The sequence below is a fragment of the Balaenoptera physalus genome, assembly GCF_965194825.1.
Source record: "Balaenoptera physalus genome assembly, chromosome: 6".
Taxonomy (NCBI): domain Eukaryota; kingdom Metazoa; phylum Chordata; class Mammalia; order Artiodactyla; family Balaenopteridae; genus Balaenoptera; species Balaenoptera physalus.
The window spans coordinates 86,704,452-86,776,540 of NC_138885.1; the positions used below are offsets into that span (position 1 = coordinate 86,704,452).

At 38.3% G+C, this 72,089-nt stretch overlaps 1 long non-coding RNA gene across 1 annotated transcript; it reads right to left on the minus strand.

Moving 5' to 3' along the window:
• Window positions 1–14,207: 14,207 nt before the first annotated feature.
• On the minus strand, window positions 14,208–53,404 carry LOC309663450. Its single transcript, XR_014265286.1, has 2 exons — window positions 44,753–53,404; window positions 14,208–22,751 (listed from the first exon to the last, which is right to left on the minus strand). It is a non-coding gene; the product is annotated as an uncharacterized lncRNA (long non-coding RNA).
• Between the last annotated feature and the right edge of the window lie 18,685 nt (window positions 53,405–72,089).

A 72,089-nucleotide genomic window follows, 5' to 3' on the forward strand; every position in this document is an offset into this window, starting at 1 on the left:
ATAGTCAAGACATGGAAACAACCTAAATGTCCATCGACAGATGAATGGATAAAGAAGATGTGGTATATATACAATGAAATACTACTCAGCCATAAAAAAGAACAAAATAATGCCATTTGCAGCAACATGGAAGAAACTAGAGGTTATCACACTAAGTGAAGTAAGTCAGAAAGAGAAAGACAAATACCATATGATATCACTTATATGTGGAATCTAAAATATGACACAAATGAACCTATCTATGAAACAGAAACAGAATCATGGACATAGAGAACAGACTGGTGGTTGCCAAGGGGGAACGGGTTGGGGGAGGGATGGACTGGGAGATTGGGGTTAGCAGATGTAAGCTTTTTTATATAGAATGGATAAAGAACAAGGTCCTACTGCATAGCACAGAGAACTATATTCAATATCCTATGATAAACCATAATGGAAAAGAATATTTTAAAAAAGAATATATATATATATATATATATATATATATATATATATGTGTGTGTATAACTGAATCACTTTGCTGTATAGCAGTAATTAACACAATATTGTAAATCAACTATACCTCAATTTAAAAAAAAAGGATATATATATATATATATATATATATATATATATATATACAAACTTAAAACAAAAAAGCATAGCAATTCCTCACCCTCCAGCTCACAGTCCGGGGCTGTGGCATCTCCCCCCAGGCGGGGCAGGCCATGCAGCCTGGAGGTCAGAGCTCCTGTCTCCATCCAGACCCCTCTGCAGAGCAGAGGCTCCACTGCAGGCTGAGCATTCGATGCTGTCAGAATGCTTAGAAACTGGATCACTCATGCATTGTTGGTGAGAATGAAAAATGGTACAGTCACTTTGGAGAAGAGTGTGGCGGTTTCTTACAAAACTAAATGTGTGCTTACCATACAACCCGGCAATTGCACTCTTGGGCACTTATCACAAGAAAGTAAAAATTTATGTTCACACAAAAACTTGTACACGAATGTTCATAACAGCCTTACTTATAATAGACAAAAGCTGAAAACAACCCAAATGTCTTTCCGTAGTGAGTGGTTAAACAAATTGTGGTACATCATAAAATGGAATACTACTCAACAATGAAAAGGAATTGACCAAACTTAGATGGATCTCAAGGAAATTATACGAAGTGGGGGGGGGAAAAGCCCATCTCAAAAGGTTACATACTGTATGATTCCACTTGTATAACGTTCTTGACCTAAACTGGTAGAGATGAAGAACAGATTAGTGGTTGTCAGGGATTAGAGGTAAGTGGTTATGGCTATGAAAAGGTAGCACAAAGGATCCTGATGAGGGAACTGTTCTGTATATGACTGTGGTTGTGGTCACATGAAGGTACCCATGTGATAAAATTGCATAGGACAAAATACATACACACACAAATGAGTGCTTGTAAAACTGGTAAAATCTGAATAAAATTGATGGATTGCACCAATGTCAATTTCCTGTTTGTGGTATTGTACTATATTGTAAGGGAGCAGAATTTGCTACCCCAAAATATGTCTTTGGCATATTAATTATTTTAAGCGTGTTATCTTCTAAGAAACAGTAGCCATGGGAAAACTCTGAAAACCAAGGAGGAGTTACCCCTTTGTAAGAAACATTTACATTTATAAGGGAAATCTCCACTTTTAAGGGTGTCTCCCTGAATATACCAGGAAGAAGAGAATGGCCAAATTTATAGAAACTGTCATCAATGGAGAAGGCATAGAGTTAAATCTACGTAACAACCTTATCCTTGTTTACTGTGCTTTTCCTAGTAACCTTCCATAACTGACTCTGCCCACCCTCAGCATCCTCTTTTATCTTCAGCAAAGGATGGTTTTTAAGATAAGGCCTCTGGCCATTTTGGTGAGTTGCTCAGTTTCCCTGGGTCTCTCCCGCGTACACATGTTATTATACTTTTGTTTGATTTTTCTACTGTTAACCTGTCTCATGCCAGTTTACCTCTTAGACCAGCCAGAAGAACCTAAAAGGGTAGAGGAAACTGTCTTCCTCCCCAGTAATAGTAATGCAGAAGTTACTATGGGGGAAACTGGGGGAAGGGTATATGGGATTTCTCTGTAGTATTTCTTACAACTACATGTGAATCTACACTTATCTCAAAGTGAAACGTTTTTTGATAAAAGTGAATTGAATGTCACACAAAGTTGAATGATTTTTTAAGATAAGCTGAGCTGAGATAGTCACATCATCATCACTGCTAACCACTTGAACCAGATAATTTTCTTTATTTCACCTTATTTTGGTCCTTTATGACATAAGAGACACAAAAAAAATAGTGTTTGAGGGCTGCTTTCTCCTGCTGTGTTCCCTCACATAGCTAACAGGTTGAGAAATTTATTCTGGTTAATCCCAGGAGTGCAGCAGAAGTGGTTTAACACCGTGCAAAGCACATGTCCATGGTGTCCTGGGCGTGAGATCAAATCCTGGCTTTGTGTCCTGCAAGATCTGTGACCTTGAATATGTTATTTACTTTTTCTCAAAGTCAGGGCTATAAAATGGTGTAAGAATAATAATTTCTTACAGAATTTTGTGAAAATTAAATGTGATAATATATGTAAATAAATGGCTTTATTAAAGGATTAAACAATTATTGCTATTAAACAGAAATAAAGTCATAATGGTACTTCTCAGCTCACCTAATTAAGTTCCTGAACTATATAAGAAATCTGAGGACAAGAAAAGTGACTGTCAAAGACTAGACAGAAAGTAGCCTATCAGGTGAGGAGCAGGGCATTGTCTTTGGAAGGCCAGTCCCATTTTTTACAAGAGAAAGATTTTAAATGTTTGAAGGAAATCACCTCTTATTCTACTACTTTTTAATCTCCCACTGCACCCAGGTGATACTATACAGAGTAGGGTTGTTTCATAAATGAGGACAGATTCAATTACCAAAGAAAATTGCTTAGGCAAATTCAAACAATACGCATTTATTTCAGATACAACTTTTTGTCATATTGCTAGTCCCAGTTTGAAAACCAGTACCACTTTCTTCCCTCTATCTCAACAGAAATACAGTAAAGTTCAGTATTTGTAGACATTTATTTGTTTCTAAATTTTCTTAAGTGGTGAAACAGTCCAGCACCTCAGCCAGTTTTTATTTCATTAAATCCAAATTGTGTCAGTATAGTCATAGTCTTTACCTGTGGAAAATGAGCTTTTTCGTCTTTACCCTTAATGGAAACTGACTCAATGTTAAAACTAGCAGGGTTTTCTTGGGAAACATCTGGACATTTTACTTTCTCGTTCATTCTAAGTAAAAGCTTTAGTATGCCTAAAACTAATACAGTGTTCTATGTCAATTATATCTCAACTAAAAAAAAAAAAAAATCACTATGGGTGTAAGCTATGTTTGATGACTGATCGGTGGACATTCTTCAGTCTTAGGAACCAAAAGGAGAAGAGAGTATCTGAGCGATGCTTTATGTCAAGAGCCACAGATCTTTAGAAAAATGATGGTGGTGAAGCCAAAGGGAAGGCCAGTCAAAGGTAGATCAGAGATGAACAGATTAACTTGGTGGAGAAGATGTGCCCTCAACCTGTGGCCAGAAGATCTTTTGTCGGGGGTGGGGTGTTGAGGAGAGAAGGTATACAGTTCTCATAAGAAATCCGAAACCATAAGTGTAACATTGTGTGCGTCTCATGCATACATACTATTTCCAAGTGCACAAAAATTCTGTTGAAATTAATAAAAAGAAAAATTCATTTAAAAAAACAACATAGGGATTAAAGGTTCATCTATTTAAAAAAAAAAAAAAAAAAACCTTAGAATTTTGTTCTGTAGCAGTTTTAGTTCTCCGAGTCTACCTGTGTTAAGACTTTTTGCACAGCTTTATAGACCTGAATTTTCAAGTTCTTACCTGAGCCAGTAATAAGTATATTTAAGAGGATGCCTTTTTCTGAGCTCCTGAACCAGGAATATATTCATCTGTACTTACTCATGTTCTGATAACCTTATATAACTTTATATGTCTTATTCTTTGACAAGTTTCGTAAAGTGGACCAGCTCCCTAAGGGGTTGACTTACTATAATATCAGCTTTCCTGAACTTGATTGTGTCGCCACAGTTCCCCAGGGCTTTAAATTTCTCAAAGCACATTAGCCCATATAATTTTATCCTCTGACTCTTTATAGAGGGTTTTGTCATGTGGGGTTTTTTTGTTGTTGTTTTGGGGGGGGGTTGGGGGCGGTTTGGGGGGTGGTTCTGTTTAAGGTGAGGATGAAAACAGGAAAAGAGACTGCCTGTGTTTTCAGAGATGGAGCTCGGACCAAGGTGCAGGAATCCTTCTGACTCTGGCTCAGCTCCTTCCCTGACTGGTACAGCACACACAACCACTTGCCCTGGGCTTTCCAGAAGGCTGCATCAGTCACTTCAGAACAAATTCCACATGGACAGTCTTCCAAGGTGAAATGTCACATCTCAGGAGACCATGTGCTCACTGCTTCTGGGGATGTTCAAACATAAACTGAATGACCAATTAAAGTGGATTCAATCAAATGGGGGGTTAGACAAGAAGACTCTGAAGCTCATTTCTAACTGAAATTCTGTGATTATAACAAAATACTTTCTTCAGTCTAAAGTACAATTGTTTTTTACTAAATCACTTTCTCCTCTTTCTTTTTCCTGACAGACTACGATTGTTTAAAATATGTTGTGTAAAAAAGTATTATAGAGGGACTCCCCTGGCCATCCAGTGGTTAAGACTTCATGCTTCCACTGCTGGGGGCACAGGTTCGATCCCCAGTTGGGGAACTAAGATCCCGCGTGCTGCATGGCATGGCCAAAAAAAAAAAAAAAAAAAAGTATTATGTAGTATAAGTTTTTACCTCGTTTTTTCAATACCCTACTACACTAATAAATTCTTAGTTGTTTTTCCTGCTACTGGTTTTTCCTCTCTCCAATTCATCCTCTGTATATGTGCTGTCAACTAGAAGGTCCTGCATTATGGAAATGTACGTTATCTATGCTGTCCAGGATGGCAGCCACATGCAGCTATTAAGCTTTTAAGCACATGGAATGTGGCTACAGTAATCAAGTAACTCAAATGTTAATTTTATTAATTTTAAGTAACCACATGTGGCTAGTGGCCACAATATTTTACAACACAGCCTATATGACTATCAAAGTAATAATTCTAAAAACAACTCTGCTCCCTTGCTTAAAAACCCATAAATTTGTCCAAACCCATAGAATGTACAATGCAAAGAGTGAAGCCTAATGTAAACTATGGACTCTGGGTGATAATATTGTGTCAATGTATTTTCATCAGTTGTAACAAATACACCACGCTGGTGGGATGTTGGTGACGGGGAGGCTGTGCATGTGTGGGGCAGGGAGTCTATGGGAGCTCTCTGTACCTCCTGCTCAATTTTGCTGTGAACCTAAAACTGCTCTAAAAAATAAAGTCTATTTTTTTTTTTTTTAATTCTCCTGGGTCCCATTTGTCCACATCAATATTTCTCAAGTTTCTCCACCAAAATACTACTAACAGTAGAGTCTGGAGAGCCACTTCTAAGAAGTCTGGGGGTTTAGCTTAAGACGAGACAAGTTGAAAATTAATTCAAAGTGTCCTTTTTATCTTTAAAATATGTAGGATTTTTGCCATCCTCTACAGGATACAGTCAAATTTCTATTAACATATAAAGGTTTAAAATGTCCTGTCATCAGCTAAAACAACAAAAGCTCCCTACCTCCTTCATTGATTAATGGATGAGAAGCTAGTACATTAATGAAATCACCAATGAAATTAACTACTAACAATTTGAGAAAATCTGGCTGAATGAAAGATTACTACCGCTGCTGCTGCGGCACATTTCAGATTTGAGACCCAATCAATTTCTCTTCTGGGTATGAGTGTCATAATATTTGAGAACTGGGATTCACATAAGTATGTGGATACAAATGGCAACAGTTTTTTGTAATTATTTTATGAGCTGTGTCAGAATAATCATTGCCAGAATGTTGCCAAAAGTGTAGTGGGTGAAAAATAATCTTAGGTACTTGGTAGATATTTTTACAACTGTACCAGTTTGCTGATAAATAGAATCTCTGGTGTCATATGATCGATGATACAACGTCTTTTATTTTCAAAGGAAAGACTTGTTAAATCACTTTGCCAGTGTATAAAGATGGTGGATACTATTCTTTATTTCATTATAAATATTGTCATTTTCATCACATAAAAAAATATAAGCTAATTATTTAAACTCATTTGGATAATTACTCTTTTAACACATTTGTCATAATACATTTGTCACCTGAGAAATTAATATTCCACACAGAAGAGTAAATAATAAGGTACTGTTCTTAATTTCTTTAATTGAATTAAACCACCTTATGAGACCCCATCTCACTGATGGGGGAGTGAAATGTACGTTTAAATTTCCCAATTAAAGCCAATTCACATATTCTTTTTTTTTTTTAATTTAAAAAAAAAATTTATTTATTTATTTATTTATGGCTGTGTTGGGTTTCTGTGCGAGGGCTTTCTCTAGTTGCGGCAAGTGGGGGCCACTCTTCATCGCGGTGCGCGGGCCTCTCACTATCGCGGCCTCTCTTGTTGCGGAGCACAGGCTCCAGACGTGCAGGCTCAGTAGTTGTGGCTCACGGGCCTAGTTGCTCCGCGGCATGTGGGGTCTTCCCAGACCAGGGCTCGAACCCATGTCCCCTGCATTGGCAGGCAGACTCTCAACCACTGCGCCACCAGGGAAGGAAGCCCACGAATTCACATATTCTTACTTCAGACTTATTTCTTTCTTCTTACTTATTTCTTTCAAGTAAATATTGAGTCAATTCAAGGTATACCTTCCTATAAAAGCATTTCTCCCTCCTCCTCCTTTTTCCTACAATGGCTCTGCTTTCAAGAGAAGACTTTCAAAGCTTCATAGCAATGAGGCAGGGGCCTTAGTTTATCTGACCTTAAAGGGACCATCAAGCAAGTCTTAATTTGCTTGGGGATTATGATTTTCATTACATAACTTCTAGCTATGATGTCTCTATTTAGCTTGTGATTTTTCCTTCAAAATGTGTGCTTTAAAAAAAAAAATGTCATTGCAGTGGTAATGGCTACAAGAAACACCGTGTTTTAGACTCATTTGCATCTCCTCAATGACAAGCTTCATATTTTAAATAAACATCTAAGTATATCTTTCTCTCTTACTGTCTCTTTTCGTTTGGTTTCTCCATGCGTTTTCCTCATTGTGGTGGGAGTGCTGCTCTCAACTTCTTTGCTGCCAGTGCAAAGGGTCTCAGGGACAAAACATGCCTCCTTGGTCTCGTTCTAAACTTTCCTCATTACCAAGAACACTGTCACTGATTTCAAACATCCTATTTTTGTCCACTGATCCATCTTCCTAGTTGTCTTTATAATTTTAAATTGTTACACATTTAAAATGTAAATTGACAGTAAGAAAAAATTGTCTAAAACTTCCCACAATTTCAATATTTCTTAGTTATCAGAGAACACACTGCAGGAAGTGGAACTAATATTTCTTCAACTGTAGTTATAGATGAACTTTGATCAGATTTGTGAACCAATTAGGTTTGTGTATGTGCACAACAGAGCTTTAAGAAAAATAATAACACTGATTCATGAACTGTTATTTAAACATGTTTCTCAAAAACACTAGCTCTGGCTGAGTCTCCTGGGACTCAAGAAGGAAGCTCATGTGGTCCTGCTAGCCTGTCTCACAGACCAGAACCAGGTATGTCGACCTGTGACATTAACATACGTGGTGGACACTGTGATGCCCCCCCCAGAGCTTCCCCTCCAGGGACTTTTGGCCCCAGCTGCTGGGCATGCTGTCAGCAGGCAGTTTTCAGCTGTCACCTCCTTCAGGGTCAGCTTCTATTGCAGAGAGCCACACCCTTCCCAGGGAGAGCCCCATCCAATGACTGATCCTTGCAGGCCTGGTCGTGCCAATTCAATACAGGACAACGCTGAGAGCATTTTAGTTCCAGGTCTCTCCGTGAGGTCTGCAGAAGTCAGCGTGGGGCTGCTTTGCGGCTCAACTTCTCACTCAACTCAGTCCTGCATCCCTTCCTTTCCTTCACAGTAAACACCCTGCACACCAACCTGTCTCAGCATCTGCTCCCTTGAGAACTCAACCTGCAGTAGTATAATCTTATCTTCCTGAAATATGAGAGCCCTGTTTCTTATACTGCTGATGCCACTATTACACAAAATACCCAGTTTTCCAGTCACTCACTATACATAAAATGTTATAACATCTGACCCAGCGGTTCTCGATGACTTGGAGAGATTCTTTTGTAATGCTAGTATGCACACCACTTAACTCTGGAGGTGGACGCTAGGAATCAGTATTTTTTCAAAAGCTCTCCATGGGATTCTAAAGGGCAACCAATCCTGGTTAAGAACATTCTAGGCTTTCAGGAAAAATACACAATTACAATGAAGCAAGGTGGAAGAAAAGGATTCTGCTGCATATGCTTGTGCTTACATGTGCTAACACACCTTTAGCGCAGCTTTAACAGCACCACCAAAGCTGCCAGCCAGCCTGCACACACACACATCACCTCTGCTTTTGCTCATGTTCTGGCTACTGCCCCATTTCTTTGCTTCTTCGATTTTATGTGCTTTCTCCATTTCCTCACCTTCCATTCTCTCTTGAACCTACTTTAGTCAGGCTTTTATCTCAACCCTCCAACCAAAGCTGCTCTTATCATGGTTATGGTGACATCCACATTATCGGGTTCAGGGGTTAATTCTGTCTTCATATTACCAAACCTATCAGGAGCCTTTGACTCAAGCCATCACTCCCTCCTCATAACTCTGTTTTCACTTGGAGTCCTAGAGAGCACACCGTCTCGAGATTCCCTTCCTACCCTAATGGTCCCTCCTTCTCAGTCTTCTTTGCTGATTCCTCTTAATCTTCCAGCCCCTACACATTACTTTGCTGAAGAGTTCATTGCTCCACTTTGCCGTCTGTAATTGCTTATTAGGGAATTATCCCAGTCTTATGGCTTTAAATATCATGTATATGCTTGAAATTCCCAAACATAAATGTTCAATGCCCACTGTTCCCCTGAATTCCAAGCTTATTTATCCCAACTACCTATATCGAATTGTCACATCACACTTATCATGTCCAAAACCAGACATTTCTTCCCCAAACCTACTTCTTCAGGTTTCTCAATCTCAGTAAACAGCAACTCTAACCTAGATGTTTTTACCAAAATCTTTGAAGTGATTCTTAACTGTTCTCTTTTTATTTCATTTCACAAGTTGTTAGTTCTACCTTTCAAATATATCCAGGTAAGATCACTCCCCATTACCACTCTGCTGCCACCCTAACTAGGCAACCGTCATCTCTCAAAATAAATTCCAATGTCTTAGGGGTTTACAGGCACGCTCTCCTTGTCCCAGGCCACCGTCCAGGCGCGTTCTTCAGCTCTTCTCCATGAATAGCTATGTCATAGAATGCAGGGCACCCTTGTGCTTTGTAATGTCAATCTCTCCCACCAGACTATGAGCAGTTCTTAGTTGTTTCTCTATCCCCATTCAGAGTGCAGTGACTGAGCACAAATTTAAGGTTTCAATAAATGGTCAGTGAAGGAATAATGAATGAATGATCCAGTAATGCTACAATATTGACTGTAATGAATAAAGAGATATACTGATCTGCATGACAGAAAATTCAAGAAGTTATTATTAGCTACATTCACTGTGCATGCCAACTGGAAAGAATTTCACACTTGCTTTGATGCATTCATTTTTCTGTTTGTCTCAGTTGGTAGAATTGAACTGTCTTTCTTCTTTTTCAGAGGCTGATTAAACAAAAGGGCATGTGTGGTGACCTCACAGCATACTAAGTAAGTTGATGCCAGTAATCCAATATGTACAAAGAAAGCCTGTTGAAACAAGACAAGAGCTAACTAAGCCAACAAAATCAGTCCTAAAAGTTTTGAAGACCCCTAATAATCTATATATTTTTATTTATCTCAAAATTGTTTATTAAGAGATTAGGTGGCTATTACATATTCCTGGATAACTCAAGTTAGCAGAATATAACCTTTTTAAAGTTTTGACCAGTTTTATTTTTAATTTAGATCTACTTGTTATTAGTTCAGAGAGGCTTACACCTGTCCAAAATTTAAATTAATGTGCATTTCCCTAATGAGGCTGACTTCATGATTTGCATTCACATTAATTCTCGACAGGCTTGCTTAAAATTGTTTTGAATTGGAGTTTCATAATCAGAATTTAACATTTAAATCATCTTCAGGAGACTGTGCATATGGTTAAACAGACTGCCAGAATAAATTATGAACTAACAAAATAGTCATCTATTACTTTAAGGCATTTGGTAAGTCATACTGTAGTTATCCTTTTACATCTTCGTACAAAAATATTCTCTTAGGTTTCTTAACCACAGTTCACCCCCTCTTTTGACCTGAGACAATTTTTCACGGTGATGTCACCTTCACCATTCCTCCCCAGAGCTTCAAACCTTAGTGGTGTCCTATGGCCATTGACATGAGGAAGAAATTATGTCTTTGCTTATGTTCTTACCAACCTGGGTTCTGTTCTCTTTTCCCCAAGTATAGCTTAACCTCCAATAATGGTTTTCTCAACTTACAATATCACCTTCCCAACATTCTATTTAGAAACTGGAAAAATACACAAGATTAAGTGCATACACATTTGCTTTTGAAATTTGAGCATAATTTTATGGGTTACCTTGCCTTCTAACGTTTCCATCTTCCATCCCTCTCCAATTTTATTGTATCCTAGCTTGATCACCTTGCCTCGGTGCAAGGTTTCACAGCCTCAGCACCGTTGACACTTGGGGTCAGAAGATTCTTTGTTGGGGAGGCTGGCCTGTGCCCTGTAGGATGTGTAACAGAATTCCTGACCTCTACTCACCACAGGCAGGAAGCGAGTCCTCCCACCCCCACCCTGTTGGTAACAATCAAAACTGTTTTCAGACATTATCAAATGTCTTCTAAGGAGGTAGAGGGAGGGACAAATTGCCCCCAGTTAAGAACCACTGCTCTATGATAATTGAAGCTAAAGATCTTTCCAAATGACATAGCTGCTAAGGATCACTGGGATTCAAATCCACATCATCTTAATTGACAATGCATTCTTCCCCCTAAAATGAGAAAGCTTGCACTAGTGGGGCATAAAGAGACCCCAATTTAGACACAGTGTGTTCCTGAAGATCATGAGTACAATGACATGTGATGGTTAATTTTATGTATCAACTTGGAGGGTATTTTCCCATGAGATTAACATTTAAATCAGTGAACTCTGATTAAATCAGATTGCCCTCCGTAATGTGGGTGGGCCGCATGCAATCAGCCGAATGCCTAAATAGAACAAAAGGCAAGGAGGCTCCCGAAGAGAGAGGAGCAGAGATGTAGAAGACTATTGCTGGCAGTCCAGCCGATTGTCTTGGAACCAAAATGCACCATCAGCTCTCCCGGATCTCAAGACCACCAGCCCACCCTGCAGATTTTGGACTTGCCAAGCTCCATAATTCTGTGAGCCAATTCCTTATCATTAATAAATAAACAAATCCCCAGAGAACCCTCGTACATGACGTAATCGAAATAACAATATTTCTGCTTTTCTTCCCCTCCACACACACTCTTCCCCCAAGTCAGCAGAGCCATCCGCGTTTCTACCTGCCTTGAGAAGGATAAGCTATGTTTATTTTTTGACTTCTGAATGTTGTCAGTGAATCAAAAGGGAAAGTTTAAAGAAGTAGGACCCAGAGCTTCTACGACAACAGAAGAATTATAATAAAGTAGAGGGAGTGAGAAGATTGGGGCAAAACTTTGTAGAGCACATTGAAAGGAGCAGAGCTAACACTGAAAGTCCAAAGCACTCTGTGGTGGAATGGCCAGTGCTTGGGAGCCAACCCATGGCCTGGGGGAGACCACGTGAGGGAGCAACTCACATCACCTGGATGGAGAACCACATTAACTGCATCTTGTGACAAAAAGGTGTGCATGTATGTGTTCACAATAACTGCCTATATGTTGCCTATGTACTAGTCTCTTAGACTTTTCAGAAACCATTCAAACTGCCCAATGTAAAAGCAACCTCTCTTTTTCAATGGTCCAGAGCACTTATAAACCTCTTTCCAAAACAGAGGGTTGGGTTCCTGGGTACTCAGAGATAAGGAAGGGAAAGTCGCTGCATTGGTGAAATCATGAATGTTCATGTTGTGCTTCCTCATGCTGAGAACAAAGGTCACAAGATGAGAAGTATGGGTCTTTACTGAGTAAATCAGAAGATGCTACAAAGCAAAATACAATACAGAGGGAAGTGGAACTGCCTTCAGTATGTGTTTCTAAGTTTTGAGAAATCAAACTTTCCTGTATCTACCTTGTTTTCTATCATAGATAGCTCTTCTGATTCAGGGCACCTTTTTAAAAACTAGAGCTCTTCTTACATGCAGACAACATACCTATGTTATGATACCTGTGGGTTATTTGTGAAAATAAAAGTATTTCTATCAGTAATACATCACATGAAAATGGCTAGACACAATTCACCAATTTTGAAGCATGTGTTTGGGATAACCTGACTTAAAATACAGGTTGATCTACCCTATGACCCAGAAATTTCATTTATAGCTATGTACCCAAGAAAAATGAGTACATGTATCCACCAAAAGACGTGTACAAGAAGGTTTATGGCAACTTTATTATAATAGCTCAAAACTGGAAACAACCCAAATACCCATCATGGGAAACTGGACAAACATCTGCATACAGCAGAATACTCTACAGTACTGAAAAAGAATGAACTATGTGTTGATACTACAGCAATATGAATGAATCTCAAAAACATGCTGATTGAAAGAAGCCAGACATAAAAGTGCATACTATATGATTCCACTTACATGAATTTCAACAGGGACAGCTAATAGATGATATGTCATAATAGTGGAGGACTCTGGGTGGGGAAAGTACTGACTCAAAAAGGCCTAAGGGATGCAGTGAAGTGATGGAAACATCATTATATCTCGATCCTGGGTAGTGGTTCTCAAGTGTTTACATATGAAAACTTCATTAAGCTATACACTTAATAATAGTAAATTTTACTGAATGTATGTTATATCCCAACTTCTTGAAAGTTCTATATATAGAGAAAGAGCTATGTACAAAATTCACCATGAGGGGCCTCAGGGGTGGGTAACTAAAAGATGAAAGATGTTATGCTCTGGTACAGAGCATCTAAAACTAAGGTACTTGCTGGTTTAAAGAGTCATGTGCCACATGTTCATATGCTGTGATCATCTCATTCAGGTTATTGGCAGAATTCAGTTCCTTGTGGTGTGGGTCCCTATTTCCCTGTTGGCTGTCAGCTAGGGACCACCATCAGCTATTTTGTTTTAATAAATTTATTTATTTGTTTGTTTTTATTTTTGGCTGTGTTGGGTCTTCGTTGTTGTGCGTGGGCTTTCTCTAATTGTGGCGAACGAGGGCTACTCTTCGTTGCGGTGCATGGGCTTCTCATTGTCCTGGCTTCTCTTGTTGTGGAGCAGGGGCTCTAGGCACGTGGGCTCAGTAGTTGTGGCTCGCGAGCTCTAGAGCTCAGGCTTAGTTGCTCCTCAGCATGTGGGATCTTCCTGGGCCAGGGCTCGAACCTGTGTCCCCTGCATTGGCAGGCGGATGCTTAACCACTGCGCCACCAGGGAAGCCCCCACCATCAGCTCTTAAAGACCCGTATCTATTCCCTGCTGATGGTCCCTTGCATCTCAGAGCCAGAAATAACGTGTGAAATCCTTCTCACACTTATCATCTCTCTGAGTTCTCTTTCTTCATATCTCTTCTGCCTCCAACTGGAGGGAGTTCTCTGCTTTTAAGGGCTCATGTGATTAGACTGGGCCCACATGGGTGATGCAGGATAACACTCTGTCCTAATTAAATTTGCAAAGTCCCTTTTGCCATGTGGCATAGCATCTTCACAGGTTCTAGGAATTAAGATGAGGACTCTTTAGGGTCCATTATTCTGCCTACTACACACGGACAACTCTGGCGCACATGGCTGTGTGGTAGCAGGCATTTATTCATTTATCAGTGCTTCATGGCCTTCTTGAACACGAAAAAGAACAACTAACACATTTGCAGCTTGATCATGATGGCTTTTTCATTTGAAGCTGTTAGGGCATTCTTGGAAGTATAACACCATTCCATTTTGCTACATTACTTTACCAATTTTAGTCTTAGATTGACCTTAAAGAAGGCTGTCCCTAAAGAATTACTGCTTCACACAAACCTAAATAATTCTCTCCTATTAAAGACTCAGGTTCTGGGCAAAGATAAACCTGTGTGGCGAAGGATGAATTGTGCTCCAGTAGCTATCCTCTCTCATCTTTCCTCGCATGGCCTGGCCTGGAGAAGGGAAGCAAAGAGAAAAGGAAAATGGCTTACTTTGACTCAATGATATACAGAAGGCAACATATGCATTCTGATCATCTTAATTGTCAGAATTCTGAGTGTGATTAGAAAGTGGCACCAGGATCCACCTTTGTTGTGACATGGGTAGACCTTGCCTTGGCCACGTTTCTTTTCTGCTTTGGTCTTTACTTTACATAGAACTTCATAGTTTGCAAATCTTTTGTCACACATATACTCTCATTTGAGGCTCCAAATGATCCTGCTAAGTACACCAAGCAAGTGTGATCACCCTGTATTTCACGTGTGATAGCTGAGGCTCGGGAGAATGAAGTGACTCCAAGTTTACAGAGCTAGAGAGTGGCAGCCCCAACTAAGCATTCAGCAGTCCTTCCACCATCACCATGGCAATAACAGCTGCACCAGTTGCCAGAGCTCTCTTGTTTTAATCTCTACCACTGATCAAAACCCAGCCTCTGACAAAGGATCTGAATAGACATTTTTCCAAAGAAGACATACAGATGGCCAACAAGCACATGAAAAGATACTCAGCATCACCAGTGATCAGTGAAATGCAAATCAAAACCACAATGAGCTACCACCTCCCATCTATCAGAATGGCTATCATACAAAAGACAACAAATAACAAGTGTTGGCAGGGATGTGGAGAAAAGGGAACCCTTGTGCACTATTGGTGGGAATGTAAATTGATGCAGCCACTATGGGAAACACTATGGAGATTCCTCAAAAAATAGATCTACGATGCAATCCAGCAATTCCACTCCAGGGTATTTATCCAAAGAAAATGAAAACACTAATTAGAAAAGATATATGCACCACCATGTTCATTGCAGCATTATTTACAATAGCCAAGACATGGAAGCAACCTAAGTGTCCATCAACAGATGAATGGATAAAGAAGATATAGTATATATACACAACAGAATACTACTCAGCCATAACAAAGAATGAAATCTTGCCATTTGTGACAACATGGATGGATCTAGAGAGTGTTACACTAAGTGAAATAAGTCAGATAGAAAAAGACAAATACTGTATGATTTCACTTATATGTGGAATCTAAAGAACAAGACAAATGAACAAACAGAACAGAACAGAAATAGAGTCATAGATACAGAGAACAACCTTCTGGTTGCCAGAAGGTGGGGTGGGAGGAGGAGAAAGATGGGTGAGGGAGACTGAAGTACAAACCTCCAGTTGCAAAATAAATGAGCCATGAGTATGAAATGTACAGAGTGGGCAATATAGTCAATAATTAAGTAATATCTTTATATGGTGACAGATGGTAACCAGACTTATCATGGTGATCACTTTGAAATGTATAGAAATATCGAATCACTGTTATGTAACAGGAACTAACATATTATTTGTTATAGGTCAATAACACTTCAAAAACAAACTCACAGAAAAAGAGATTATGTTTGTGGTTACCAGAGCAGGGGAGTGGAGGGAGGGAGATTGGATGAAATTGGTGGTCAAAAGGTACAAAATTCCAGTTACAAGATAAATAAGTTCTAGGAATGTAATGTACAAATATAATTAACACTGCTGTTATGTTATGTATGAAAGCTGTTAAGAAAATAAATCCTAAGTCTCTCATCGTAAGGAAAAATTTTTTCTCCATTTCTTTAATTTTATATCTATATGAGAGGATGGATGTTCACTAAACCTATTGTGATAATCATTTTATGATGTATGTAAGTAAAATTATTATGCTGTGCACCTTAAATTGACATGCTATAAGTCAATTATATTTCAATAAAACTGAAAGAAAACAAACCTCAACCCCTGAGCCTCATTCACAATAAAGTGTGAGTGACTGGCTCTTCCCAGGAGTGTGTACTTTAATACCAAAGGAAGCAAATTCATAGGATAAACTCTCAGATATTAGCAATCAAGTCAGGGAGAAATGGGTTGGGATGGGAGGGGGCATAGGAGGAATAAGGTCTTCCCAACACTCTATAATAACATCCAAAAGGTTCTTCCAAAAGTATCTAAATGTTAAATTCAGTGCCAGACTCTTACAAAAGTTAAAAGATAAAGTTAAAGCTGTTTCAGACAAATCTCATTTTATTCCAGAAATGAAGTCAACACATAAATAAGGGAAGGTGGGAAGTTTAAAAAGAATTAAAGCATGGAAGTTATGAAGAGAGAATGATAGGTGCCAAAAGAGGAAAATTATATCGATACCTAAAATTTTCAAGTGTTAATGTTAAATCAGATGTATAATATTCCATCAAGAAATGAACAAATTGAAACTATGGCCTTCTCTCCCAAATGACTGAATAACAGCAATTTTTATGCTTTATTCTTTCTTGTTCATCAGAATAAATTGCCCTGTATTGCACTCAGAAGGACCTCTGAAGCCCCTATTAGAGAAATGTAATCATCTTTGAAAGATGACATATAATCATCTTTGGAACCACAGTATTCACTGAAAATAGCATGTAAGTTCCTACCCATCTTTTTCTTTTCCCTACAGTGCCTTCCCATTTACTTTTTGTCCTCCTGTTATCTCTTGATCTGTTTTATATTACAACTTCTCAAATGTCTTTTAATGACATATAGAAAATTATCCACTTAATGTTTCCCTTTGTGAAACCTCAGGCTACCAAAAAAATTAAAGTAACTGAGTCTCATAAAATTAGACGAAAACCTTCTTTGAAGCAGTGCTGGGATTTTGCTTTCTTTCTTGTTTAAAATCAGAAAGTAGCAACATCTTTTTTAGGTGAAAGGGACCTTGACAATTTATCTAGTTTGTTAATCTAGGAGATACCACATAAAAATCATCAAACAACAGTGCATACCCCTCTTCTTGCTTACTTATTTTCAAACTTTAGTGAAGATAACTTCATAGAATAGTTGGTCTCTTTACAAATGAAAAAATAATGGCGATCATGGTTAAGATATATGGGTGGGCATCTGGTTATAAAATATGGGGTTTTTTCCTCTTTCAATATATACAGATGTCCTGTTTCATGTGTTAAGCACATCTACCCATAAACCGTTACTATGAATTGCTCTGTTTGTTTAAGAGGAAATAACATGTGTAAAGAGTTGAGATTAATCCTCTTGAAAAAATTAGGCAGGAACTATACCAAGCACGGAAAGTACAGATCAGCGGTTATGGTCACACCCAACAACCACATAGAAAGATGGTTCAAGATACCATAGTGGGTTTAATTAGAATTCTCAAGAGAAGAGCTGCCTGTGTAGTCTCACTCCTCTCTCTAAGGAGATAAAACCTCTGAATGACCCAATTAATGGTGCCAAGATGATAATAAAGCTCAGTGAAGTAAAATAGGACTCTAAGGTGAGATCTCCTTCTACCAAACTTCATTGGCCTGGAGGAGGAATAAGGATGTGCTAGAGGATGAGGTGGGGGTGAGGAAGGGGAGGAAACAAAGCAGGAATTTTATCTCTTTATTTTATGTAAGCCAGACTCCCTGTTTTGTCCTTGGTCTTAGCCAGCCTCTCGAGATGGAGCTCTCAAGCAGGAATAAAGTGAAAGTAGGGCATTGTCTCCTACTGGTTACCGAGGGCGAGAGCTGATTACATGGGGAATATTTGATAGAGTTTGATTTGGAGCCAGTGATTTGACACTTCATAGAGGTGTATCTCTTGGCTTTAGATTGATGGCAGGGCTCAAGTAGCAGTACCACCTTATCACAAAACACTTTTGAGAATTATTATTCTCCTCTCCATTGTAATGAAAGAACCTAAATATCTCAGGTTCTTTTTACTTATAATTGGAGTATGCTAGTCTAGAAAAGAAGGTAGTTAAAAGTTATTGATACTGACACTTATATGACCTTACTTCAATTATCTGATTATGTTTTTTAAATCCTTAAATAATTATATGCTAGATATTTTCAAACAATAGGTAGGCAACTAATGACTGTGGTTTAAAATGAAATTGATATTCCAACTCCAAGATTCCTCTGGTCCTTGGAGTATCAGTTGCAAATCTACTGTTCATGAAATCTCAGCAGTGATGACAGAATAGAAATGACTTTATAATTTATTAAGTATCATATGAAAAATATATTAATGATTTTATTATTAACAAAACAAACAGTGACCTATAATGAGTCTCTGAGCTCTGCTCCAGGGTCCTCTCTTCAACTTCGTTTCATCTGGTGGGAAGAAGTAGCTTCATTCCCTGCCATAGAGGGGCAGGGATTATATATGGTAGAAGCATAAACAAAGGTCCAAATTGCTATTAGATTTAGAAATGGTCAGAAGCACTCTCATTTGTTTTTCATCTTGAGCAAAAGGAAGACAGTGAAGTAAAAGGATCATCATTTTAAACTAAAAGAAAACTACTCCAAATTTGTAAAAATGGTAAAACCAAAAACTTAGCTTAAATTAATTTTAAATTTGGTTATGTCTGAAGAAAGCTCAGTACTATTTCTGAGTCATCATTTCTCTTCTATGCTAGTTATGCTTTCTTTCCCCTCATAATTTTTCAAATAAGTTTCACGATTTTGACAACAAAAAGGTTGACATTCTAGTTGGCTAATAAAACAGTATGAGAGAAGGAGAGTCTGTGAGGTTTTATTTTTTTGACAATGAATGGGAACACATCCCAGGAATCTGCCTATTACTGTTGAGCAGAAGCAAGTTTTCATCTTACTGGAGAGGTTGTCTCAACCAGATCTGTTAGAAGGCAAGTTTTTTGTTTAGGTCCATGGGCTTACAGATTCAGTTCAGATTGTTTTTTTTTAATCATCAAAGAGAAGCAATTAACAACATAGTGCTTGAATCAACAAAGAGTATTTTAGGTTTCATTTGCCTCACAGTTTCTCTTTCATTAAGGCTGATTTCCTTTTTAAAGCAAAACTCACATATCTAACTTACTTTTATTCTTCAAAGAAGGGATTTATATTTTTCTGCTTCCACAACTCTATAATTCATATTCTTTCAAACTACACTTTCTAAGCCGTATTTCTAGGCTCACAATATATAGAGAATCTAAAGGGTTCACATACGTGCTGATCTTCTCACTATCACCCTTTCCTATCTTCAAATTCTCACTTCTGACCTATGCTAAATATGTATCCTCACACAGGGACACATTCTCACATACCCTCATGATGATAAACACAAATGTAGTAGATAACCAAAACCCAAAGCAGAATTTCCAACATACAAATTCATTCGTTGCCTATTTTGTTCCTATTCCTATCAAGAGAATTGCTAGTTCACTTAAATAATGCCTGCTGTTAGTTCACTAAATCAAGACTTGCTTACACAAAAAGAGGATTTATTAGAAATATCTGCAGTAGTTCACATAATTGCTGGGCATGCGGAACAATCAGATCCCAGGGAGTTCCAGGAGTCACCAGAGCACTCTCTCTTGAAACAAATTTGTTCAAACCAATTTCAGCGTTTTCTGTAACTAAGGTTTCACATTTATTGAAAAAATCTGATTAGTATACCTAGAATCATATATACCCCCTCCCATTTTTCAAAACAGAAAGAGGCTATTACTGAAAAAAGAAAAATGAATCGACAGTGATGGGATCTTGATGGGACTTTGATGGCAATTTTTGGGATAATAGAGAAGTTCTATGTCTTGATGGTGGTGGTGGCTATATGAGTGTGTAAATTTGTCAAAACTCAACAAACTGTACGCTTAAAGTTGTATTTTATTGTAGAATGAATAATATGTCAATAAACTTTACTTTTTAGAAAGATGACAAAAAATAAAAATAAATAAAATTATTGTTAGCTAGAAGATTTTGACCCTAATTTTAAAATCAATGAGGGGCTCCCCTGGTGGCGCAGTGGTTAAGAATCTGCCTGCCGATGCAGGGGACACGGGTTCAAGCCCTGGTCCAGGAAGATCCCACATGCCGCAGAGTAACTAAGCCTGTGTGCCACAACTACTGAGCCTGCACTCTAGAGCCCGCGAGCCACAGCTACTGATGCCTGCGCGCCTAGAGTCCGTGCTCCGCAACAAGAGAAGCCACAGCAATGAGAAGCCCGCGCACTGCAACGGAGAGTAGCCCCAGTTCGCTGCAACTAGGGAAAGCCCGCGCACAGCAACAAAGACCCACGGCAGCCAAAAATAAATAAATAAATAAATAATTTAATTAAATTTAAAAATAATAATAATAAATAAAATAAAACCAATGAAAACAAAGGAGGAATGTAAAAATAAGTCATTATGCCCAACAGACTATAAAAGTTAAATATAGAAATTGGTTTTAGAAGGTTCTAACAAATATATCTACGCACCATTAATAAAGGGAGAGCAAAGTGGCAACACTATTTGTTCAGGGCACAATCTGACCAATTTAAGGTTGATATCATGTGCACAGATGTCATATTCTCCTAGATGATTCTGTTTGGTAGTTTGCTTCGTACCCCTTGAGCTAACAGTCTAAGTTCTTTCAGGAGAATGATATAGCAACAAATTTCATTGTTCTGTATATTTATATCAGTCAGATAAAAGCTGCTGCAATCAGTATAGCAGTTTCATTCGAGAATGAATTTTTTAACGCTATCAACACATCTCTTACCTTAATTGTTATGCCTTACACAGACATCTGAAAAATGAGCTGATAATGAAACAATACGAAAAAGATTTATTTTCTACGATGCCCTCTTAAATAACTAAGACATTGGGAAAATCTGAGCAAGAGTAAGGGTTTTTGTGGACATTGAAATAGCACATGCCCAGATTTATTTTACCACCAACCAACGTAATTATTTCCAAGGCAGAATATCAGTACATTGGTCCTACAGTTTAAATAGAATTGTGTCATCCAAGAATCATAAATAATGTGACGATTTACTTGAATCTGAGGGCAGTTCCCTGTGCTTATGTAACCACTACCAGGTTGTCTTTTAAGACCTATAACTCTAAACAGATGAAAAATATCAAGGATGCTTAAATGTGTGTTTGTGTGTGTGTTTGTGTGTGTATGTGTGTGTCCGTGTGTGTGTATGTGCTGTGAAGGGAGAAGGTTTTTGCTGAGCCTATTCTACTTTCAAGCCCTTTGACTATCTTTCTAAATAACTTGCTTTGCATAGGGATAATAGGGATTATGAAGAAGAGCTTTTCTTCAAGGGGAACCAGGAGGCAAAGATGGGTGAAATGAAGAGGGTTATTTCCTCTGCTGTTCAGCACGGTCCCTAGACTTAAGCAATTTCGAGGGTCCCTAAAGGCAGAAGCACACAGAGGAAGCTGTAGTAAACACCTTTGATGCCAGGATGCCCTACAGAAATAAACAAGACTCCAACAGGCATGCAGTGCCCCACAGCTCCCCTGGAAAGCAAATTTGTTTATAAGTCATGTGACACACCCCTGAGGACTTCCAAAAGTCACAGGCGAAAGGAATTTTTGTAAGGGATTAAAGGGCCAGACCCATCAGTGGGCATACTGAGCTAGCAAAAACCGAGCACTAATGTCAACTGCACTTCATTTCTCATGGTAAGTGGTGAAATCTGGCGAAATTTGGATTCCTCAAGCCAGTTCTGATCTCTTTACTGCCTGTGTCATGACCACCCGTTAAAATGTAAAAAAAAAAAAAAATTCTAGATAATCAGCAGCCTCTTTGCCAACACCAAATATATGAAGAAATAAAATAATTTCCCTGATCCTTGCCAGTCTTTTTGTCCTAACTATTGCCTCCTGCTGAAAGAAATGGTAGGCAATACCAATAACGATATTTATTGAGTCAGCATGGTGTTAGGTGATTTAATGCATTAGCTCCTTTATCATTCAAAACAGACATTTGAAGTACTCTTATTATTCCCATACCACAAATGAGGAAACTAAGTTTTTGAGGGATTAAGTAGCTTGCTCAGGGTCACATGGCAAGTAAGCACTGGAGCCAAAAAGTGAAGAGAATAGCAAGGAGTTTTCCTCTAATCCACTCCTATATCAATTGCTGGCTGTCAAAACAGATTTCTTGCCAACAATCTTGAGCCCCTTAGAGGCCCAAGTCTCCTCAAGAGAAAAGATGTACAGCTATAGCCCTTTGTTTCCTTTTTCACCCAATGCAATTAATAAAAGCTACTCAGGGCTTCCCTGGTGGCGCAGTGGTTGAGAATCTGCCTGCCAGTGCAGGGGACATGGGTTCGAGCCCTGGTCTGGGAAGATCCCACATGCCACGGAGCAACTAGGCCCGTGAGCCACAACTACTGAGCCTGCGTGTCTGGAGCCTGTGCTCCGCAACAAGAGAGGCTGTGACAGTGAGAGGCCTGCGCACCGCGATGAAGAGTGGCCCCCACTTGCCACAACTAGAGAAAGCCCTCGCACAGAAACGAAGACCCAACACAGCCAAAAATAAATAAATTAATTAATTAATTAAAAAAAAAAAAACTACTAAAAAATAAATAAATAAAATAAAAGCTACTCAAGCAGCAACGACAACCAATTCCACACATTACTACTAATTCTTGCCAATTGTCCAATGTACAGATGACAGAGGCCACTGAGCAGTAGAAATAACAGTAACAATAGAGTTGAAGCAATTTAAATCAGTCTTATGCCCCATGCCAGCTAATGCCAAAAACCTTACATTAAAAAAAAAAAAAATTCAAAAGAGTTTAAGACAAAAAAGAGGAGAAGGGAGGGTAGAAGTATTCTTCTCCACAGAACACCGTTGGTACCTAGAGGAGTTCCACTTAGGACACAGAGGAAATGGCAGCCATGTGTTTTTCAGGAGACGATGCCCTACCTACATATTACCCAGCAGGGGGAGCCTTAACAGAATGAAAAAATGTCATCACATGGTAGTTGAACAGACTTCTACTTCTCTCTCTCTCACACATACACACACACGCACACGCACGCACGCGCACACGCGCACGTCCTGTAATTTTGCGTGCCATAGTGTATATTCAGCATAGCATAGAATAAAACTTAGAAGACTAAAAGTGTTAGTGTTGGCCCTGCCCTGTTACTCCAAGTTAATTAACACTCTCTGGGCTTCAGCTTCCTGCTCTCTTAAAAGAGGCAATTGGACCAGAGAATATTTTAAAATCTTCACAGCTCTAACCACCTCTATGGTTCAAAGAGCTTCCCTATACACTCTTTGCCAAAGGAACGGTAACATTTTTCTTAAAAGAACTCTGAATCTAACCTACAAAAAAAAAGTCAGAAGCATATTTCAATCTGTGAATGCTCTAAATTAATGTTTAAGTTTTTTTTTTTTTTAAGAAAGTGCTTCTTTTCCTTCAGGCTAAAGAAATTCCTTGTCCTCATCTGTTGGCTGGCCCTCTTCAAGGCACAACGTATCCCTAACTTCTAACCTTGGCATGGCACTTTTTTCCCTTTTCCTATTGTAAGAGCTCTCTAAAGTCTTGTTTGCAGAATAGTGACGAAAACACTGCTGTCTGCAAGACTGCTTGTCACCTCTGAATATACTCCTTCAACATGCTGCCACTTCATCTTGTTTAGACTCATCGACTGCTTTGTAGAAGGACACCAATGTCCGCATCTATCTCCTTGAGACAGGCAGAGAGATGAATTCTTTTTCCTGTCTCAAGAAGAGCTGACAAGCTTCTAGTAGTGTTTATCTTCACTGAAGGGTGATAACCTTGAAAATGAAAGTTAAAAGAGACTGATACAATTAAGTACATAGTCTTCTCCATTCCATATTACAGTTGGTTTTCTTTTATAGTTGAACATGTCAAAGTTTTCTATTGTCCACAGTGCTTTTTAAAATTAAATTTAAAGTTAATTTTTATTTACAGAATGCAAGTGCATCATGCTGTGACTCTTGCAAAAATGTAATCCCTCTGTTAAGCCTAAAATGGGTTAAAAATATAATTCCTTTAATATTTCCATCCTATCAACTACTCTTCCCATATTATTTATGTCATTTTTTCTTTTCCTTTGCATTTTTTCACCCCATATTATGTCATATTCAGAGTCTTGAGATTTCTTTAAAATAATTTTCCCTGATCACAGGCAAAATCTTAGAATTCTAATTATTTACATTGTGTTGACTCAGGGACAATAACAGGTGGATTTGACACTTTCATTAATAACCTGTTGCTATAGACTAAATATTTGTGTCCCCCCCCAAATCCATATGTTGAAATTCTAACCCCCAATGTGATGGTATTAGGAGGCGGGGCCTTTGGGAGATGATTAGGTCATGAGGGTGGAGCCCTCATAAATAGGATTAGTGCTTTGATAAAAGAGACCCTAGAGAGTTCTGTTGTCCCTTCCACCATGCGAGGATACTGACAGAAGATGGTCATCTACAAACCAGAAATGGGCCCTCCCCAAAATCTGCCTGTGCCTCGAATTTGGACTTTCCAACCTCCAGAACTCTGAGAAATAAATGTCTGTTGCTTATGAGGCACCCAGTGTATGGTATTCTGTTATAGCAGCCCAAATGGACTCAGACACATGTGCATGACGGTCCCCTTGTGATCTAGATTGTGCCCACTACCGGGGCTCGTTCACACAGACATGGATATGTCTGGCAAGCTGGTAGCCGGGCCCTCCAGAGACCCTTTTGCATGAGGCACTCGAAGTCCCTTAGGAAAGGGTTCATCCCTAACAGAATAGGAAGGCAGGCACGAAGCTTTGGCCATCAGAGAAAAGCAGCATTTCTGAGTCCAGTATTATGTCTGTTGCTCTGCTTTGTCTCAGGGCTGACCCCCAAGGCGTCCTGTCTGAGGCATAGGGAGAGAAGGGTCCGTGAGCAAAAACAAAGTGTCACTCAGAACGGAATAATAACATTTTTTCCCATCATGCAGCAAAGCGAGGTGCAGCTGTGGCCGTTGCGGGCTCCTGATTCAGCTACAATGGAGCTGGTGGTTCCTGGTGAATGAGTGGCAGCAGATTCCTGGGAGGGGCGGCAGCCAGCAGGCGTACACTGGTCCAAGCATACATGACTCCCTCCCTGGGGACTCACAGGCACACTGAAGGGTCATTCTAGGGGAACTGAAGTACTGCAAAAACAGGACAGACATGCTCTACAGCAGCTCTGCTACTCTCCCCTCCCTGCCACTGCCACGGGCCATTCTCACGTGCCTGTTTCTATGGGTGAGCTTGACCAGTCTAGGATCTGTGGTAGGCAGGACTGAATCATCAAGTCCGGAAGGATACTAGTCAGAGGGGTGGTGGAGGTCAGGTTCACACCAGCCTCTCCTGTCTCTCTGCAGCTGGTTGGCACCGGCAGGGCTCTGAGCACCTGCCCAGTGGGTGAGTCAGCATCCGCCCACGGCTGAATGCTGTGGCTTTTTCTCAGTGGGAGCGAGTGCGGGCTAAACATCTCTGTGGGCTTAATCTGGCCTGCAGGATGTATTTAGCTCCCCTGCTCCAGCCCTAAATTACTTCATAGTGATACAAGGACGTCTAAAAGTACAGTATCAGGTTTTGGCTCAGAACTTGATATTACACCCTAAGTGTGTTATCTTAATAAAATACATACCATCTTGGGCTTCCCTTGTGGCGCAGTGGTTGAGAATCTGCCTGCCAATGCAGGGGACACGGGTTCGAGCCCTGGTCTGGGAAGATCCCACATGCCGTGGAGCAACTAGGCCCGTGAGCCACAATTACTGAGCCTGCGCGTCTGGAGCCGGTGCTCCGCAACAAGAGAGGCCGCGATAATGAGAGGCCCGTGCACCGCGATGAAGAGTGGCCCCCACTTGCAGCAATTAGAGGAAGCCCTCACACAGAAACGAAGACCCAACACAGCCATAAATAAATAAATAAATAAATAAAATTAAAATACATACCATCTCATGCTCTTTTCCATACCATTTATGACGAGCCAATGACCTTGTACATGGAGGTCTTTCTTTGGCATGAATTGTTTTTTTATCTTTCTATCTCCCACCTCCACAAAATAATTATTAAGTCTAGTAGATATGCCAGGCAGTACCTTTGAACAACCTAAATTATAACTTTCCTTAAAATAGCACAATCTAAAACATAAAGCTATTGAAACTCCATAACAAGGTTTTAAGATGCTTAGAACTATAGCACAGGGCCGGACATCGAGTAACATATCAACAAATAATTTTTGAGTTGCATTTTGATGAATTGAATGAATTATCTGTTTGTTAGTTTGCTGGTTTGTTTGTTAAGAGCAGGGTAGTATCGTACACTCGAAGAGAAGGAGCTTGGAAGGAGCTTCTTTGAAGAAGTCACAGGTTCAAATCCTAACCCCCTTACATAGTATATAACCTTGGGAAAAATCATAAAACAGAGATAATATACTATATCTCTCTGGGATGTTGTAGTGATAAATGAGATAAGTATGTAAATCATCTAACATGTTTGGTTCAATGGAAGTTAACTATTTTTTTTTAGTCTTAAAGAATAGCTTTATGACTATATCCAGTGAGGATCGAAAGGTCAACATCTGCACTTCTCAGCTCTTTTCTAAGAGCAGATAATTGCTACTTTCAGCGGTCTCTGTAAAAGGTCTCTCCTATTTGGAAACAATGTCAGCTGTAGTGTAAAGATCAAGTTCTTGATGGTGCCTGAGCCTTGGATGCTATAGAAACTCTCAGAAATATCACACAGTTCCATTTTACTATCAAAGAAAACTTTAGGCAGATAGCATTTGACTTGAAATGCCTGGAAGGAAGGCAGCAGGGAGACTACCCCATATTCCAAGGTCAAGTTTGGCCCACTGAACAAGTCATAAGCTCTATCCACCTTTAGCAGCTCATTATGAAGACAGCACTGGCCTGACTTAGGGGTCTAAAACCATGAGATGCAGCACTGGTTTACCCCTTTCTAGCTGTGTGGCCTGAGACAAGCTACTTAAGTTCATTGAAACTCAGTGTCCTCATCTGTGATACAAAACAACAATTCCTGTTCTTCCTATACTATTAAGTTATTGATTGTTCTCATCCTCTGTATATTTCTTGGGCTTAATGAATGTCTCCTCAGCCTTATGTCAGGCACTGAAGGTACTGTCTTGTATTATCTCGGGTACTCCTTACACCAACCTAATGAGGTAACTGTGATTCCCATTTTACAGATGAGAAAACTGAAACTCTGAGAGGTTAATCAACTTGCATACCTAATTAGTGGCAGAGCAGGAATCCAACTTCAAAGACCACATGCTGAGCCATCATTCTAAGCTGCCTATCAGAAACTAAGGTGGGTTTGCGGTGTCTGGCACTCATTCAACGGGCATATATTAAGGACTAGTTCCTGCCTCAAGGAGTTTATATCCAAAAGTATAGTTCAAAGATACACAGGGTCAAATTGCCATTTGCATCCACCCCAGAAGAGTTAACTGAACCCTGGGTCTGCAGCCAGTGGGGTAATTTCCTGACAGGATATGAGACCAAAAGAGACATACCCACAACCCAAGTCACCCACACTCAGATGGGGTTACAGATAGTCAATCTCTTTCTCCAAAAGGTACAACTTCTTCTCTGGTCTGTAGGCACCTTCCCTTCTATTTCCATTAAAGTAACATTAAAAGAAAAAGACATGTATTTACTTTACTTCTTTTTAGTCAAAAGTAAAATTGTATTTTGCTTGGTCTAGGCAAATTTAATGCTACATTGCAAAAAATAAAACCTTTCTTAAGTTACAAAAATGATATTAAATCTTTTTTTTTAAATGTCTTTATTGTGCCCTCACTGTTTTTTTTTTTTTTAATTTTTATTTATTTATTTATGGCTGTGTTGGGTCTTTGTTTCTGTGAGAGGGCTTTCTCTAGTTGAGGTAAGCGCGGGCCACTCTTCATCGTGGTGCGCGGGCCTCTCACTGTCGCAGCCTCTCTTGTTGCAGAGCACAGGCTCCAGACGCACAGGCTCAGTAGTTGTGGCTCACGGGCCTAGTTGCTTCGCGGCATGTGGGATCCTCCCAGACCAGGGCTTGAACCCGTGTCCCCTGCCTTGGCAGGCGGATTCTCAACCACTGCGCCACCAGGGAAACCCAAAAATGATATTAAATCTTTATTGGTCTGTCCTACTGATAGGCATAGCACTACAGTATTTAATTGTTTCCACAGTTGTTAGAGCCTAGAATTTTAAAACTTCAAAGTAATTGTCTAATGCCATTTTACGTAAAAGGACTAAACTGAAAGCTGGGTCTCCTCACTCCCAGTCCTATGCTCTTACCACTGTAAGAATGTCCTTCTTTAACTCTGCTGGATTTAATTCCCTGCCTGAAGGAGAAGAATCTTATCCTTCTGTCTTCCTCTCTGCCAAATTCCTATTGACTGGTTGGTGACAGGCTAGTAAAAGCTTGATGAGAATGCCATCTAAGCCTTCAGTGTCAAGATCAAGGGAAGCTTATAAAGAGATGCTTTTCATCTTTTCCTAAAGTCAGTGCCTTAGGTAATCACTTCTTGTCCAAAAGCAATGAGTCCCCCAGATGAGGTGCCATGACCCAAGGAACTCTGGCCCCAGCTTTGTCAGCTCATTAAGGATACCGTCTACCACAAAGTGACTTTTGAACACACTAAATACGACGAATCAAGTGGTTTCTGCAATGACAGAATCAGCTGGACCAGAGCCTGAGCTTTAAAATAAATCAGATATTGCAGAAGTAAACAACAAAAGAAGCTGAAGACAGACTGAATACAGACATGGTGCTTTTATCTGTCATCCAGCAAGCCGCAAATAGAAATAGTGTTTCTGTAGTGCCATCTTATCGCATTGTGGGTTACTAGCCCACCTCACTTGTTGGTCTGTGAGCTCTTAGAGAGCAAGGACTCTGCCATGCATATTTTTATTCCATAGTTTGCAGTACATTTATATAGTGGATGTTTGATGTATGAAGAAATAAAGGAAAAAAGGAACAAAAACTCTCTGTCTCATATCTTAAAGAAATTTATAGTGAAATCTTTTGCTCTTCTTCCAGACTATTTAAAACCGTGATAGAAAAAAATAATTGTTCAATTATTTTGTAGAAAAAAATGAGGAGAATGGGGAATAAGAGAGGTGAATAAAGAAAGGAATAAACATTTGTTTAGGGGCTACCTTGTGCCAAACACTGTAGCAGATAATTTGTATATATTCCCTCATCTAATCCTTACAATAGAACCATGAGTCAGAGAGTCATATTTCTCCTTTTTCATACATTGATAAAGAAACCAGGGCTCAGGAGGACTAAGTAACTTGTTCAAAGTCATGCAGCTGGTAAGTGACAGAGCTGGAATTCAACTCACTAACTGTAAAGCCATATTCTTTTTATTTTATCAAGCTGGATACTATAGGCAAAAATACCATTCCAAAACCATAATTAACAGAATTCTAGTAACAAGCATTTCTATTATTCTAGCACAGCCAGCACTTACCACCTCTTCTTCTCTCCATGACATACTTTTTCTTTAAGACACTAATTTGGAACTTCTGCTTCCAGCAGAGATGGAATCACAGGGAACAAATTTACACTCTTAGCTGTAACAAGCAAAACAAACAAACAAAAAACAACCCACAAAACATACATAAATATATTAAACAACAGTTTCAAAACATTGGGCCTCAGGCAATGAAGCATGGTGATACCTGAATTATGAGAAGTAAATGATGTGAGCCCTACAAGTGCTCTGACTTACTACTTTGAGAAAATTTCCAACACATATCACAAAATGGGTGTATCCAGGCACAACCCAGTGAATGGCCTGAATTGAGGAGATAGAAATGAGAGTCCAAAAGAAGACCCAAGGCAGGTAGAGTTTGCAAGACAGTGTGCCAGAGAGGAGACAGCTGCACAAAATGAGAACAGCAGAGATTCGCAGAGAGTCCCTCTGAGTATTTAGCAGAGTATTGATCAGTGTAGGCATGTGAGGAAATTATTCCTGGCAGGGAAAGAACCACTAGAGGATTAAAGAGAAGAGTGTCCAAAACTTACACAAGACCAGGACAAGTCTATACTTCTAACCAGAATGGATAAACCTTATAATTTGTGGGGTTTGAGGTAGATTACTCATTGGGTAGTCTTACCTCAATAGTGGGGAATAATTAGACCGAAACTAAACTAAACACTGTACTGATTCCACCAACAAATCTTAAAAACAAGATTCAGAGGGAACAAACTGTTCTCAAGTAATTTAACTGTATTCCAGAACAAATCTCAACAATATTTACAGGAATACAAAGATATTCAGAACCAACATGGTGCAATTCACAATGTCCACCAACCAGTCATCCAAAGAAACAAGTAAACAGGAAGAAAATATTTCTTTCCAGGGCAAAGGCAGGCATACTTTTTTTCCATTATAAAATATTCAGGTTCCCTGAATAGAGGTTTTCTCCGCTGTAGAACAACTCACTGTGGGTACAGTTCTGGAGGCCAGAAATCCAAAATCAAGGTGTCACCAGGGATTTTCTCCTGCCAAAGGGTCTTGAAGGACGATCTTTCCTTGCCTCTTCCAGCATCTGGCGGCTCCAGGTATATGGAGAGGAGACTGGCTCCAGATGGCGGACCAGAAGGATGTGCACTCACTCCCTCTTGAGAGAGCATCGGAATCACAGCTAACTGCTGAACAATCATCGATAGGAAGACACTGGAACTCACCAAAAATGATACCCCACATCCAAAGACAAAGGAGAAGCCTCAGTGAGACGGTAGGAGAGATGCAATCACAGTATAATCAAACCCCATAACCGCTGGGTGGGTGACTCATAACCTAGAGAACAATTATACCACAGAAGCCCACCCACTGCAGTGAAGGTTCTGAGCCCAACATCAGGATTCCCAACCTGGGGGTCAGGTAACGGGAGGAGGAATTCCCAGAGATTCAGACTTTGAAGGCTAGCGGGATTTGATTGCAGGGCTTCAACAGGACTGGGAGAAACAGAGACTCCACTCTTGGAGGGCACACACAAAGTAGTGTGCACATCAGGACCCAGGGGGAAGGAGCAGTGACCCCATAGAGGACTGAACCAGACCTACCTGCTAGTGTTGGAGGGTCTCCCGAAGAGGCAGGGGTGGCTGTGGCTCACCGTGGGGACAAGGACACTGGCAGCAGAAGTTCTGGAAAGTACTCTTTGGCATGAGCCCTCCGGGAGTCTGCCATTAGCCCCACCAAAGAGCCTGTGGTCTCCAGTGCTGGATTGCCTCAGGCCAAACAACCAACAGGGAGGGAACTCAGCCCCACCCATCATTAGACAAGCAGATTAAAGTTTTACTGAGCTCTGCCCACCAGAGCAACACCCAGCTTGACCCACCACCAGTCCCTCCCAACAGAAAGCTTGCACAAGCTTCTTAGATAGCCTCATCCACCACAGGCAGACAGCAGAAACAAGAAGAATTACAATCCAGCCACCTGTGGAATGAAAACCACATTCACACAAAGATAGACAAAATGAAAAGGCGAGGACTATGCACCAGATGAAGGAACATGATAAAACCCCAGAAAAACAACTAAATGAAGTGGAGATAGGCAACCTTAGAGAAAAAGAATTCCGAATAATGATAGTGAAGGTGGTCCAGGACCTTGGAAAATGAATGGAGGCAAAGATCGAGAAGATGCAAGAAATGTTTAACAGGACCTAGAAGAATTAAAGAAAAAACACCTAGAAGGATTAAAGAACAAACACACAGAGATGAACAATACAATAACTAAAATAAAAAATACACTACAAGAATCAATAGCAGAATAACTGAGGCAGAAGAACAGATAAGTGACCTGGAGGACAGAATGGTGGAATTCACTGCCACGGAGCAGAATAAAGAAAAAAAATTGAAAAGAAATGAAGACACCCTAAGAGACTTCTGGGACAACATTAAACACACCAACATTCACATTACAGGGGTCCCAGAAGGAGGAGAGACAAAGGACCTGAGAAAATATTTGAAGAGATTATAGTTGAAAATTTCCCTCACATGGGAAAGGAAATAGCCACCCAAGTCCAGGAAGCACAGAGAGTCCCATACAGGGTAAATCCAAGGAGAAACATGCCTAGACACATATTAATCAAACTATCAAAAATTAAATATAAAGAAAAAATATTAAAAGCAGCAAGGGAAAAACGACAAAAAACACACGAGGGAATCCCCATAAGGATAACAGCTGATCCTTCAGCAGAAACTCTGCAAGCCAGAAGTGAGGGGCAGGACATATTTAAAGAGATGAAAGGGAAAAACCTACAACCAAGATTACTTTACCCAGCAAGGATCTCATTCAGATGTGATGGAGAAATTAAAACTTAACGGACAAGCAAAAGCTAAGAGAATTCAGCACCACCAAACCAGCTTTACAACAAATGCTAAAGGAACTTCTCTAGGCAGGAAACATAAGACAAGGAAAATACCTACAATAGAAAACCCCAAACAATTAAGAATATGGTAATAGGAACATACATATTGATGATTAACTTACATGTAAATGGATTAAATGCTCCAACCAAAAGACATAGACTGGCTGAATGGATCCAAAAACAAGACCCGTATATATGCTGTCTACAAGAGACCCACTTCAGACCTAGGGACACCTACAGACTGAAAGTGAGGGGATGGAAAAAGATATTCCATGAAAATGGAAATCAAAACAAAGCTGGAGTAGCAATACTCATATCAGAAAAAAATAGACTTTAAAATAAAGAATGTTACAAGAGACAAGGAAGGACAGTACATAATGATCAAGGGATCAATCCAAGAAGAAGATATAACAATTATAAATATATATGCACCCAACATAGGAGCACTTCAATACATAAGGCAAATACTAACAGCCATAAAAGGGGAAATTGACAGTAACACAGTCATAGTAGAGGACTTAAACACTCCACTTTCACCAATGGACAGATCATCCAAAATGAAAATAAATAAGGAAACACAAGCTTTAAATCACACAATAGACCACAGAGATTTAACTGATATTTATAGGACATTCCATCCAAAAAAAACAGAATACACTTTCTTCTCAAGTGCTCATGGAACATTCTCCAGGATAGATCATATCTTGGGTCACAAATCAAGCCTTGGTAAATTTAAGAAAATTGAAATCATATCAAGTATCTTTTCCGACTGACAACGCTATGAGACTAGATATCAATTACAGGAAAAAATCTGCAAAAAATACAAACACATGAATGCTAAACAATACACTACTTAATAACCAAGAGATCACTGAAGAAATCAAAGAGGAAATAAAAAAATACCTAGAAACAAATGACAATGAAAACACAACGACCCAAAACCTATGGGATGCAGCAAAAGCAGTTCTAAGAGGGAAGTTTATAGCAATACAATCCTACCTTAAGAAACAAGAAACATCTCAAATAAACAACCTAACCTTAGATCTAAAGCAATTAGAGAAAGAAGAAAAAAAAAAACCCAAAGTTAGCAGAAGGAAAGAAATCATAAAGATCAGATCAGAAATAAATGAACAAGAAATGAAGGAAACGATAGCGAAGATCAATAAAACTAAAAGCTGGTTCTTTGAGAAAATAAACAAAATTGATAAACCATTAGCCAGACTCATCAAGAAAAAAAGGGAGAAGACTCAAATCAATAATATTAGAAATGAAAAAGAAGTAACAACTGACACTGCAGAAATACAAAGGATCATGACAGATTACTACAAGCAACTATATGCCAATAAAATGGCAACCTGGAAGAAATGGAAAAATTCTTAGAAATGCACAACCTTCCGAGACTGAACCAGGAAGAAATAGAAAATATGAACAGACCAATCACAAGCACTGAAATTGAAACTGTGATTCAAATCTTCCAACAAACAAAAGCCCAGGACCAGATGGCTTCACAGGCGAATTCTATCAAACATTCAGAGAAGAGCTAATACCTATCCTTCTCAAACTCTTCCAAAATATAGCAAAGGGAGGAACATTCCCAAACTCATTCTACGAGGCCACCGTCACCCTGATACAAAAACCAGACAAAGATGTCACACAAAAAGAAAACTACAGGCTAATATCACTGATGAACATAGATGCAAAAATTCTCAACAAAATACTAGCAAACAGAATCCAACAGCACATTAAAAGGCTCATACACCATGATGAAGTGGGGTTCATCCCAGGAATGCAAGGGTTCTTCAATATATGCAAATCAATCAATGTGATAAACCATATTAACAAACTGAAGGAGAAAAACCATATGATCATCTCAATAGATGCAGAGAAAGCTTTTGACAAAATTCAACACCCATTAATGATAAAAACCCTCCAGAAAGTAGGCATAGAGGGAACTTTCCTCAACATGATAAAGGCCATATATGACAAACTCACAGCCAACATCGTTCTCAACGGTGAAAAACTGAAACCATTTCCACTAAGATCAGGAACAAGACAAGGTTGCCCACTCTCACCACTATTATTCAACATAGTTTTGGAAGTGTTAGCCACAGCAATCAGAGAAGAAAAAGAAATAAAAGGAATCCAAATCAGAAAAAGAAGAAGTAAGGCTGTCACTGTTTGCAGATGACATGATACTATACATAGATAATTCTAAAGATGCTACCAGGAAACTACTAGAGCTAATCAATGAACTTGGTAAAGTAGCAGGATACAAAATTAATGCACAGAAATCTCTTACATTCCTATACACTAATGATGAAAAATCTGAAGGTGAAATTAAGAAAACACTCCCATTTACCATTGCAACAAAAAGAATAAAATATCTAGGAATAAACCTACCTAAGGAGACAAAAGACCTGTATGCAGAAAATTATAAGACACTGATGAAAGAAATTAAAGATGATACAAATAGATGAAGAGATATACCATGTTCTTGGATTGGAAGAATCAACATTGTGAAAATGACTCTACTACCCAAAGCAATCTACAAATTCAATGCAATCCCTATCAAACTACCACTGGCATTTTTCACAGAACTAGAACAAAAAATTTCACAATTTGTATGGAAACACAAAAGACCCCAAATAGCCAAAGCAATCTTGAGAAAGAAAAACAGAACTGGAGGAATCAGCCTCCCTGACTTCAGACTATACTACAAAGCTTCAGTAATCAAGACACTATGGTACTGGCACAAAAACAGAAATATAGATCAATGGAACAGGATAGAAAGCCCAGAGATAAACCCACGCACATATGGTCACCTTATCTTTGATAAAGGAGGCAAGAATATACAGTGGAAAAAAGACAGCCTCTTCAATAAGTGGTGCTGGGAAAACTGGACAGCTACAGGTAAAAGAATGAAATTAGAACACTCCCTAACACCATACACAAAAATAGACTCAAAATGAATTTAAGACCTAAATGTAAGGCCAGACACTATCACACTCTTAGAGGAAAACATAAGTAGAACACTCTATGACATAAATCACAGCAAGATCCTTTTTGACCCAGCTCCCAGAGAAATGGAAATAAAAACAAAAATAAACAAATGGGACCTAATGAAACTTCAAAGCTTTTGCACAGCAGAGGAAACCATAAACAAGATGAAAAGACAACCTTCAGAATGGGAGAAAATATTTGCAAATGAAGCAACTGACAAAGGATTAATCTCCAAAATTTACATGCAGCTCATGCAGCTCAATATCAAAAACACAAACAACCCAATCCAAAAATGGGCAGAAGACCTAAAGGACATTTCTCCAAAGAAGATATACAGGTTGCCAACAAACACGAGACAATGCTCAACATCATTAATCATTAGAGAAATTCAAATCAAAACTACAATGAGATATCATCTCACACCGGTCAGAATGGCCATCATCAAAAAATCTACAAACAATAAATGCTGGAGAGGGTGTGGAGAAAAGGGACCCTCTTGCACTGTTGGTGGGAATGTAAATTGATACAGCCACTATGGAGAACAGCATGGAGGTTCCTTAAAAAACTAAAAATAGAGCTACCATATGACCCAGCAATCCCACTACTGGGCATATACCCTGAGAAAACCATAATTCAAAAAGAGTCATGTACCAAAATGTTCATTGCAGGTCTATTTACAATAGCCAGGACATGGAATCAACCTAAGTGTCCATCAACAGATGAATGGATAAAGAAGATGTGGCACATATATACAATGGAATATTACTCCACCATAAAAAGAAACGAAATTGAGTCATTTGTAGTGAGGTGGATGGACCTAGAGTCTGTCATATAGAGTGAAGTAAGTCAGAAAGAGAAGAACAAATACTGTATGCTAACACATATATATGGAATCTAAAAAACAAACAAAAAAAATGGTCATGGAGAACCTAGGGGCAAGATGGGAATAAAGACTCAGACCTACTAGAGAATGGACTTGAGGATTCCTTGAGGGGGGAGAGTAAGCTGGGACAAAGTGAGAGAGTGGCATGGACATATATTCACTACCAAATGTAAAATAGATAGTTAGTGGGAAGCAGCCGCATAGCACAGGGAGATCAGCTCGGTGCTTTGTGACCACCTAGAGGGGAGGGATAGGGAGGGTGGGAGGGAGGGAGATGCAAGAGGGAAGAGATATGGAGATACGTGTATATGTATAACTGATTCACTTTGTTATAAAGCAGAAACTAACACACCATTGTAAAGCAGTTATACTCCAATAAAGATGTTAAAAAATAATAAATAAATAATAGGTTTTTAAAAAGCCCCTCAAGCTTATCTCCCAAATGCAGAGTTATGACCAGGATTCACAGTCAGTTCACGGTCGTGGTAATGGGAAAAGCAGGCTGAATTGTTCTTTTAGTCTCTTCCTCCACTCTTAGACACCCAATGACAAAGACAAAAGAAAACAAAAGCTCTCCTCTTTCCTCCTTCAGTCAAAAAACAAGTCTCTGTACACGTCAGCTTGTAGTCAAGTTGTTCTCAAGTATAGTCCAAGTAGACTGCTTAATTGTCTGGCCTTCCTGCTCTACAAAGGGCCAGGTCTTTCAAAATTCTAATTCTTACAAAGCTGTGGTACTGCCCACCACCATTCAATGATAGTCCCCAAGGTCCTCTCCCCCAAGCCCTGTATGCACCCTTTGCCTAGTTCCTGGGACTTTGAATACGATGGATTTTACTCTCTTGATTAGATTACATTACATGGCATAGTTGACCTTAAGGTAGGGAGATTATCTGGGTGGGCCTGACCTAATCACATGAGCCCTTTGAAAGCAGAGAGTTTCTCCAGCTCATCACAGAAGAGAAAGTATGAGGTTGGGAACTGGAAAAGGATTCCATACACCCTTGCCGACTGGCAGATGGAGGATATCATGAGGCAAGGAATGTGGGCAGCTTGTAGGAACTGAGAGAAGCCTTTGGCTGAAAAAGCCAGCAGGGAAATGGTGACCTCAGTCCTACAACTGTAAGGACCTGAATTCTGCCAATAATCTGAAGGAGTTTGGAAGTGGATTCTTCCCTGGAGCCCACAGATAAGAGCTCAACCTGACTGATGCATCGATTTTAGCCTTGAGACTCTTAGCAGAAACCCCAGCCGCACCGTGCCTTCTGACCTATATAGCACTGTGGGCTAATAAATGGGTGTTATTATATGTCAATTATATCTCAGTTTAAAAAACAAAAAAACTCTTTAAGAGGGCAATTTGGCAATATCTGTCAAAATCACAGATTCATATCTCCTTTGACCCAGCGATTCTATAACAAGGATTTTACCCTGTGGATATACTTGCATTATACCATTGTTTATAGAAGCAAAAATTAGTAACCACCCCAATGTTTGTTAATAAAAGGATGATTACGTAACCTATTGTACACACATTCAATGGTATATTATGCAATTAGGAAAAAAATAATGAGGAAGATTTGTATCTGCAGATAGGGAAAGATCTCCAAGATAAACTTTTCAACAAGATGTAAAGCAATATGTGTGGTATGACTGCACTTGTGTAAATAAGAAAAAGGAAATGTATATAAGCTGGTATATACATAAAACATTTTTATATGTATATACACAAAACAACTATTAACTGTGGTTAATTTGGTGGAGAGAAACTTGGAGTGTTAAGAGGGGGAAACCGTCTCCTTTTTTATTTCATACTTTTTAAAACCGCATATACATAATTTTAAATATAGATGGTTCTAAAGAAAGAAGGGATCCTCCTTTCCTTCTCCTGCAGCCTGGAAGAAGGCAACTTGAGGAGCGAGTGCTACTAGGCAGCTCACACTGTGGCTTTTGTCTCCTTGGTAGAAGCGCCCTGGGCACCCACAGTGCTCTAGAGACCTCACTGTTACCCCAGAGTGACTTCGTCAGAACCACCCGGCTTGCACTGAAAACACCTGCAAGGCCAAACCTCTCTTATTTTCTAAGCCAGGGTGAGGGTGTAGGGATAAAATGGTGTTTATTTTCCAATCTCATCACCTGCGATTTTGTTTTTAAAAAATCTATTTGCCTCAAATTCACTTCAAATACACCAGTGACTATGTAATTTGATTGTCACAATCTTCATTTCTCATTGTTATAAATGTATTAAAAACTGTAAATGTTGCCTCTCCCTCGCTCATAAAACCCCTGTTCTTTTTATAATTAACAATCTTAACTTGAGCATGTCCATTTAAAATAATATGCTTGGGCTTCCCTGGTGGCGCAGTGGTTGAGAATCTGCCTGCCAATGCAGGGGACACGGGTTCGAGCCCTGGTCTGGGAAGATCCCACATGCCGCGGAGCAACTGGGCCCGTGAGCCACAACTACTGAGCCTGCGCGTCTGGAGCTTGTGCTCCACAACAAGAGAGACCACGACAGTGAGAGGCCCGCGCACTGCAATGAAGAGTGGCCCCCGCTTGCCACAACTAGAGAAAGCCCTCGCATAGAAACGAAGACCCAACACAGCCAAAAATAAATAAATAATTAATTAATTAAAAATAAAAAAATTTTTAAAAATTAAAAAAATAAAATAATATGCTTCCAACAAAAATAGGAAAACCTAACAGGTATTATTTCCTATGATAGCCTTTCTTATATGAAAGTCAGCATATAACATATATTTGCAAAAAAGTACTTACAAATATCCAATTATGTACAAATATACAACTATACAATTACAAAAATATACAATTATGAAGGAATTTTACACTTCAGTGTGTTACAATAAATGCATCATACAAAAACTATTTCAGGTTTCTCATTTTAAAGGAATTTAAAACTAGTTGCTAAAAAGAAGAACAGAAGAGTCATATTGGACACACACTGTGCAAGTATGTAAGTATGAATCATGGTTAGAAAATAAGTCATTTATGAGCATATTAAGTTGGTCTTTATCACTACCTTAATCTTCATTTTGGGTTCTTACACAGCATCCCAGAGTTAGGGAGGAGAAGTAATCCTCAAACTATTTCTCCCCTGAAGTATGCTCAAATAGAAACAATTCCTTTGACAAGGGCTGAACCCAGTACCCTTGTGTGTTTCATACACAGTTTCCCCGGGAAGTTTTGGGATGTGTGTGCAAAATTACTGTGATGTAACTGAAGGAACAAAATATTGCTCGTTTCTACCTTGATCCATCTGCGATGGCCTTGAGACCTCGTGGTGTAATTGATGTGTGAAATCATTTTCTTCCTTTAGCGAATAAGGCTGTGTGACATTTGCCACCGTGGCATCATTTTTTATGCTTTTTAAAAAATATATATAATGAGCTTGATTTTCTTTATGTTCCTGACAGAGATAGCAAACTATTATCATTTTATGAAGCTGACGAGCAGTAGTCCTCAACATGTGGTTCCTGCATCAGCAGAATTAAATCACCTGGGAGCTTGTTAGAACTGCTGGTTCTTGGACCTTGCCCCAGACCTACTGAGTCAGAAACCCTGGGTGTGGGGCCCAACAATCTGTATTTAACAATCCCTAAAGCTTGAGAACAAGGTCTTTATGGGAATTCCTACAGTGTGGGACCAAGAACTGTAAAATATCTTGCCCTGCTTTTGTGATACCTCTGACCCTGCAGTAAAAGAATACTTACTCTCAATTCATCTATATACTCCAGAGCAATTATTTTGAAAAGTCCAACTACTTGCACCAGAATCCAGTGGAGGATGTGTTAAAATGCAGCTTCCTGGACCTCTATGAAGGCAGGGCCTGATAATCTGCATTTTAAATACACCTTCCAAACAAGATGTAAAAACTGAACTGAGGTTCTGACTCCACTGCTGCAGTATTTCTTGAGACAGATTCTTAATTAGTTCTTATTCTACTTTCTTACATTTTCATTTTGGCATTTTCTTACTGTCCCTGCTGCCTACCTCTCTGGTATCATCACTATATCTATCTTTGGAAAAGGGCAGGTGACGTTGAGTGACAGGGGAAGGTGAAACAAATTTTGTAAAATTTATGTTACTTACTTGAAATGCTTCCCCCAACCTGATATGAACGACTGGAAGTTGACTAAAATGAAAGAAAATGCTAAATCTTCATGTTACACCTTCCTGTCAATAACAATTATTTATGGGCATTATGAACACATCCAGAGAGCCTAAACCAGCAGAAGGGTGCTGAGGAGGGCTGTGCAATAGCCTCCAACCTGCTCTCCCTGCTTCTGTGGCTTCATTGCACTGAGAGCTGCCTCTTGACCCAAGAGCCAAACCAGTGGACTCTTCATCAACTTTCACCTTTTGAATTCTCTGAAGATTCAACTTTTTCTTTTTTTGACAGCACCACAAGGCAAGGATCTTAGTTCCCCACCAGGGTTGAACCTGGGCCCACGGCAGTGAAAGCGCAGAGTCCTAACCACTGGACCGCCAGGGATTTTGAACACACCTTTCATCTTGAGATTCTTACGTTCCTCACTGTTGTTGGACATCATCTCTGCTGACTCTTTTCCTGCCTTTCTTGGAGGCTCCTTCTTTGTCTGCTGCTTTTCCTTAGTTTCTTCCCTCCACTCTCTCTTTCACCACCACTCCCTTTTCTTGTGACCTTGTTTCCTCTCTCTTAATATTATTGAATATTTACTATGGGTCAGACACCCTTCTAGGCACTTTACATAAAATAACTTAGTTAATTTTTACACTTCACATTCGTGGGAACTGAAACTGGGAAGTTAGGTTAATTTGCCCAAAGTCGCCTGGCTAGTTAGTGATGGAGCTGTTATTTAAACCCCAGCATCCTGGCTCCAGAGCCTATACTCTTAACTACTCCATCACATACCTTCTTTTCTTAATCTACAAGCCCATTTAGGTGAGCTAATCTTTTTTTTTTTTTCTTTTACTTCAACTTCCACCTAAGAGATTATTTACTTGATATCTTCTAATTGTGGTCTCTGTGGCTCACTGGACTACTTCACTGGAATTTCCCCGCAGGGCATTAAACTGTTAATATCCCCACAACTGAACTCATTGCTTCTCTTTTCTCTATTCTCCATCTTAGTTAACGGTGTCTCTGTTCTGCTGTCACGAATGCAAAAAACCCTGGATCTGTCCTCTGGTTCTTCTTCCCCGATCGAACTGGTGATCAAGTCCAGTTTATTTCACTTCCTTACCATTTAAATTTTATTTCTGTTCCCTCCTCTTCTTCTCTCCTGCTACCACATGGACACTTTGGGATTACAGTAATATTCTGCTCATTCTCTTGGCCAAAGGATTCGATTTTACCTTGTGAAATTATGAGTCTCTTAACGGACAATATTCATTTTTTGAATCATCTACTATGAAGCATGGAGCCATACAGGAAGACTACTTATAAAAAAAATCCACAGGAATTTATGACATGATTTTCTGAACTAACTTCTCTTTTGTCATTATCATATTCTCCTCCACATATTTTTTATTTGACTTTTCCTACTCGTTTTCAATTTTATTTTATGCCACTGTACCCACAATAAATTACTTGCAGTTCCCCCAGATTTGCATCTATCTATTGAATATCTATCTATCTATCCATCTGTCTACCCATCTAGCTGTCTTCATGCTGGAATGTCCTTTCCCATTTTGCATTTTCAAGCCTCAGTACAGGATCATTTTATTCTAGAAATTGTTTATGACAACTAACTTATGCCACTTCAGTATGACACATATATTTTTTAATTTTAACACCTATTGCTCTTATTTACTTAGATACGTTGGTCCCTCCTGAAGTGTAATCTCTGAAGAAGACTATATCTTCTTATCTTTCTATTCTCAGTGACCCGATACAGGCTGCACATTCAGAAGTGGCTCATGAAGTAATTCTAGAAATAATAGTAGTCATCCTTACTGAGCAATTACCATCTGACAATGGCAAGCCAAACTTCGATGACATCTCAGTGAAAACTACATATACCACTACTTCTCTATTTTAGAGGTTTCTATAATTTTGTAATTCTTTTTAATCATTTTAAAGCCCTGTTTCTCCAGCAATAGTAAAACCCTTAAAAACAAGAATGTATTACATGCTGGTTCCAAGAAGGGGGGAAATTGGGATAAACCACATCCTACTCTCAAAGGAACCAATTAAGACAGTGAGTAATGGCATCTGAAAGGCAGAGGTGAAGGAGCCCAGGGTTGATGTGGATCTGGCCCTGTGGGGGGTTATCAGCAGTGAGCTCTTCATAAAATGACAAATTCTCTGTATTTTCACATAGCCAAGTCAGGCATTTCTTGGCCCATTTGTGGGAAGGAGACACAAGAGAGCAGGAAATTGCTTTGATGCTCCTAGTTTTAGTTTCTTAGGGCTGCTGTTACAAGGTACCACAAACTTGATGACTTAACCAACAAAATTTTATTCTCTCACAGTTCTGGAGGCTAGTAATCTGAAATCAAGGTGTCCACAGCATTGGTTCCTTCTGTGGGCTCTGAGGGAGAAACTGCCTCTCTCCTCTCTTCCGGTGGTTGCTGGCAATCCTTGGCTTTCCTTGGCTTGTAGCTACATCAATCCAATCTCTGCCTCCTTTTCGCATTCCTTCTTCTGTGTGTGTGTCTAGTATGACCTTGACTTGATTACATTGCTAAGACACTATTTCCTAATAAGGTCACATTCACTGGTTCCAGGGGTTAGGACTTGAGTATATCTTTTGGGGGACACAATTCCCTAACATTCCCTAAAATCCCCTCAGCATATAGGCCTTTCCACTGCTTTGTGGGTGGTGGTGTTAAGGATAGTGAAGAGCTGAGGATGGCCTGGGAATACTGGGGTTCTGCATCACAAATCCTCCATCACTTCACTCACCCATTCAGTGGATGAGGCCAAGAAGAATTATTTATTTATTTCTACTTTTTAAGGGTCTGAAATTGTATTTGAAATAAACACATATTTGAGTTTAATTAAAATAATTCTAAAGCATCTATTTGCTATAAAGCACTAGAGTCAAGAGTTTAATGATATGTTTTAGATTTTTAAGTCATTTTGTTGGGAATTCCCTGGAGGTCCAGTAGTTAGGACTCTGTGTTTTCACTGCTAAGGCCTTGGGTTCGATCCCTGGTTGGGGAACTAAGATCCTGCAAGCCACGAGGCATAGCCAAACGTAAGAGGAAAAATGTCATTTTGTTGCAGAAATTTTTGAACACGCACAAAAGTTGAGAAAATTGAATAATGAACTCCTATGTATCCATTGTCCAGCTCAACCATAATCGGCATTTTGGTATCTTGCTTCATCTGTTCCCTACTCTGAGTTTTTTTTTCTTCTTTTCCTAGAAAATTTTTAAGCAAAACTTAGACATCATGTCATTTCACTTATAGAGAACTTCAGAATGTATCTCCCATAAAGAATGTTAGTGGGCTTATGTAAAAGAAGGCCCTTGTGTCCAACAAAATCTTACTCCTAGAGGATAGATTCTTCTCCCATGTAGATTAGTTTAATTAGATTATTTTTCACACTTAGCATCTGATATCAACCATTCCCCCGACCTGACCCCACTTCTCCTGAGGCTGTTCACTTGTTTATTTAAAGGGATCATTGTTTTAATTATATATTGCTTTGTGACAAATTACCCCAAAACTTAGCAACTTAAAACAGTAAACATTTATCATCTCAAGTTACTGTAGGTCAGGAGTTCAGGAGCTTAATTTTAGTTGGGTGATTCTGGCTAAGAGTCTCTCATAAGATTGAAGTCAAGATATCAGTGGGCGTTGCATTCATCTGAAGGCTTGACTTGGGCTGGAGGATCTATTTCCAGGATGGCTCATCACATGGCTATTGGCAGGAGGCGTCAGTTCCTATTAGCCGTTGGCCGGAGGCCACATGAAATTCTGCAGAGGGCTGCTTGAGTATCCTCATAAGATGGCAGGTGACTTCCCTCAGAGTGACTTATTTGAGAGAGAGCAGGGAGGAAATCACAGTGCCTTTTATGAGCTAGTCTTGGTAGTCAGACATCATCAATTCTATCACAATGTATTTATTAGAAGCAAGTCACCAAGTCCAGCCTACACTCAAAAGAGGAAGAATTAAGTCTCACTCCTTCAAGGAAGGAGTATCAGAGAATTTGTGGACATATTTTAAAATCACCATAACCATCAATGAGCAGGACATCATACAAAAATGAAGAGGGAACTAAACCATAGTATATGTCAATGATTAACAACTGACTTAGCCTCTAGGGGAAGATGTGATAAGCTACATCAAAACGCATTCTGAAAATTTCCCTTTAAGTTCCTTTTCTTAATTTCTGGCTTCTTCTCTTCTCCTTGCTACGGCATCCCAAATAACATAAAGATTTTTCTAGCTGTCCTAACACTGCCGTGTCCTACCCAGACAAGTCTTCCTCCTCAAAAATCCTCTATACTTATAAATTATTGTTTAGCCATTTCCTTCCCATTACATCTAGTCATAAGTTTTTTTTCCTTAGTGTAGACTACAGCAGACCTAGACTTTTAAAATCCAGTTACATTTTTAGAGTTGGATGAAATGGATCTCCCAAATCATTTCACCATTAGAAAATTAAATCAACATGCCAAAACTTATATTTCAACAAATAATAAAAATAAAAGAGAAAAGGTAATGGATAAACTGAAGAATTATGAAATAGGAGAGCTGTAAGTGCTCATAGAGATTTTCTAGTTCAGGTCCATGGCTTTCTCTTCAGTGCATGAAGCGAGGCCCACTTAAATATTTTGTTCCAAAGTTGCCCAGCTAGTTAATGGGCACAATTTAGACTATCTTTCAAGTTTGTTAACTTCCAGTTTAATATTCTTTCCACTATATCACAGTTCATTTTGGTCTTCATTGTTAGACCTTTTAATGGATTATTTCAGAATTTTATTTTAGCTTTACTTAGAGGAAGTCAACTTGCAAAGTGAATCTAGGTTCCGTAATTCACAGTGTGTATTTAGGTCAGTAGGTAGAGTTAGGCATATAGTTTGTTGTCCCAAGCAAGACTTCTCGGGAATAAAAGAGGGTGTTATTAGTAATTGTATTAGGCTGACAGATGTAAATTGGAAAGGCTTTGGGTAAACTGTTGTAAGTGGCAACCTATTAGTAGGTGTATAATGAGTAGAGAAGCTTCTGGGTTGTTCTCATACTATATTTATACTTTCTAAATATTTTCAACACATATGTTCATTTGACCATAGCACATAATTTAATAATCCAAGAAAAGAGTTTGGTTTTTTTTTTCAATAACTGTCTTCCAGATAGTCCTACAGTTCCTTTGAGAATGGCAGGAAAGACAGTTCCAAATTCCTGATCAAGAGTAATCAATCAAGCAATCAATTAATTAATTTAATAGATACGTATTGTTCATTGTGTACCAGGCATTGTTTTAGGAGCCAGAGATATGATAATGAAGAAAACATACAAAAACCTCTATGTTCTTGAGGCCTATATTCTAGTAATGAAACAACAGTGATTTTATTGATCTATACAATTAGCAAGATTTGGGTTTTTCATTCCTTGTTTCAGTAATGGGGATAGATGTATTATTGAGGCATTCCTGTCCTTAGGCCAGATTCCTTGGTGACCTATGCCATACACTACAAATCAGTAGATTGAGATATAGTAAGGGATGCAACGGAAGTCATGGCTCAGACAGTTTTTCTGTGTCTGTGTATCTGAGCAATATGGGGGTTACTCTTATGACCTTGAGCTCTGTAGTCTTATAGTCTGATCCAGTGAGCTGATTTGCTTCAACAAAGTAAACTCATTTGTCTCACCCAAGGGAAACATTTTGCCAATTTTACAGTTGGATAGTTCCTTTTTTAAAAAATGCATTAGTAGTTATTTCAGCATTAAGGTTTCCCATAAATTAAATCTGTGTTATTTCCAGCTGAGCTAGAATTTCACCAGAATGATAGAGTCCTACTAATTACAGTGTTAAGTAAATCCTCATCCTCTCTGTAAGTAACATAGGTGGTAATTTACTCTTCTGTAGATGTATAAATTAAGCCACCAGGAGGTTAACTAATTCGCTCAAGGTATGTGGCAGGGTTGAAATTGAATCCAAAAACCTTGATTCCTAATTTTTAAAATCAAATGCCCTCTTTCCCTATGTTTAGCTATATTTATAAATGAAAATCTATATATAAATAATAGTCTATGTATACAAATAATATCCTATTTCTAGAAATAATTTATCTATTATTTATCTATCATCATCATCTACCTATTATAATATCAATATGAATATAGTATTAACAGTGTAATAGTGTTGGGATTCATCCAGTAAGATCTTTTAAGTGGTTATTTTATTCTAATGACCCTCAAGAATAGAAAACCTCAGGGATATGGATGAGTTTAAGTCAAAAAACATTTACATTCCCCAACTTGTTCAGCTGTTTGGTGGTATAGTAAAGGATGAAAATAATTGAACTTTCCTCACGAAGTTTTATTCTCCTCCTAGGCTTGCACTAAGCAAGAGTGGCCTGTGAATAGCTTTTCTGGGCTAAACAGAATGTCTGATAGTTACTTTCGGACTTTGGAGGAGGTTCCAGAATTTGGGAGTTAGGTGTATAGGAAAAGTTTTTACTTTCCTTATTTTGCAGGAAAATACCATCCTTAACCAAATTATGAAAGAGAAAGTCCAGTGGCATATTTACTTTTACCATAATCACCATCATCACCATTATCATCTAAATGTAGTTAAGCACCCACGTGCATTTAAATGTCTGTGCTGTTTATAGTGATAGATGAAAGGGAAGCAAAACAAAGATACTGAAATGTTTCTCCAACTCTTGCTAAAGAAAGATGAGAGGCCTTTCTAAAATCCTTTTGTACCCTAAAATAATGAATTAAAATAATTTTCTTCCAATTATTCATCCTAACACTTTTTATTTAATAAAAAGACAAATAAGTTTAAGGACATCAATGGGTAAAAATTGCATGTAAATCAGGAAAGAGAAACTCTGCAATGATTTTTGTTAAAACCATAGCCCCAGAACAACAGTGTAAAGATCCAACATCTCAAACCAAACAAAAAATCCCAAACACCAAAATAACCAAAATACACACAGGCACTGTTTTTATGCTACATATAAAGGATACATTTAGGGTTCACACTGCTCAATATATTTCTCCAAACATAAATTAATTCTGTTTGTTTGAAAACTTATTAGGCCTTTAGGACAGTCTGGTCACGCAATTGATCCATACTCACAAATTTTATTGATATCTTAGAAAAATCTGAACAGGAAATGACTAGGATTGAATCTTAGAAATTATGTATGTCTAAAGTAGATTTAATTTTGAAGGTGTTAATTTGGAAAGATCAAGGAGATTAAGGGGGATAAATTGAAAACGCCCCCATACAAAAGAAAACATGAATCTAATTTTCTGGGTGAACACTTTTGCTGTGAGTTCAATTTCTCTTTTAGAAGTTTGGCCAAAATGGATTACAAATATCAAACTTTAAGTAAAATGCAGTTTGCTTTCCAAATCTCTCTCTCACAAACACACAGACACACAGATGCACACACACACAAATTCAGAACACACCTTTAATTTTCAGGTCTTTATTGATGATTCCAGAGCAGGCAACATTATAGAATGGACTAAGAGACCAGTAGAATATGTTTCTTATTATATGAACTTCTGTAAGGTAGTTCGTTAGCAAAATGTATAAGCAAATAATATACTAAGAGATAAATGAGTCACATTGTACATCAAGAAAATTCTAAGAGAACACAGGCAAATTCATCTGAAGCCCTTGAAGAGCTTTGTAATTTAATGATGAAATATACAAACAAGCTGTAATTTCCCCTACATTAGAAAAACAAAACCAAACCTCTTTTGACCCAATATCTCCCTTTAGCTACTGCTTCATTTCTTTGCTTCCTTTCATAACAAACTTCTTTGAAAATGTCTCCAATTCTTATTCCCTTTCATGCTGGAACTCACTCCAGTCAAAATAGTTCACGTCAGGGTCACCACTGACCCTCTTTTTGTCAAATCAAATGGCGTTTTTTCTCAGTCTTCAACTTAATTGATGATTTACTACAGTTGATCTCTCTTTCTTGAAGCAGCTTACTTTCTTCACTCGGCTCCTGAAATAAACCACTATCTTGGTTCTTCTATTATCTTACTGATTTTTTCTTTAAAACTCTTCAATGATTTCATTTCCCCCAAAGCAAAAGCCAAGGTCCTTACAATGGCCCACGAGGCACTCTGTCTTCCAGCCTTTTTGCCTTACAAATTTTGTTTTATAGTCATTCTGTCACTTCCTTTATTCCTGCCATTTTGGCTTCTCTGTTTTTTACAAACAGGCCAGGTATGCTCCGACCTCAGAGCTTTTGCACTGGCTCTTCCTCCTCGTAGAATATCTACGTGAATTGCTCCTTTGCTTCCTTCAGGTTTTTACTCCTGTGATAACTATGTCTGTGAGCTCCCAACCCTCTTCATGCTCCTTATCATACTTAACTTTTTTTCCTTAGTGCTTATCACCACCTGACATATTACATATTTACTTTTAAAGTTGACTATTATCTGTCTCTATCACTAGAATATAAGTTCAATGGGCAGAACCATCAGTTTATTCCATGCCATAACCTTAACACTTAGAATGATGGACACAAAATGGCCCTCAATAAAAATGTATTGGAAAATGTATGGACGGAAGAATGAATGATTGACTAAATGAATAAATAAAAACAATTTAGTTCATTAAAATCCCTGGTAGCAGATGATAATTAACAATTACTTTTTAAGAAGAGTCAATTACAGTAAATGGGGATTGCTTTACTTAACCAACTTTTCTGATACTCTAGCTGATTCAGAATTTCTTTATGCAGAACTAAAAATATGTACTGTGATCTGAGTCATAATGATTCACTCAGTGAATTAAGGGGCATAGTTACCCTTTGCTGTTGATTTGTACACTGTTCCCTCTGAGAAGGGAAACCAGCTGCAGTGGAAAAGAAAAATACATTTAAAATTTTCCACACTAAAACTTATAGCAATTTTAATGAACTGACTGGTATCATCATTGATAGAGACTAAAAATTCTACTTAAGTACACTGCTTGCAGTTTGTGGAGTTGCTGAGGAGCGAAGTAGTTCCAGGTTTGATTACACTGGCTCAATAGTTAGACTTTCCCAGGTATAGAGATAACAGGTAGGTAAAATAAAGTGCACAAGTAATTTTGAAAATTATTTAGAAAAATAAGAGTAACCATTTATCTACTTATTTATTACCACCATTTGCATGCTTCGATCAAATCTGGAAACCTGTATAAAAAATGTGAAAAGATATAAAAACCCCAAGATTCAGTTTTATGTACTTTTCCCCTCACACTCACTCCTGCTTGCAGTCTTACTGCATTTATTCTCATTCTGTTATACTTCCAGCTAATGTATAACTTAGCTGATGTTCTTTAGAGATCAAAGCCTTTCAGGATATGATTCATTTCCTCCTCCGTACTACCCTATATTCCTGTAATATACTTATTGACCTCATTGCCTTTTCTTTTTGCCTTAAAAAAAAATCTATCTCCCATCAGACTGTGAGCTCCTCGGCAGGGCCAAGACTAACCCTTTCTTTGTACTCCTGGAGCCTAGTACAGTGTCTGGCCTATAGCAGTCTCTCTATAAATATTTGTCAAAATAAATTGATTTGTTCCATTTCCAGTAGTAATGGGAAGAGGGTAAACATCTGCTACTTTCTTGTTTCTAGAATGAAATACATTAATTAGCTGCTGAGTTGAATTGTTCTAAGTAAATTCTTACATAGTTGCTTGTAATTCAGGGGTTCAGTCCTATCATTTTCAGCTGTGTACCTTCTGGGCTTCAGTTTTGCATGTAAAATGGTCATAATAATAGTTAATAATAGTTAATAATAGAATTATGATGAGGAATAGATGGGACAATATATTAAAGGATTTTGCATGGTGTCCAGAACATAGTAAATATCTGTTAGCTATTTTTGTTCTTCTTCTTATTAGTAGTAATTTTGGTTTGTTTTGGTAACCAGTGCATTATAACAGATGAAACATTCAGTTCATTTTAGTTGGAATTATTATTATTGGTTTGGTTTTAGTCTTAAGGCATAATCCAGTTGTAGAATTGATTATGTGTTTGTATAACTCTTCTTTTCATGATTAATGAGGACCTGAAAGAATTTTCAAGCATAGAAGTTTGCCCTTCTCTAAGTTGGACTTGGTGTATGTGTGTATGTGTATGTTCTCCTCTCTTCTCTGGCAAGAGTGTCGGAAGGGAAGCCTCCCATAAGAAGGGAACCAACCTCTGAATCACTGAATCAACGCCCTTGTGAGGTATGGGCAACAGGTTCTCTGGCAATGCTGAGGTTAGCCAAACTTGGGGACTGAGGAAGAGGGCAAGTGACGCCATTGTTTGGTTAAAGAGGTAACATCAGAAACAGATCGTTTGGAAGCTGGTAAAACAACGTCTGCCTGACTATGCCTGGTGGGTGGATCCCTTGCGGAGGGACAGTAGATTGTGATTCTGGAACTTCAAGGAATAATGAAATGTTCTTGAAAAACCAAGACCTTGGGGACACAGCAGGGACACCTGATCTGAAAGCGCTGAGTGCTAAGCTTTATAATCCAGGAGTCCTATTTCTGGCCTTGGCTAAGTTTAGCATGGAAGACCATCAAAGAAGCATAGTGTCCCTTGCTGTGAGGTAGATGAGTTAAGAATCATTGCAGAATGTGATGCCAGAGGGAAAAATCATTTCTGTAAGTTGAAAGAAAAACAGTTTCAAAGCATAACTGAGGAGGATTAAAACCATAAATCAAACAAAATCCATAGCATCTAAATGAATGCCTTTTAACTGAATTTTTTATGATACCATTTTGCTATTGTGACAAAATATACATAACATAAATATTACCATTTTAACCATTTTTTTTTGGCTGCCCGTGCAGGGCTTGTGGGATCTTAGTTCCCTGACCAGGGATTGAGCCTAGGCCCTCGGCCGTGAGAGCGTGGACTCCTAACCACTGGACTACCAGGGAATTCCCATTTTAACCATTTTTTTTAAACCTATCTGTTGATTTTATAAATTTATTTATTTATTTATTTATTTATTTATTTATTTATTTATTTATTTATTTTTGGCTGCATTGGGTTTTCGTTGTTGTGCACGGGCTTTCTCTAATTGCGGCGAGCGGGGGCTACTCTTCATTGCAGTGCGTGGGCTTCTCACTGCGGTGGCTTCTCTTGTTGCAGAGCAGGGGCTCTAGGTGTGCAGGCTTCAGTAGTTGTGGCACACAGGCTCAGTAGTTGTGGCTCACAGGCTCTAGAGCACAGGCTCAGTAGTTGTGGCGCACGGGTTTAGTTGCTCTGCTTATGTGGGATCTTCCCGGACCAGGGCTCGAACCCATGTCCCCTGCATTGGCAGGTGGATTCTTAACCACTGTGCCACAGGGAAGTCCCATTTTAACCATTTTTTGATTGAAGTGTAGTTTGTTTACAATAAGATTTTAGTTTCAGATGTACAACATAGGGATTCAATGTTTTTATAGATTATACTCCACTTAGTTATTACAAAAAAAGGACTATATTTCCCTGGTTGTACAATATATCCTTATTGCTTATTTACTTTATACTTAGTAGATTGTAGATCTCTTAGTAGATCTCTTAGTAGATCTCTTAATCCTCTACCCCTATCTTGCCCCCTTCCTATGGGTAACCACTAGTTTGTTCTCTGTGAGTCTGTTTCTGTTTTGTTATAATCATTCATTTTATTTTTAGATTCCATATATAAGGATAACATACAGTATTTGTCCTCCTCTGTCTGACTTATTTCACTAAGCATAATATTCTCAAGGTCCATCCACATTGTTGAAAATGACAGAATTTCATTCTTTTTTATGGCTGAGTAATATTCCATTGTCCATATGTACCACATTTTCTTTATCTATCCATTGTTGGTGGATACGTAGGTTGCTTCCATATCTTGGCTATTGTAAATAATACTGTTATGAATATTGGGATGTGTGTATCTTTGCAAATTAGTGTTTTCATTTTCTTCAGATATATTGCCAGTAGTGAAATTGCTGGGTCATATGGTAGTTCTATTTTTAGTTTTTAAGAGGAACCTCCACGCTGTTTTCCATAATGGCAGCACCAATTTACATTCCTACCAACAGTTTACTAGGGTTCCATTTTCTCCACATCCCTGCCAACATTTGTTATTTTTAGACCTTTTAATGAGAGCCATTCAGACAGATGTGAGGTGATATCTCATTGTTGTTTTGATTTACAATTCTCTTATTATTAGCAATGTTGAGCATCTTTTCATGTGCCGGTTGGACATCTGCATATCTTCTTTGGAAAAATGTCTATTCAAGTCTTCTGCCCATTTTTAAATTGAGATATTTAGGTTTATTAAAAAAAATTTTTTTTTGTTATTATTTTTGGCTGTGTTGGGTCTTCATTGCTGTGTGCGGGCTTTCTCTAGTTGCAGTGAGAGGGGGCTACACTTCATTGTGGTGCGCAGGCTTCTCATTGCAGTGGCATCTCTTGTTGCAGAGCACAGGCTCCAGGCATGTGGGCTTCAGTAGTTGCAGCATGTGGGCTCAGTAGTTGCAGCGCGAGTGCTCTAGGGCACGTGGGCTTCAGTAGTTGTGGCATGCAGGCTCTAGAGCACAGGCTTATAAGTAGTGGTACACGGGCTTAGTTGCTCTGCAGCATGTGGGATCTTCGCAGACCAGGGATCAAACCCATGTCTCCTGTATTGGCAGGCAGATTCTTAACCACTGTGTCATCAGGGAAGTCCGTGGGTGTCTTTGATATTGAGTTGTATGAGCAGTTTATATATTTTGGATATTAACCCATTATCAGTCATATCATTTGCAAATATTTTCTCCCATTCAGTAGGTTGTCTTTTTGTTTCGTCGGTGTTTCCTTTGCTGTGCAAAAGTTTTTAAGTTTAACTAGGTCCCATTTCCTTATGTTTCTTTTATTTCCTTTGCCTTAGTAGACAGATCCAAAAAAACATTGCACAATTTATGTCAAAGAGTGTTTCATTTTCTTCTAGGAGTTTTATGGCTTCCAGTCTTACATTTAGGTCTTTAATCCATTTTGAATTTATTTTTGTATGTGGTGTGGGAAAATGTTCTAATTCCATTCTTTTATATGTAGCTGTACAGTATTCCCAGCACCACTTATTGAAGAGACTGTCTTTTTTCCGTCGCATATTCTTGCCTTCTTTTTCTTAGATCAATTTACCATAGGTGTATGGGTTTATTTCTGGGCTCTCTATTCTCTTCTATTGATGTATGTGTCTGATTTTGTGTCAGTACCAAGCTGTTTTGGTTGTTGTAGTTTTGTACTATTGACTGAAGTCAGGGAGAGTTATACCTCCATTTTGGTTCTTTTTCCTTAAGATTGCTTTGGCAACTTGGGGTCTTTGGTTGTTCTATATAAATTTTAGGACTATTTTTTTCTACTTCTGTAAAAAATGTCATGGGTGTTTTGATAGGGATTGAATTAGATCTGTGGATCTAATTCTTACAATTCATGAACATGGGATATCTTTCCATTTCTTTGTAACATCTTCAATTTCCTTCATCAGTGTTTTATAGTTTTCAGGGTATAGGTTTTTCACCACTTTGGTTAAGTTTATTCCAATTTGTTTTTGGTTTTTTTTTATGTGATTTTGGGTGGGATTGTTTTCTTGCTTTCTCTTTCTGCTAGTTTATTATTAGTGTATAGAAAAGCAACAGGTTTCTGCATATTAATCTTGCATCCTGAAACTTTACTGAATTAATTTATTAGTTCTAATAGTTTTTTGATGGAGACTTTAGGGTTTTCTATATATAGCATCATGTCATCTGCAAACAGTGACAGTTTTACTTCTTCCCTTCCAATTTGGATGACTTTTATTTCTTTTTCTTGTCTGTTTGCTTCCAATCAGAATTTCAATACTATGCTAAATAGAAGTGGTTTTGTTCCTCATCTTGTCTTGTTCCTGATTTTAGAGAAAAAGCTTCCAGGTTTTCATTGTTGAGTATGAGGTTAGCTGTGGGTTTGTCATAAATGGCCTGTATTATGTTATGTTCCCTCTATACCAACTTTGATGAGAGTTTTTGTCATGAATCGATGTTGAATTTTGTCAAATGCTTTTTCTGCATCTATTGAGATGATCATGTGATCTTATCCTTTGCTAATGTGGTGTATCACATTGATTGATCTGCAGATATTGAACCATCCTTGCAAACCTGGAAGAAATTCCACTTGATCATGGTGTATGATCCTTTTTATATATTGTTGAATTTGGTTTGCTAATATTTTGTTGAGGATTTTTGCATCTATATTCATCAGAGATATTGGCCTGTAATTTTCTTTTTTTTTGTAGTGTCTTTGTCTTTGTCTGATTTTGGTATCAGAGTAATGGTGGCTTCATAGGATGAATTTGGGAGTATTTCCCTCCTCTTCAATTTTTTGGAATAGTTTGAGAAGTTTAAGTGTTAGCTTTTATTTATATGTCTGGTAGAATTCCCCTATGAAGCCATCTGGTCCTGGACTTTTGTACTTGGGGAGTTTTTTTTTTTTCTTTACTAATTCAATTTCACTATTAATGATAGGTCTGTCTGCATTGTCTATTACTTCCTGATTCAGTCTTGGAAGATTGTATGTTCCTAGAAATTTGTCTCTTCCTTCTAGGTTGTACAATTTGTTGCTTATAATTGTTTGTATTATTCTCTTATGACTTTCTGAATCTCTGTGATATTGGTTATTTCTCCTCTTTCATTTCTTATTTTGTTTATTTGAGTCCTTTCTCTTTTTTTCTTGATGACTCCAGCTAAAGGTTAATCAATTTTCTTTATTTTTTCAAAAACCAGCATTAGTTTCATTGATCTTTTCTATTGTTTTTCTGGTCTCTATTTTATTTATTTCCTCTCTGATCTTTATTATTTCCTTCCTTCTTCTGACTTAGTGCTTTGTTTGTTCTTCTTTTTCTAATTCCTTTAGATGATAGGTTACATTGTTTAATTGAGATTTTTCTTATTTCCTGAGGTAGGCTTATATCACCATAACCTTCCCTCTTAAAACTGCTTTTGCTGCATCCCATAAATTTTGGAAAGTTGTAATTCCATTTTCCTTTGTCTCAAGGTATTTTCTGATTTCTGCTTTGATGTCTTCATTGACCCATTTGTTTCTTAGCAGCATGTTGTTTAGTCTCCACATGTTTGTGTTTTTCCCATTTTTTTTCCTCTAATTGATTTCTAGTTTCATATCATTGTGGTCAGAAAAAAATGCTTGATATAATTTCTATCCTCTTAACTTTGTTGATACTTGTTTTATGGCCTAACATGTGATCTGTCTTGGACAGCATTCCATGTGCACTTGAAAAGAATGTGTATTCTGCTGTTTTTGGATAAAATATTCTATAGCATCTCATAAGTTCAACTGGTCTAATGTGTCATTTAAGACCATTTTTTCTTTATTGATTTTCTGTCTGGATGATCTGTTCATTGATATAAATGGGTGTTAAAGTCCCCTATATATTTAACAAGGTAAATACATTTTTGGTGCTCTTCATTAATTTGTGAAGATCCATATTTTTAGCTGGTGTCATTTTTCTCCTGTTGGAAGGAATTTCTTTAACATGTCTTGTAGTGTGGATCTTCTTTTTTTTTTTAAGAAACTTTTTTTTTTTAATTTTTTTATTTATTAATTTATGGCTGTGTTGGGTCTTCGTTTCTGAGAGGGCTTTCTTTAGTTGTGGCAGGCAGGGGCCACTCTTCATCGCGGTGCACGGGCCTCTCACTGTCGTGGCCTCTTTTATTGCGGGGCACAGGCTCCAGACGCGCAGGCTCAGTAATTGTGGCTCACAGGCCCAGTTGCTCCGTGGCATGTGGGATCCTCCCAGACCAGGGCTCAAACCCATGTCCCCTGCATTGGCAGGCAGATTCTCAACCACTGCACCACCAGGGAAGCCCCTGTAGTGTGGATCTTATGGTGATGAATTCTTTTAACTTTGCATGTCTGAAAAAAGTTTTTATTTGGTCTTTGTTTATGAAAGATGATTTCACTGAATGTAGAATTCTAGATTGACAGCTCTTTTCTTTCAGCATTGAAAAAAAATACTGTTCTGTCTTCTAGATTGCATTATTTTGGAAGATAAACATGGTGTCATTTTTATCTTTGTTTTTCTTTACATAATGTGTCTTTTTTTCTCTCATTCCTTTTAATATTTTTCTCTTTATCACTTGTTTTCAGCAATTTGATTATGATGTGTCTTGGTGTAGTGTTCTTCATGTTTCTTATAATTGAATTTTGCTGAGCTTCTCACAATTGTGGGGTTTATTGTTTCATCAGACTTAAAAAATTTCAGCCATTATTTCCTCTGTTTTTTCACACATCTTTCTTTCAGAGACTCCAATTATATTTATATTAGTCTGCTTGAAGTTTTCTCAGAGCTCACTGATTTTATTTTTATTTAAAATAAATCTTTGTGTGGGACGGAAGGATTGGGAGTTCGGGATTAGCAAATGCAAACTATTTTATATAGGAAGGAAAAACAACAAGGTCCTCTAGTATAGCACAGGGAACTATATTCAATATCCTGTGATAAACCATAATGAAAAAGAATATATATATATGAACCACTTTGCTGTACAGCAGAAATTAACAAAACATTGTAAATCAACTATACTTCAATAAAATTAAAAAACAAATCTCTGTGTTAATTTTGGATAGTTTCAATTGTTATGTCTTCAAGTTCACTATTATTTTATTCTGTGATATTTAATTTACTCTTCACCACATCCAGTGTATATATATTTTTTTATTTATTAAAGTATAGTCGACCAGTTGTTTTGTTTTTTAAGTCTTAGGTAGTATAGTTTTTATGTCTAAAATTTTGATTTGATTGTTTTATATATTCTATCACTTCTACTTAGCTTTTTCAACACAAGGAACACAGTAATAACAATTCTTTCAATGCCTTTGTTCATTCTAGCATCTGTGTCATTTCTGGATTGGTGTCAGTTGGTTAATTTTCTACTGATTATAAACTGTGCTTTCCTACTGTTTTGTTTGCTTGTTTCTTTTCTTTTTTTTTTTTTTTTTGAATGGTACTCCATTATCTCTCCATATACCTTTTGTTTTTTAAAATTTATTTAGTTTGTTTTTTTATACAGCAGGTTCTTATTACTTATCTATTTTATACATATATGGTGCATATAGATCAATCCCAATCTCCCAATTCATCTCACCCCCTCCCCCAAGCTTTCCCCCCTTGGTGTCCATACGTTTGTTCTCTACATCTGTGTCTCTATCTCTGTCTTGCAAACCAGTTCATCTGTACCATTTTTCTAGAGTCCACATATATGCATACGTATGCAAATACAATATTTGTTTTTCTCTTTCTGACTTACTTCACTCTGTATGACAGTTTCTAGGTTCATCCACATCTCTACAAATGACCCCGTTTTGTTCCTTTTCATGGCTGAGTAATATTCCATTGTATATATGTACCACTTCTGCTTTATCCATTCGTCTGTCAATGGGCATTTAGGTTACTTCCATGACCTGACTATAGTGAATAGTGCTGCAATGAACATTGGGGTGCATGTCTTCTTTTTGAATTATGGTTTTCTCTGGATATATGTTGAGTAGTGGGATTGCTGGGTGATATGGTAATTCTATATTTAGTTTTTTAAGGAACCTCCATATTGTTCTCCATAGTGGCTGTATCAATTTACATTCCCACCAACAGTGCAAGAGGGTTCCCTTTTCTCCACACCTTCTCCAGCATTTGTTGTTTGTAGATTTTCTGATGATGCCCATTCTAACCGGCGTGAGGTGATACTTAGCTGTAGTTTTGATTTGCATTTCTCCAATAATTAGTGATGTTCAGCAGCTTTTCATGTGCCTCTTGGCCATCTGTTTGTCTTCTTTGGAGAAATGTCTATTTAGGTCTTCTGCCCATTTTTGATTGGGTTGTTTGGTTTTTTAATATTGAGCTGTATGAGCTGTTTATATATTTTGGAGATTAATCCTTGGTCCGCTGATTCGTTTGCAAATATTTTCTCCCATTCTAAGGGTTGTCTTTTCGTCTTGTTTGTAGTTTCCTTTGCTGTGCAAAAGCTTTTAAGTTTCATTAGGTCCCATTTGTTTATTTTTGTTTTTATTTCCATTACTCTAGGAGGTGAGTCAAAAAAGATCTTTCTGTGATTTATGTCAAAGAGTGTTCTTCCTATGTTTTCCTGTGAGAGTTTTATAGTGCCCGGTCTTACATTTAGGTCTTTAATCCATTTTGAGTTTATTTTTGCGTGTTGTGTTAGGGAATGTTTTAATTTCATTCTTTTACATGTAGCTGTCCAGTTTTCCCAGCACCACTTATTGAAGAGACTGTCTTTTCTCCATTGTATATCCTTGCCTCCTTTGTCATAGATTAGTTGACCATAGGTGCATGGGTTTATCTCTGGGCTTTTTATCTTGTTCCATTGATCTATATTTCTGTTTCTGTGTCAGTACCATATTGTCTTGATGACTGTAGCTTTGTAGTATAGTCTGAAGCCAGGGAGTCTGATTCCTCCAGCTCCATTTTTTTCCCTCAAGATTGCTTTCGTGATTCGGGATCTTTTGTGTCTCCATACAAATTTTAAGATATTTTTGTTCTAGTTCTGTAAAAAATGCCATTGGTAATTTGAAAGGGATTGCATTGAATCTGTAGATTGCTTTGGGTAGTATAGATATTTTCACAATATTGATTCTTCCAATCCAAGAACGTGGCATATCTCTCCATCTGTTTGTGTCATCTTTGATTTCTTTCATCTGTGTCTTATAGTTTTCTGAGTACAGGTCTTTTACTCCTTAGGTAGGTTTATTCCTAGGTATTTTATTCTTTTTTGTTGAAATGGTAAATGCGATTGTTTCCTTAATTTCTCTTTCTGATCTTTTGTTTTTAGTGTATATGAATGCAAGACATTTCTGTGCATTCATTTTTTATCCTGCTACTTTACCAAATTCATTGATTAGCTCTAGTAGTTTTCTGCTGGCACCTTTAGGATTATCTATGTATAGTATCATGTCATCAGCAAACAGTAATAGTTTTACTTCTTCTTCTCCAATTTGTATTCCTTTCATTTCTTCTTCTTCTCTGATTGTTGTGGTTAGGACTTCCAAAACTATGTTGAATAAGAGTGGTGAGAGTGGATATTCTTGTCTTGCTCCTGATCTTAGAGCAAATGCTTTCAGTTTTTCACCATTGAGAATGATGTTTGCTGTGGGTTTGTCGTATATGGCCTTTATTACGTTGAGGTAGTTTCCCTGTATGCCCACTTTCTGGAGAGTTTTTGTCATAAATCGGTGTTGAATTTTGTCAAAAGATTTTTTTCTGCATCTATTGAGATGATTGTATGGTTTTTATTCTTCAATTTGTTAATATGGTGTATCATATTGATTGATTTGCGTATATTGAAGAATCCTTGCATCCCTGGGATAAATCCCACTTGATCATGGTGTATGATCCTTTTAATGTGTTGTTGGATTCTGTTTACTAATATTTTGTTGAGGATTTTTGCATCTATGTTCATCAGTGATATTGGTCAGTAATTCTCTTTTTTTGAAGTATCTTTGTCTGGTTTTGGTATCAGGGTGATGGTGGCCTCGTAGAATGTGTTTGGGAGTGTTCCTTCCTCTGCAACTTTTGGGAAGAGTTTGAGAAGGATGGGTGGTAGCTTTTCTCTAAATGTTTGATAGAATTCACCTGTGAAGCCATCTGGTCCTGGACTTTTGTTTGTTGGAAGATTTTTAATCACAGTTTCAATTTCATTACTTGTGATTGGTCTGTTCATATTTTCTATTTCTTCCTGGTTCAGTCTTGGAAGGTTAGACCTTTCTAAGAATTTGTCCATTTCTTCCAGGTTGTCCATGTTATTGGCATAGAGTTTTTTGTAGTAGTCACTTAAGATGCTTTGTATTTCTGTGGTGTCCATTGTAACTTCTCCTTTTTCATTTCTAATTTTATTGATTTGAGTCCTCTCCCTCTTTTTCTGACGAGTCTGGCTAAAGGTTTATCAAGTTTGTTTATCTTCTCAAAGAACCAGCTTTTAGTTTTATTCATCTTTGCTATCGTTTTCTTTGTTTCTCTTTCATTTATTTCTACTCTGATCTTTATGATTTCTTTCCTTCTGCTAACTTTGGGTTTTGTTTGTTCTTCTTTCTCTAGTTCCTTTAGGTGTCAGTTTAGATTGTTTAGTTGAGATTTTTCTTGTTTCTTGAGGTAGGATTGTATTGCTATGAACTTCCTTCTTAGAACTGCTTTTGCTGCATCCCATAGGTTTTGGATCATCGTGTTTTCATTGTCATTTGTCTCTAGGTATTTTTTTATTTCCTCTTTGATTTCTTTAGTGATCTCTTGGTTATTTAGTGGCGTATTGTTCAGCTTCCATGTGTTTGTGTGTTTTACATTTTTTTCCCTGTAATTGATTTCTAATCTCTGAGCGTTGTGGTTTGAAAAGATGCTTGATATGATTTCAATTTTGTTTAATTTACCAAGGCTTGATTTGTGACCCAAGATGTGATCTATCCTGGAGAATGTTCCATGTGCCCTTGAGAAGATAGTGTAATCTGCTCTTTTTGGAATGAATGTTCTATAAATATCAGTTAAATCTCTCTGGTCTATTGTGTCATTTAAAGGTTGTGTTTCTTTATTAATTTTCTGTCTGTATGATCTGTCCATTTGTGTGAGTGAGGTGTTAAAGTCCCCCACTATTATTGTGTACTGTCCATTTCCTCTTTTATAGCTGTTAGCAGTTGCCTTATGTATTGAGCTGCTCCTATGTTGGGTGCATATATATTATAATTGTTATATCTTCTTCTTGGATTGGTCCCTTGATCATTATGTAGTGTCTTTCCTTGTCTCTTGTAACATTCTTCATTTTAAAGTCTATTTTATCTGATATGAGTATTGCTACTCCAGCTTTCTTTTGATTTCCATTTGCATGGAATATCTTTTTCCATCCCCTCACTTTCAGTCTGTATGTGTCCCTAGGTCTGAAGTGGGTCTCTTGTAGACAGCATATATACAGGTCTTGTTTTTGGATCCATTCAGCGAGCCTGTGTCTTTTGGTTGGAGCATTTAATCCATTCACATTTAAGGTAATTATCAATACGTATGTTCCTATTACCATTTTCTTAATTGTTTTGGGATTCTTTTTGTAGGTCCTTTTCTTCTCTTGTGTTTCCCACATAGAGAAGTTCCTTTAGCATTTGTTGTAGAGCTGGTTTGGTGGTGCTGAATTCTCTTAGCTTTTGCTTGTCTGTAAAGTTTTTGATTTCTCTGTTGAATCTGAATGAGATCCATGCTGGTTAGAGTAATCTTGGTTGTAGGTTTTTCCCTTTCATCACTTTAAATATATCGTGCTACTCCCTTCTGTCCTGTAGAGTTTCTGCTGAGAAATCAGCTGTTAACCTTATGGGAGTTCCCTTGTATGTTATTTGTCATTTTTCCCTTGTTGCTTTTATTAGTTTTTCTTTGTCTTTAATTTTTGTCAATTTGATTACTATGTGTCTCTGCATGTTTCTCCTTAAGTTTATCCTGCTGGGACTCTGTGTGCTTCCTGGACTTGGGTGGATATTTCCTTTCCCATGTGTGGGAAGTTTTCAACTATAATCTCTTCAAATATTTTCTCAGGTCCTTTCTCTCTTCTCCTTCTGGGACCCCTATAATGCGAATGTTGGTGTGTTTAATGTTGTCCCAGAGGTCTCTTAGGGTGTCTTCATTTCTTTTCATTCTTTTTTCTTTATTCTGTTTCATGGCAGTGAATTCCACCATTCTGTCCTCCAGGTCACTTATCTGTTCTTCTGCTTCAGTTATTCTGCTATTGGTTCCTTCTAGTGTATTCTTTATTTTAGTTATTGTATTGTTCATCTCTGTGTGTTTGTTCTTTAATCCTTCTAAGTGTTTGTTCTTTAATTCTTCTAGATCTTTGTTAAACATTTCTTGCATCTTCTCGATCTTTGCCCCCATTCTTTTTCCAAAGTCCTGGATCACCTTCACTATCATTATTCTGAATTCTTTTTCTCTCAGGTTGCCTATCTACACTTCATTCAGTTGCTTTTCTAGGGTTTTATCATGTTCCTTCATCTGGTACATAGTTCTCTGCCTTTTCATTTTGTCTATCTATCTCTGAATGTGGTTTTCATTCCACAGGCTACAGGATTGTAGTTCTTCTTGCTTCTGCTGTCTGCCCTCCGGTGGATGAGGCTATCTAAGAGGTGTGTGCAAGCTTCCTGTTGGGAGGGACTGGTGGTCGGTCGAGCTGGGTGTTGCTCTGGTGAGCAGAGCTCAGTAAAACTTTAATCTATTTGTCTGCTGATGGGTGGGGCTGAGTTCCCTTCCTGTTGGTTGTTTGGCCTGAGGTGACCCAGCACTGGAGGCCACAGGCTCTTTGGTGGGACTAATGGCAGACTCCCAGAGGGCTCATGCCAAGGAGTACTTTCCAGAACTTCTGCTGCCCATTTCCTTTTCCCCACGGTGAGCCACAGCCACCCCTGCCTCTTCGGGAGACCCTCCAACACTAGCAGGTAGGTCTGGTTCAGTCTTCTATGGGGTCACTGCTCCTTTCTCCTGGGTCTTGATGTGCACACTACTTTGTGTATACCCTCCAAGAATAGGGTCTGTTTCTCCCAGTCCTGCCAAAGTCCTGCAATCGAATCCCGCCAGCCTTCAAAGTCTGATTCTCTGGGAATTCCTCCTTCCATTGCCGGACCCCCAGGTAGGGAATCCTGACATTGGGCTCAGAACCTTCAGTGCAGTGGTTGGGCTTCTGTGGTATTATTGTTCTCCAGTTTGAGAGTCACCCACAGTGGTTATGGGATTTGATTTTATTGTGATTGCATCCCCCCTACCATCTCATTGTGTCTTCTCCTTTGTCTGTGGATGTGGGGTATCTTTTTTGGTGAGTTCCAGTGTCTTCCTGTCAATGATTGTTCAGCAGTTATTTGTGATTCTGGTGCTCTTGCAAGAGGGAGTGAGCGCACATCCTTCTACTCTGCCATCTTGAACCAGTCTCGCCCTCTTGAAGAGTTATGCCAAGTCCCAGTAGCACTGATTCTCTGCTTAGTCACTGCTTCCGGCAACAGTAAGCGAAAGGGTTGTATTCCGAATACTGGCAGGAACCCATGTCCCCCCTGTAGAGTTCTCCATTTAGTGCACTAGGGAATTCACTGCACTCTGGTGAGAGAGCGCAAAGGTATCTCTTTAATTTCACTAGTCAGTTTATTGTATAAATTTTTATTTAGCATATTTATCAAAGGACACCCACCATATGCTAGTTTCCCTAGAGCTTGCTAATAATCTGGAATTTTTACATCTGTCCTACATTTTATTTTGTCCTTGGGAAATATATAGTCCCAGCATCTGGATAGTAATAATAAATAATAATAGCTCCCTTATATGGGACTTTTGCTTTAGGAACTAAGAACACGTTATACACATTTTCTCATTTATCATAATAACATCCCTTTAAGGAAGGCATTTTCTTCTGTATTTCAGAATTACATAGTGCTTGAGCCATGGAGTGTTAAGGTTTTCCTTGCAGGTCTTCATGAACTAATAGGTTTTAGGAAAACTAATGGTTTTCTGATTTGAGTTCAGAAAAGTTCATGATAGAGGCTCTAATTTCTCTTCATTAAGGAAAGTCTCCATGCTTTTATAAAACTATAACAAGCAAAATGGAACAGAGTTCTCCAGATGAGACAGAGAAAGGTGTGAACTGCTTTTCTCGAGGGATGTTACCTTCTTCCATTAAACAATTACATAAGGAATAGAAGTCAGGCCACAGGTAGTGAAGACACCACATTGTGGATTAGAGTTTACAGTAGGGAGCAGAAGATTCTCATGGTAGTGATCTAAATGAGACAACTGAATCGATGAGGCTTTATGAGTACCCTCAAGCTATAACCAAATTGGAATGGAAGGAGATGAACTAAAAGTTATGATATATTTGACAGATAAGAATAAGGGTTTGGGAGAAAATCTATTAAATTGGCCAGTTTGCATTGCCAGGTGAGGCCTGATATCAACATTGGCAGTTCCACATCTGATAATAACACCAAGTGGTTCATTCAATGCCTTCCATTCAGCACTGCCCTTGTGAAACCAGTGCTAGTTGCCCAGAATTCCTAGTCTGATTTGGGACAGTTATCTACAGAAGTCCATTGTGGGCAAAGAGAAACAGAGGCATGCCTAACTATGGCATTTCCTTCTGGCTTATTGGATTGCCAGCTACAAGTATGCAACAGATTTTTTCCTTTAGTGCCTTTCTATTCTTGTCTCATAGAAGTTAAGATTCTGGGTATAATGTCTTACACAACAGGGCAGAAATACCTTTTAAGCCGGGATCCCATGCAGGGATCGTTTACCTATCCTTCTGAGGTCTTAGCAAAGGCGATTATTGTCCCTGCCTGTTGTAATTTGCAGCAGAATTCTGAGGCCTCAGAAGAGGAAATGCAGTATGGTGAATAGAAAAAAATAATGCAAAATTCCGTAAATAAAACCCCCCTTCATCTTTATAACTTAGTCATTAGTGACTTGTGAACCAGTAACAGAGATCAAAAGACAGCACACAGACTTTTCCAGAAAAAGTGCTGGGGCAGAATTTCTTAGCATTTCAAATACTAAAATAGAATTCAGAAAAATAATGTGCAAAATACTGTGGGCTTTAGTTAGCAGATCTGATTTGCTTCCTATAGCAGCAAATTTAGATGTGACTGTCTTCAATGCTAAGAAGAGTGGAGCTTAGCTGTGTGGCTCATATTTATGTTAATTTCAGGGCGTTAAAAAGTTTTCAGTGTTTTTAGTGTTTCAGGCCACTCAAAAATATGAACACTCAAGTAGGTGTACTGAAAATCTGTGCCATTTTGACCAAATAGCTTCTTACGGTAACATTCAGTTAGGATCTCTGACACTTGAAAAATTCATGAACGTGAAGCATTTAGTTTAAACACACACATGCAGGTACGAAACTGTCTTTGGTCAGAAGAGACAAGGTCAGCTCCAAAGGGCTCCTGTCTCCCGTAGGGTTTGCCATTAGAGAATGAAAGCAAATGGCCAGTGCCTGTGCTGGTGAATTTTCTTTATCCTCCTCTGTTTTGGTTGTGGGGCCAATCCTAGTGATTTTACAAGATGCCTGCTGTGTTCCTGAGAAAATAAAATGTGCAAAGCACGCTTGCCTTCAGCTTGTCCTCACCCACGGGAGATAGCTGGAGTGATTAATGGCCAGACTCATAACTGCCACTGGCATGTCCCTTTGGGTTTTATTGGACCCTCCAGACATTTGACCTAATCTGAATCGGAAGGTTAACTTCCAAAATTATTTAATTTATCTGATTTTTCAAGAAAAGTCATTGATACTGATAAAAATATAGGTAACCTTTTAAAGATCCTTTCGGCAGTTTCAGGGGTTTGAGAGAACATGCAGGGCAGGAATCTTTCTAGTCTCTAAGCTGGGAGAGCATGCGTGGAATTACACAAAAAATAATTTCGAGCTGGAAAAGATCTCCAACTCATCTAAAACAAGTCTACCATTTTATCAGATAAAAAATTTTCATGATGTGATTTTTTTTTTCCAAAATGTACTACTTCCTTTTTTTTGATAAAGTAACATAAGCATGTGGTTCAAATGTCAAAAGGCACAAAACATTGGGCAGTGGAAAATAAACAAACACTTCTCACTCCCAGTCACCCAGTCTGGGTGCCCGGAGGGGAACTACTGTTAATAGCTTTTTATGATTTTCCAGAGATAATCTGTTCTTAAGATGACATCCTTTTTTGGCTGCATTGGGTCTTCATTGCTGTGCGTGCGCTTTCTCTAGTTGCAGCAAGCAGGGGTTACTCTTCGTTGCGGTGCGCAGGTTTCTCATTGCAGTGGCTTCTCTCGTTGCAGAGCACTGTCTCTAGGTGTGCAGGCTTCAGTAGTAGTGGCACGCGGGCTCAGTAGTTATGGCTCACAAGCTCTAGAGCGCAAGCTCAGTAGTTGTGGCGCACAGGCTTAGTTGCTCCGCAGCATATGGGATCTTCCGGGACCAGGGCTCGAACCCGTATCCCTTGCATTGGCAGGTGGATTCTTAACCACTGCGCCACCAGGGAAGCCCACAATGACCTCGTTTCAGCAAGAGAACCAGACCTGGCAAGGCCAGAGAAGCCATAAATTAATCACAATTCAATAATTAACATAAAGTAATAGTGTAACTTTTAATTCCAGTCTCAGCTCTGTCACTTACTCTCTTGGGCACGTTAATTAATCTCTCTTCTTCACTTCCCCATCTATATGATGAAACTAATAATCCCTACCAGGCAGGATTATCAGGATTAAGTGAAGTCACGTACCAAAGATCCAGATACACCCCTTAATTTTGATTACGGGAAAAATATAATCTTTTTTTCTATCTACTTGCATTTCAAATGCAGAGGATGAAATCTTATTGAGGTGGGGATGAAGGTGTCTATAGGATATATATAAAAAGGAAACATGTGTCATGGTATCTGTTTTCGTAACACTATATCACTCTACTTTTCCTGGCCTTGATGAAGTTGACTGGGTTCTTCCTTAATCACCCTCATTTCATTATTAGTTTAGTTGTCTTTAATCTTCTCCAAAACCACTTTATACAACCCAAAAGTCAGATGCCTCTCCAAAGATTGTATGCAGAGAATAATATTGAGAGAGTAAGAGAGAAAGAGATTTCTCATTTAATAAATATTGATGATGCAACTAAAATGTGCCAGGCACTTTGCTAGATGACACTGAACCAGGCAAACACAATGGAGAAAATGGTGTTAAGAATTGCTCATCTGTGGAACTGGTGAAATTCAAGGGACTGTTTGGTTTTCTGAGACCTAGAAAATCATTAGTCTCACTCAAATTTAAGATCCAAACAGTTTAAACAATTAAAGGATTTATTGGCTCATATGATGGAGAAATCCAAAAACTGGGCAGGCTTTAAAAAGCAATTCATTGGGATTGACATATATACATTAATATGTATAAAATGGATAACTAATAAGAACCTGCTGTATAAAAAAATTAAATTAAATTTAAAAATTTTTTAAAAAGCAATTCATTCCATAATGTCAACAAAAACCAACTTTCTTTCTATTACTATACTCTGTCTTCCGTGATGTGGTTTTCTCCTAAGGCTATCCCCTCTAATGGTTTTTAAAAAGTAGTCAGAAAAAAAGAGTTATTTGCTTCTTAGTTCATATCTACAAACGCAGAAAGTACTTATGAGGCAACTCCCATGGATTAGAGAGAAAAAATTTCCCCCAAAACTCCTGCAACTGTCTCCTTAACCTCATTGTCTCTCACTGGTTCACATGCCTACTCTGAACCAATCACCTGGACAGATGTATGTGATATTGCTGATTGGCTTAAACAATAAGGAATTACCCCTGCAGCTGGGCAAGTCTAACCCAAACCATGCTGGAAAACATAATGTTTATTTAGGAAGTAGAAAGAGGCCTGGATGGTAAGGAGAGATCTCACAAATGTCAACTATAGCTCTTGTTAGCTGCTTCTCTCTGCATATCTATTCTATGTCACTCTCTTAGGCTGGCTCTATACGCAAGGGTTTTTTTTTGTTTTGTTTTGTTATTTATTTATTTATTTATTTTTGGCTGTGTTGGGTCTTCGTTTCTGTGCGAGGGCTTTCTCCAGTTGCGGCGAGCGGGGGCCACTCCTCATTGCGGCGCACGGGCCTCTCACTATCGCGGCCTCTCTTGTTGCGGAGCACGGGCTCCAGACGCGCAGGCTGAGTAGCTGTGGCTCATGGGCCTAGTTGCTCCGCGGCATGTGGGATCTTCCCAGACCAGGGCTCGAACCCGTGTCCCCTGCATTGGCAGGCAGACTCTCAACCACTGCGCCACCAGGGAAGCCCCCCGCAAGGTTTTTTTTTGGGGGGGATCCCTCGTAAATTTGATTTACACATGGCAGAGACTTGTCATGGAACAACTCTCAAACCAAATACCTGTGACTCTGCAAATCCAATTTCCATCACCCATCTATGACTTTTGCGATCTAGTTCAAAATTCTCAAATGATATCATCTGATTGGCTTAGCCTAACGTATAGATGGACACTATCCTTTGGTCTCCACACACTGGTCCTCGTCTCTTTACAGCCCAAGCAATAGGGTCATCTGATATAATCATGGGTGATTAGGCCCATCTGTTCAGCGGGGTTTGTGGGTGGGGACAGTTTCTTTTAGAAGGGGATGTGGGCAGAAAGGAAATTATATACATCTCTAACCAGAAAAATCCCAGGGGTGAAAATGATAGGAAGAAAATGGCACCAAATTTAAAGATAAAAGAAAAACTGCCACCATGATTCAAAATTAAACTGGGTGACTGATCATAGACTTTTTGTTTTAATCACTATTTTAGCCTTATAATCTCAGAAATTTACTTTGAAGAACACTGAAACACTCTTCAAGCAGAAACATTGTAGAAGAAAACAATCTTTGATCAGAAATCCAGAACCTAAAAAGATATTTATGCTCATTATATCCCAGGTGCTGAAAAGTGTCAACACACAGCTCCATTTTATGCCTTTCTTGCAGACTAACTTCCTCAAAATGAGTTTGCACATTGAAAGGGCTAACAAAATACCCCAGAAGAATTTCTCCCAACACAAGTGCATTTCACTTTTAAGTAAATTACAATTTTCATCTCCTGATTTCTAAGAGGATGTTAGAGATTCCCATCCATTCCCAGACTAACTCCGATGTGTTCACTGGCAAGGGGGAGGTTTCCAAGTTCTCAGCACTACTTGTGGGTGGCTCTGAGGAAAGAAGTGTGTGGGTATCGGAGCAGTACAACCAAACGTCTTTGCTGGAACGACAGAGGAATACAGGAAGCCGGAATGAGAAGAATTTTTCTTCCCTTTCTTATAATGCGTTCAGGCTCACTTAGTCCCAAATAACAATCTGACTGATTACTATTTTAACTATGAAAGAATTAGAGAAAGGACTCTCCCTAGCCCCCATAAACGGGGAATGGATTGGGCTGAGGGCATCAAAACTTCCCCCTGAGGCACAGAAATTGCACTGAATGTTTTCTTGATGGTTCTAATACTTGAATTAAGAAGGCTTTGCCTAGACTTGCCCAAGATATCAAAAATAATAATAGAAAATTGAACTCAGATAAAATATAAAAAACTCATAGAAAACACTTTTCAAAAAATGTCATTTGACCCATGGCTAATTCTGATTTTAGTTAAAAAACAGAACGAAGCCCAGCGATGGTTACAACTAAACAATAGTTAAAAGAAAGAAGGGAAGACTTCAGACATAAAGGAAGAATTTTTTTTTCATCAACATTTCATGTAGCAGCTCCACCACAGCCTTCCCATTTCTCAAAGCTTTGATTTGTGGAAATAGTGGTTATGCAATTTCCACACATTGTGGTCCAATCACAGCATGTAGGCAACAATGAAAAGAAAACAACTAAACACACTTGAAGCTGGAGATTTTGATAAGCTTTTCATTTCACGAAGGTTTTTAACTTGATATTTTTCCAAGGCACCCGAAATATTCCTATTGAGCTTTAATCAGATATATGTGAACACAGCAAAAGTGTCTCATTTTTGTAAATGTATCTATGGCAGCAGCACTGGCTAATCTAAATAGCTGTAAAAAATTAACCAAAAAGAAACTATTGGACTGTGAGAATCCCACAGTTGACAGATTGTTGGTTTTACTTTTTAAAAAAAATCTATGCCATATGTTTACAAAAGATGAGAAATGTTGGAGAACATTATTTTCCTTAGGGCATAATGCTACAGCCATTCAGAGAGAGGTCTCTGGCATTTTCAGTGAGGATTTGGTGCAAGGAACAAGACAGCATTAGGTCTGCACAGTCGTTGGTCGAGAAAAACAAAGATGATTTCCTCTGGTCCCTATTTTAGTTTTACTCTTTGAACTTCCAACAGTTTATTTATTATTATTGTTATTATTTTTAATTGGGCACAGATTGTTTCAGGAATCATCTTGGTTCCCTCTCTTGAAGCCCTTTTTAAAAAATTTGTTGAGACTGGTTTCTAAAGGGCTCCACCTCCACCACCTGTCACTATACAGGGGGTTGCGACTTGGACAGCACCCCTCACTTCTGAGTTCAGCTGCAGACTGGATGGTGAAGGGCAGTGGCCGAGGAGGTGGAAGTGCAGATTTGGAGGTAGGTGACAATATAGTATTTCAACATAAATATCCCCACACTGCAGATCAGTGATAAATTTTCATACACCTGGAGAAACAAAACTCGTCTACCAAATGTAATTCTCTCCGAAGGATTTTCCCCTCTACGTCTAAAATCCTGGGAATTTCACCTGCTGTGTCCATCATTTCTAAGTGACTAATCATATGTTGGTTACCTGTCACTAGATGGCATCATTCAGTGTTTCTCGACAGCAGTAACTAAGTTGGCAAAGTTACAGCTTGGGCCATTTTTTGGTATTTTCTTCTTTGGTGTGAATCTAGAGAATCTAAATCAGATCGTGGATCTTTATTTGTTGTGTGCATTTGGCTTTGTAAAATATGTGTAGTGTTTGAGATTCTTTTTCCTTAGCGTGTCTTGGTGGTATGTGAACCCAATGATTAGTCTTATATAAATAATAAATGAGTTCTTCCTCTAAATTCTCTTCCAAATCACATACACAAATATTTACTTATAGAGACTTTGCAGAACTAAAATAAGTCCTCACATGTCTAGGATCTTTATCTAGACATGCAGGTAGGAAAAAAATATATGAATGAAACTTTCTTTATCTTAGAATGGTCAGTTGAAATCTAGTCATGGATAAGCCACTATGATGGAAAAATATAAAAATGATCAGTTGATGCTTTCATAAACCTGTGAAATTTGTAAAGAAAATATGTGATAAATAAGATAAATAAGATGATAACAACAGTGATAAATAAGAAAAATGGATGTAAATATAATATGAGCTAATGGTCACAGTCTTGTACTCTCCCAGATGTGACAGGTTAATTATGACCATTTTTATTTGTTGTATTCTAATAAAGCTTATATTACTGAAGAGTAAGTGCTAACTTCCACATTGTTAATAAAACAGGACCAATTTTTCTAAATTATAATTATGACTTAGTGACCTGAAAATATGTAAATAATAATAGATGATAAAATGTATTATCTGGAATGAGGCTAACAAGATAGATGACAGACAGATAGATAAAAGGATAGCATCTAATACAGTACTTGATATTCTGAATAGTTGTCTAAAATCTACAATATTGCTCTTCTATTTTCATTTACTTATTTATTACCTGAAAAGACATTTCTGTTTCAGTCTATCTTATTTCATTTTTTCATTCATTCAACAAACATTTAGTTGAATACTTATATTGGAATAGATACTCGAGATGCAAAGGTAAATAGAACACTAAATTTACCCTCAAAAATCTTTTAGTTTTTTATGTTGTTAAGCATCCATAAAGTAAGTTTCAGAATCAGTCATGGGGGGTTGGTGGAAGGAAGGGGAGACAGAAAGAGAGAGAGGGAGAAAGGAAAAGAGAGAGAGAGAGAGGGAATACAGAGTCTTAGAC